The 72,089-nt window shown below is 40.4% G+C and overlaps 1 protein-coding gene across 1 annotated transcript; it reads right to left on the bottom strand.

The window, feature by feature from the left end:
- Positions 1-21,377: 21,377 nt before the first annotated feature.
- On the bottom strand, positions 21,378-61,686 carry chrnb3a (cholinergic receptor nicotinic beta 3 subunit a). The gene is made up of 6 exons (XM_048594716.1): positions 61,422-61,686; positions 45,696-45,847; positions 41,836-41,880; positions 40,638-40,747; positions 24,292-25,171; positions 21,378-21,539 (listed from the first exon to the last, which is right to left on the bottom strand). The coding sequence occupies exons 1-6, from the start codon at positions 61,474-61,476 to the stop codon at positions 21,381-21,383; spliced, it is 1,401 nt and encodes a 466-aa protein (XP_048450673.1). The 5' UTR covers positions 61,477-61,686; the 3' UTR covers positions 21,378-21,380.
- Positions 61,687-72,089: the final 10,403 nt, after the last annotated feature.

Raw genomic sequence — 72,089 nt, 5'->3', positions numbered from 1 at the left:
AATTCTTTGAAAATGCAATGTTGCAAATTTTCAGCTCCATTCATAAGTTAAAGATCAATGAAAGTAGTTATTTCTTAATTACTCCATACGGGAGAACGTTGAGAAATCCATCAGAAAATTTCATTGCATACCTCTCCAGAAAAAGGTATAGTCCCCTTCCAAAAGAAAAATAAACTATAGTCCCCTGTAATGCAAATTTATTCCATTATGTTAAAGTTATCCTCGATTTAATCTCCTCTGTGCTCCTCTTTTCATTGAGGATCCACATCATAAGAAAACTGGCTTTAATTAACTTTGTAACAAAAATGAACGTAAGAAATTGTAATACATTTTAAGTCAGGAAAACTTCAGTTTAATTTCAATGTTGTTTATGAAAAGTCAAGAGAAAATGGAATTTTTAGCAATATTAAACATGCAATCCTATTCGTTTGGGAGTGAAACAGAAATCCCAGTGCATTGATATGCTCTGAGAATATATCGTAGAACAGGTAAATCAAGATAATATGTTTGTAGCAGTGGTTCAACAACCCAGTTGTGTAGTGTCACATTGCTGTATACTCTGCTATTGAGTAATACAATTCAGTTATTGAACAAAAAAGATAATTTTTATCTAGAAAGTTTTCTGTGGCTGAACTTTACAAATTTTTGGCTAATCTGCTGGAAAAAGAATGGAACATTGGCAGCATGGCTCTCGAACCTAAGGCAAATCTACATTTGGTTTATCAGTATGCGAACAGATCACACATTGCTTGATTTCATTATTTCCTAGATTTTTTGGAAAAAGAATTTTGCTTACCACATCTTCTCCCTAATAATATTATGCATTTGGAATGAAGAAAGTCATGGTTTACAGGAGTGACATTTTCTGTACAATGGAATGTCTGCATCAGCATGGCTTTGTTGTACCAGGATGAGACAGAAAGTGCTAACTTGCATTTATACAGGATATTATAATGTCATCAGAAAGCCCCAAAACAATTTGATCAAACAAATTATTTTTGAGTCTACTTAATTTGCTATGCCAGCAAATGTGCACTTGGGAATATCCAAATAGTAAATAAGATGAATGACCAGGTAATCTGTTTTGTGATGGCAATGTTTTATTGTGTATTTGGTCAGGCTTATTATAACAAGTTGATGGGCAGATTTCCTGTGAGAATTCTCAATCCTCAGCATAAGCTTGAATGGCATCATCTTTCAGTTTTATTTTTATGTAGTTTAAGAAAAGTAACAATGAAAGCAATTGTCACAGGAGAATCTCCCAACTGCAACAGAAAATTATGTTTGAAAAAAAACTCTTCATGAGTCTAAGAAGAAAATGACCTTGGAGCATTGTATTACACTAAAGGGGCTAAGTAAAAGCAAATTTGTTGTTTTAATGATGTTTCCATATTCCAAGATGAAAACATAGGCTATTGGAATTTTCTGAGACCAGTTGTTTTCCTGAATGAGACACCAGTTAATAAAACCTGTGTAATAAAAGGCTCACTTGTGATTTTCACTGTTATTCCTGAGAGGGAAGTGGAGCCGCATATTTTGTCTTTGAGAGTTTAACATGCTGTGTCAGTTTAACAGAACTCTCTGAAATAAGTGGAATTTTTAGTTATGCATGGTCATATGGAGCTGTAAAGAAAAATTGGCTTGAGAAAGTATCTTCAAAAGGCATCCCCATGCTCACAGCTTTATAGGCAGCAGGCTGGGTTGATTAAAGCTAGTGCTGCCTTTTGGCTGCAACTGTCAAAAGATCATTGACATTTTCTGAGAATCCTGCAACTCCCCTGTTGGGGCAGAATGACTAAATAAATCACGAGACACCCGGACTCCACTTCTAGCATCAAAGATTTATTGATGAGTTTATTGATCTCACTAGTGGGAAGTAACCTCTGGGGGTTTAGAAGATTCTTCACTGAACAAAGTAAAGGCATAAACTTTTATACATTTGTTTTCAGCCTGTCTTTGATTATTGCAAACCAATTGTATTATTATTTGATTACATAGACATCCAATCAGGTTAATTATATGACTGCATGGTCAATGATGAACAGCCCTAAGTCTTCCCATGATTTCCAGGCACCCTTATCTCCTGCTCTTGGGCTTTCACAAGGCATCTTATTCAACCAAGTTTCAAGTTTCAATACTGCTGACTTCTGCTCCCGTTATTCAATCCTCCCTGAGATCAGGTTGGGGACCTCTCCCTACTGTCTAAGGCAGTCTGTCCATAGGAATTCAGTTAAACCCCTTAATGTTAGTTTGTTGTTGCATTTAGAACTTCAGTATACCTATTTAGGTGTGTATTGCATGTAGTGACAATTACTAAAGCCTCTTAATTATTTTGAGATCAGACTTATAATATTTACTAATTAAAAAATTTTGAACTAGCTGCTAAAAAGGGCCCTCTATTAAAGTATTTCAGTGGTGTTTTTATCAAGACAATCTCAGTGTCCAAAGCTGACTGTCTACTTAAATCCCTTGATGTTGAATTCATTAAAACTACTATTATATATATGTATGTAAATACATATATGTAATTGCAATCATCTAAAGAGTATTAACTAAGGCGAGTCAAGCTTTTCCCCTTCTTTGCTATGTTAAATAGCAAACTTTAAATGAGCTTGCAAGGAAGGCTTCTATCAGTGCCTCCCTCCTTCAGCCATTTTTATTTCAATTAAAAACCACAGCAGCCATTTTACGTTAACTCAGAACCATGTGCAGCGCTAACACTTACAAAAGGAAGGGAAGAATCAGAGTGTCAGTAATGAGGGAAATGTTTATGTCTGGGAAGAAGGTAAATTCACAGTTATAAACTGTCAGGATGACAGTAGTCTCTTTATCTAAATTTATTCCTCACAGTTTTTATTTCATTTTTACCCTAACACCCCTTTGGGAATGACTGTGATAACGTGCCATCTCTAGCATCTGAATTGAGAGGGGGAACATATGACAAACTCTGCCATCTGCTGAGATGATGCCAATTGTTGCTATGCTGCATAATGTTTGCACATGTTCAGTTATGGCCTGAAGCATGACTTTATCTTATTGTAAGGATGTTGCAGTGATGATGTATGGAATGCAGTTTTAGAGAGACAATGTAGGCAGAATTTTGTGTTCTTAAGTGTGTAGTGGACAATAGTGAGATAAGTGGAAAATACAGTGAAAATGGAAAAATTCAGAATCTCGATGTTGCGAAAAAAATTTCTGACTTTCCAGATCTTGCTATTGAGTAATAACTATCTTATTCCCATGCATTTGGATCTCATCAACTGCCCAACTCATCTTACTTGTACACCACTTCCAATTCTTCTCTCCTTCCCTGAGAAACTGGATGCCATAAATTCCGGGCATGTAAATCAGGCCACACTTGGGGGCTGCACCTTGCCGATTGCTCATCCCAACCGTTATGTAACCATGTCTTCAGCACAACCTCCCTGCAAGCTCCATGGACGCCATCCTCCTCAACTGTTCATCCTCACAAATTGGCATTAGCAAACCACCAGCCTCACCACCATGCATACTTTTAGAGCATCTCTCACACCAGTTCAGCCCTTCAACTCCATATTTTGGAACTCAGGTGCACCTACAACTTGCCTGACTACCAGGCTGCAAGCAAAGCAGAGACACATGCATTTGATGCGCCTGCAGAAAATACATCTTACAGCTCTTGGCTTCTTTCTTAGTGCTCTCTCACATTGCAGTTATTGAAGGATTCTAGCTCTGTCTCCTTCATTGCTGTTTAACTCAGAGGATCTTATTTGTTCAGTTACAGGCTTGCATCCTTTGTGGTTTGCATTACATTGTAGCACAGAGGGAAAGGCTTTCACATTGGGGGACACTGAATAGTCAAGACCATAAACCCATAAGAAATAGAAACAAAAATAAGCCATTCAGTCCCTCAAACCTGTTCCACCACTCAGTAGGATCATGGATGGCCTGATATTCCTCACATCCACTTTCCTGCCCTTTCCCTGTAATCTTTGATTCTCCTACTGAGCAAGAATCTATCTATCTCAGTCCTAGATATTCACAAGTCCCCACTACCTTCTGTGGCAACAAGTTCCAAAGACTCACAACCATTTAAGAGAAGAAATTCCTTCTCTTCTCAGTCTTAAATTAGTACCCCATTATTCTGACACTATACCCACTGGTTCTAGACTCTTCTATAAGGAGAAACATTCTCTTTGTATTTACTCTGTCAAGCCCCTTAAGAATCTGATATATTTCAATGAAATCACCTCTCATTCTTCTAAATTTCAATGAATTCCAACATAGTCAACCTTCGCTCATAAGTCAATAGGTCAATACCAGAGATCATCCTAGTGAAACTTCTCTGAAATGTCTCAAATGAAAAAATAGCGTTTCTGAAATAAGGGGATCACAACTGCTCAAAAGGGGAAATGTCATTGTGTTGCACTGTGCTACTTCAGCATGTGCCTGCAGCTTTTGTGGTCAACATATTGCATGTCTCAAGCAACTGGGCATGTCTCAAAGTCAAAGGATTGTACTTCGTAGTGGGTCAAGTGGGACGACAGTCAAATAAGAGGTTTGTGCATTTCCAATTCTGAAGGTTGGCCATGATTCATGGTCTTACCACAATCCCGGAATCTATTGTTATAACCCACTTGGGATAATACACTGATCACAAGCCCCACTATTCCCGGGGTAGCCGACCACAGAAATTTACTCAAAGCACACAAAGTCCCCAAGTTACCTGCCTGACAGAATCATGTCAACAGAAAATACTGACCAGGTTCCCACATTTAACAAGGAAAACTGTTTATTACAAATAAATAAGTTTTAGCCACAGGTAAACAAAACTGTGAGCTGTCATCATATAACTCTACTAGTTGAAAGTCTTATTCCTCTTTTAAACTTCTACACTCATACACAGACAGACAGACAAATGAAAACATTGATTTACAAGAAGCAAAACTGGAAAACACAGTTCAGTGGCACCAATCCACAGGATTCAATATGGTTTTGTATTCCTCTTGATTTCTGAGGCTTTTGTTCTTTGATCCCCTTTCTCCTGTTTCTTTTACTTCTTTGCAGGAGGCATGGTGTAGTTACTGCATTAATTACAAAGTCTTAGTTCCTGGTTAAAAATAATAGCTTACAGCAACTGGCGGGAGAAAATAATTGGCTTTACACTGTCTTCAGATACTTTTTGTGGAGAGATATGGAGACACAACCCATTTATTCAAGTTTGAAGATCTTTGTCCCTGTATCATTCGTACACGCAGCTGTTCAGCTGCTCAGGTATTGATCAAAGTTATTGTCAGACTGATGACATCTATAACTGGTCACAAATGACCAAACTAATTCACACGCTACTGCTGGCCAAATCTCTGCAAACACGTCCCCAGTTCCATGCCAGCTTATCTCACCTTTCCCACTGCTTGCAAAACAAATATGTAAACACAACGCACAAAGGATTCCATTCACTTCCTAACACATTTTTAAATTTTAAAACAGTCCTTTTTTCATTTTAGTTCACAGTCAAAATAACAAAGAATAAAAAGGTGCTGTCTTTACACATGTCCTGGGGAGAGGACCACAGTCAGTCCTCCAGGTCAAGTGTAAGCAGTCCAGCATTTACAGATTACAGTAAGGTCAGTTGAGGTGGTATGGAGACATCAGTCCAGGGAGCGGGCCAATTTTTCCTGCAATGAGACAATAGAAGGAATCAAGTACACTGGAGGTGGATAAGGAGCAGTTAGTGATGATGCAGAATCAGGAGAGGTCGTGAGGTATCCCCATCGAATGAGTAGGAAGCACAATGGACAGAAAGCGTTAATAATTTGTTAGATTACAATCATTGGGTGGACATGATACATGTGTCTATGAGCCTTGGTCAGATATGTGTGTGCAGTCATGGCCCTGTGACTGGGATGTAGCAGAGAGATGATGACATTTAACTTTTTAATCTGGGTCACAGCACTGAGCAAGGCTGCTAGCTCAGTCCAGACTGGCTGTGTCTGGTAGCATAGCCCTCTACAGCCATTGGCAGTAAGATGAATGGCCCTCTGCTCCATCACTCCATCTACCAGCACCTCAGGCCCTTGTCCATGAAGTAAGCTTTCACTTTTGTGCCATAATGGTCGAGCACCCTAGTGTGATGGTGCCTCATTGGCTTAGAGTATCTGAAGTGATGTGAAGCTGGGATCTAAAATTAGTTCTGACAACATTAGTGCTACATGGTCCCAGCAGTGACAGGTGCTTACACCTTTCCTGCTGCATGATTCCATGAGAAAAGTACCAAAGCATAATTCATGAGGCAATGAGCTGTCGATTGTGTGAGGGAAGTTGGTCTGAGCCACGATGAACTGGGCTCCATGAATCTTGTGACAAACTACTTTGACTGAAAATGATAACTTTTCAGCGACAAAAATCTTTGTTACAAGCACTTGATGTGACACTAGCTGAACTTCATCAACCAAATAAGGACAACAAATTTTAGGCTATACAGTCTACTGAACAGTCTGCCCTTTATGTTCAATCTGGCGTTCAGCATTTTAACTTTTCAGCCTTGGCAAAAGTTGTTGCTGATTTAAGGTAACTTTCAAAGCTCTTGGTATGTAATTATAATGTTCTCTCCCTGCTTGTGACATGCAATGATGGAGAGATGAGAAAGGTCAAGGGAGCTGGTGGCAGGGTTAGGTATCACTGGGTGTTTAATTATAGGTTTAAGGAGAGACGGGAGAGATAGAAAAGGGTCCAGAGGGGCAACGTTTGCACAGACAGGGTGGTGAGATTCTGGAACGGGCTGCCAGAGGTAGTGGTGGAAGTGAGTGCAATTTCATCATTTAGACAGGAACATAATCGAGGGATATGGACTAAATGTAGGCAAATAGGGCTAGTTTATTGGTGAAAACTGGGTGGCATGGAAAAGTTGGACTGAAGGGCCTATTTCCATGCTGCAAACCCTTATGACTCTATGATTCTAATTATCGTTCTTATTAGACTGATGCCACCACTGTCTAAGCCACCCCAATGTGAACTCCACTGAGTTCCCTTTCTCAATATCAGCACAAACTTAAAAGTTTCAACTCCTGCAGGTCCTTCAAGGCTGTTTGAGGAAATGATGAGAGAGAAGTGTAAAGATTCCTTAGAGGTGGTGACTACTGTGAGGATGCACCACCATATGTCTCATGCGACCACTCTACCAGCACAGATAGGTACACCTCATAGAGGTGAAAGATATGTTCTGCATATTATGCTGCACATCCAATGTAAGTAGGAGCAGGCACTGGAGACAGGGTTCTACGGCAGAGGAGAGTCTCTGTCAGAGCATGTAGGATACTCCAAGGTCTGCTGAGCTGAATGTAGGTGCTGAGCCCTGAGGGTCATTCTGGAAATGGGGACTGTGGAGCAGCAATGGGATATATGGCTCCTATTGTCAGCACTTTTAGTAGCAGTGTGTGGCTTTCTTTTCAAATATGTTTAGCATTTTCATGTTTTATTATCAATGTTGAATTACTCTACTTTTAGAGAATTACCCTACTTTAATTTCTTGACGTTTCAATACTATAACAGTAACCACTATTTTTATTTGTTCGCAGGATATAGACATCACTGGCAAGGCCCACTGTTTATCATCCATCTCTAATGGCCTTTACAAAGGTAGTGATGAGTCCCATTCTTGAGCCGCTGCAGGGTAAATGGTATCAGTACATTCACAGAGCTGTTGACAAGGAGGGGTATTGCAGTTAGAGGATTTGCTGTTTGAAGTTTTTGATGAGTTGCAAGTGAAGGAATGACAACATAGTTCCAAATCAGCATGTCGCCTATCTTCACCAGTAAATATGGCTGCTTGAAGTTCAGAAGTGAGGAGGATTGTATCAGGATCTTAGTCCAATGTCACTGTTAGCATATTATGCTACCCACACGCAGCTGGATCTGTCTTCCCCCTTACCCCATCTCCCCAACTATGTTTAGTCTTCCTTTTCTTACCGTTCCTGGAGTGACTAGCATCCTGCAGTAGGGACTAATATTGTACTGTCCAAGAAGTCCTGTTCTATAATAGAATGGGGTTTCGGTACCACTAAGAATGTTGGTTACAAGTTGGACAATTTGAAGTCTGAGATATTTGCCATTTCCTGATGAACAGCATCTGGAAAACAAATAAGTCAGGATAGTCTGCTGGCTTGGGCGAATGCTGCATCAGATAACCTGGAAAGTAACCTTTCCAGGAAAAGATTAGCATTGTGAATGGGGTAGAAGTGAAAGGTGCAGTTGCGTTCACCCAGAGCTGGGTGTGTAGGGCAAGAGGTTCATGATGGTAGTGACTCATATTATTCTGCTCATTGGCACTCTTGGTCCTCATGCGTCCTGATAAGTAAGTTAGGTTTTTACAGCAAAGGGGCCTTTGTTGTTCCACACAGTTTAACTGCTGCATATCTGCTAAGTAAATTGTCCACATTGCAGAGAGTTAAAATAGAACCATCTACACCACAGGACTTCAATTTTCATACATTACTGAGGTTTCTTCCTGATTCAAGAAAGGGCTGTGACTGCCCATGGATAGATTTGGGTGATACAGTGGTGGAATGGGAATGTAGCAACATGTCTAGCCCTTCCACCTTGACTCAAGTTTCACTAAGTGGAGAGAATAAAATCTAACTTGAATGTTTTCCATGAAGAGTGATCACGTCAGTAAAGTTCCAAATGGCTACTCCGCAAACAGCAGCCATATATTGCACGCCTGTAAAGATGTCCTTGCCATCGTACATCTTGACTATCACTTTAGTAGATTGCGTGGATCATTTTGACAGGCTCACTGGTACTGCAGTGCCACCTACTGTCTCTTGACAATTTCAGAACATTCCCATTGAATTTGTTGCAACTGTTAGCAGTTTTAGACTACTGCTGCATTATATTAGGATGATAGAACATATAAACTGGACAAATTGATGGCAATCACTGTGATCTTACTCAGTGATGTGGATGTCAATGGTGTTCTTTTACTACACATATACATAAGTATATATCAAACCAATCATTATTCTTTTAATTACACCATCCTCTGATGACATGCAGGGTCTTGTCAATGTTTCCCCATATATGATAATTTAATCATGAAATTGCCTAGAATTGATGAATATTTTAAGAGCCAAAAAACAAAAACCAATGAAAAACACTTGATCATTTGCTTCCTTCAAGAAAATAATCCAGTTTATATGGCTCAGGCATTCTTAGATAATGATCTGGGAGGGAAAGTCTTTCTTTGTCATAGTGTGCAAAAAAATTATACGTATTTTTGTAAGTAAGGCATTAAGGGTTTTATTAGACACAATGCAGGAAAAGCAGGCTTCTGCCATAGATGTTAATGATATCGGAAAGGACACAGAATGGCTGTTTTATATAGGCCAACTCTACTGAAGGGGTGTTTTGTCACACTCCAATTTCCCTGTTGTGACTCAAGACTCAGTGTACAGTTAAAGCTGAATTGATTTCAATCTCTCACTGCCGCTGAAAATCATGTCAGACTGGTTTAAATCCTCGTTCAATGTAATGAATTTAGAAGGTGATCTAAAACTTACAATAATCTGAAAATAGGCAAAGCCATTACACTAGCAGTGTGACATGAAATGTAATCAGTCTGTTACTTAGATCTGTCACAAAACTTTTAGCTTTGGATGACAGTCAAAATGACCAACATTGAATTAAGAAAGAAAAGAGGAAAATCATGTAGGTGTTTAATGGATGATTACTTCCATATTGCCCACAGTACACCTTCACTCACAGGTAAAATGAGAATGCATAATAAGCAGATGAGAAAATATGTTCTTTGTATTTTGAGAAATGGGGTGAGTCTTATTTTTTATGCCTGCTTTAAGGTATTTCTCCTGGTTCCCCAAAGACTGCCTATCCACAAGACAGACATCTGGAATGTGATGACAGCAGCTTCAAACACATTCAAGAAATTTGATTGAGTGACAGGAGGGATCGGCTAAGTTGGTAACACAAACTTCAGAAGCAGAAGTGCATGTTTTCAGAATCTGCTCTATTGTGCATGATCAAAAAGGGTTAGTGTGCCACAGGTTAACAAGTCAATTTCTTTGTTAAATTTATAACATTTTGCATAAAAAGTACGTATGATTAAAGCCTGTGGGATCTGATGTAGATATACTTTGTTTTTGAAGTTGTTAATTATTAGATAACTCCAGAAATTCTGATGTATTCCTTATATTTGTGTCAAATCCTGGGCCACCAACACCCAAGACAAAGATACTTCAGTCCTTTCAGGGTAAGCAGTAATTCTTTTAAAACTGCCATAGCTTCACCAGATTTCCAGTCAGCCACAACTTATATTTCTTAAGCTCCAGTGACATAACAAAGGGTGCCATGATGCTTCTCAGGAGTGTTGTAAAGCAAAATTTGACATTGTCATACAAATTTGACAGATGGCAAAAGGTTTTGTCAAAGAGATAGGTTTTAAGGAGTATCTGAAATGAGGTCAGATAGGTATGAAAATAACAAGGTCCAAATAGGGAATTCCAGAGCTTAGGATCTAAGCAGCTGAAGGAACGATTGCCAAAGGTGAAGCAATAAAAATTAGAAATCCACATGAGGTCTGAATTAGAGGAAAGTAATTACCTTGGAGATTTGAGGAGCTGGGTAGGTTGTAGAGACAAGGAGATACCTGGCCATGGAAAAATTAACAAGGAAGAGAATTTTAAAATTGAGCTACAGTTTGAACAGTATTAAGTCAGTAAATGGGTGAATAGCAACTGGGCATCATGAGACATTGTGGGACATCAATAGCAGCACAATTTTACCTCAGCACAATCTGCAATCTCATGCCACGGCATATCCCCTACTCAACCATTTCCAACAAACCAGGGAATCAACCCTAGTTCAATGGAGAGCGGAGTGGGGCATGACAGGAGCAGTAAATGGCATACTTAAAAATGAAGTGTTAATCTGGTGAAGCAACCAAACAGGATGATTTGCATGCCAAACAGCATATGCAGCAAGTGAAAGACAGAGATAAGTGATCCAACAGCCAACGGATCACATCTGCAGTCCTGCCACATCCAGTCATTAACAGTGGTGGACAATTAAACAACTCACTGAAGGAAGAGGCTCTCCAAATATCCCCATCCTCAGTGATGGAAGAGTCCAGCATATCAGGTCAAAAGACAAGGCTTAAGCATTTACTGCAATCTTCAGCCAGAAGTGCTAATTGGATGACCCATCTTATCCTCCTCCAGTAGCCCCCCAGCGTCACAGATACCAGTCTTCAGTCAATTCAATTCATTCCCTGTGATAACAAGAAACAGTTGGAGGCACTGGACACTGCAAAGGCTATGGGCCCTGACAACATTCTGGCAATAGTACTGAAGACTTATGTTCCAGAACTTGCCACTCCCATAGCCAAGCTCTTCCAGTGCAGTTACAACACTGGCACCTACCTGACAATGTGGAAAATTGTCCAATACACAAAAAGCAGGATAAATCCAACACAGCCAATCACCACTCCATTAGTCTACTTTTGATCATCAATAAAGTGATAGAAGGTGTAATCAGCAATGTTGTCAAGCAGCACCTGCTCAGTAATAACCTGCTCAGTGACGCTCAGTTTGGGTTCTGCCAGGGCTACTTGGTTCAAACATGGATAAAAAAGCTGAATTCCAGAGGTGAGGTGAAAGTGACAGCTCTTTACATCAAGGCCACAATTGATCAAATGTGGCATTAAGGAGCCCTAGCAAAACTGGAAACAATGGGTATCAGGGGCAAACTCACCAGTGGTTTGAGTCATACTTGGCACAAAGGAGGATGGGTTGTAGTTTTTGGAGGTCAGGCATATCAGCTTCAGGACATCTCTGCAGGAGCTGCTCAGGATGGTGACCTAGGCCCAACCACTTACAGCTGCTTCATCAATGATGTTTCTTGCATCATAGGGTCAGAAGTGGGGATGTTCGCCAAAGATTGCACAATGTTCAGCAATATTTGTGACATTTACAAAGGCGATCATAACTTGATTTTGTTCAAATCAGGTTTTATACAATCAATTTCACACATCTCATCCCATAGAAATGTTTTTAAGTGCAGGCATCAGTTACAATTCCACTGATTTTATTAGGTCTCCTTGCTGTCATATTAAATCAAATACTGTCTTGACTTCAAAGACCATCAGTCTCACCTCACCTCTGGAGTTTGGCTCTTTTGTCCATATTTAAACCCGCCTGAACTGAGCGTTAGTGAGCAGGCTTTTAATGAGTGGGTGCTGCTTGATAGCTCTGCTGATGACTCCTTCAATCACATCTGAGAACAGACTGATAGAATGAGAGTTGTCCTGATTGGATTTGTGCTTTCTTTTAGGGATAGGACATATACCCAGGTAATTTTTCACATTATTGGGAGGTGCAACTGGAAACCACCTTTTAGGACATGTCTAGTACTGGAGCACAAGTCTGTTGTATCAAAGTTGGGATGTTGTCAGCACCATAACCTTTGTTGCAGTCGGCATCCTCAGCCATTTCTTGACATCAGATGGAGTAGATCTTCTATCTAGTTGCAATGTGTCACAGATTGTCAGAGTGTACTTTTCTGATTGTGCAGGCTTTACCCAGTAAAAATTAATGAAACAAAATAAACATGAGCTTCCAATGTTTTCGATATTTAATTCGTGAGTTGTCAGAAATGTGATGTCATCCACATCCTGAGACAAAAATGTTTTAAAAGTATGGCGAAAAATGTTGATACTTGATTTCAGAATCAGAATCAATTTCAGAATAGAGATTGACAATAACAGTATATCTGCAGAGATAGTAGGAACTGCAGATGCTGGAGAATCCGAGACAACAAGGTGCAGAGCTGGATGAACACAGCAGGCCAAGCAGCATCATAGGAGCAGAAAGGCTGACGTTTCGGGCCTAGACCCTTCATCAGAAATGGGGGAGGGGAAGGGGGTTCTGAAATAAATAGGGAGAGAGGGGGAGGTGGATAGCAGGTGGATAGAGGAGAGGATAGGTGGAGAGAAAACAGACAGGTCGAAGAGGCGGGGATGGAGCCAGTAAAGGTGAGTGTAGGTGGGGAGTTAGGGAGGGGATAGGTCAGTCCAGGGAGGACGGACAGGTCAAGGGGGCGGGATGAGGTTAGTAGGTAGGAGATGGGGGTGGGGCTTGAGGTGGGAGGAGGGGATAGGTGGGAGGAAGAACAGGTTAGGGAGGCGGGGACGAGCTGGACTGGTTTTGGGATGCGGTAGGGGGAGGGGAGATTTTGAAGCTTGTGAAATCCACATTGATACCATTGGGCTGCAGGGTTCCCAAGCGGAATATGAGTTGCTGTTCCTGCAACCTTCGGGTAGCATCGTTGTGGCACTTCAGGAGGCAGATGCGGCGGAGGCGAAGGAATTGGGAATAGGGGATGGCATTTTTGCAGGAAGGTGGGTGGGAGGAGGTGTATTCTAGGTAGCTGTGGGAGTTGGTAGGCTTGAAATGGATATCGGTTTCTAGGTGGTTGCCCAAGATGGAGACAGAGAGGTCCAGGAAGGAGAGAGAGGTATTAGAGATGGTCCAGGTAAACTTAAGGTTGGGGTGGAAGGTGTTGGTGAACTGTTCGAGCTCTTTGTGGGAGCACGAGGCGGCGCCGATACAGTCATCAATGTAACGGAGGAAGAGGTGGGGTTTAGGGCCAGTGTAGGTACGGAAGAGGGATTGTTCCACGTAACCTACAAAGAGGCAGGCGTAGCTTGGGCCCATGCGGGTACCCATGGCCACCACCTTTGTCTGTAGGAAGTATATCTGCAGATGTAATTTGGAATCATACCCCTGGAGGGAGCATTATCCTACTCGGCCCCTTGTTTCTTTAATGCAGTACGACTCTGGACTGACAGTATTGGTATTGTAGTCAAGTCTCTGGCAATGAGTAGATGAACTTCGGATGTCAAATTGATGTAGACATGAAAATGATACTTTCTGTATTTTGAAATATATGCCTTCTGTCAACAATACATGTAAGAAGTCCAAACTTGAATGTCATGCAGGTTCCCACCAAACAAGAATCAACTCCAGCAGCAGATATTAAACAGGACAGTAAGATACCTCTCCTCAGAGTGTGCCAGCGCCAAATTATACTTCTGAAAGATTTTTCTGATTGGCATGATCATTTAAAGTGTAGACTTTCTATTTCTGAACTCTCTTTGTTAATTGAAAAATTGTTAGGAACTCAGATGGGAATCAGTTTAAGAAGCAACCTGAACAGATTGATTTTTTTTGCATACAAAACCATCTTTGGCAAAACATTAATAGTTCAAACTGTTCTGAGGTAATTTTAAAGTAAAAATGTATACAGTTTGCTGGTATGCTGGAGTTCTGTAGTGGCAGTTGGCAACTGCTGAATGAGGAAGGATTCAGGGCAGCTACTTTTATTTGGTCATTTATTCTTGATAAGTACGGGACCCTAATTTATTTTTACGAAGTGATTTTGGGTTCTGAATGTAAACATTGGAAAGATTGTATGACTATTCACATCAGGTTCTGAATAAATATCCTGAACTAGAATATTTAATACTATTTTGGAAACACCGAACACTTTTGGACAGATCCTTGTTTAAAAATAAAGGAACGTACACAATTATTATTGTTAATGTGTAAATAATACATACAGTTATAGTAACATTGATTAAAATAATGTTCTAAGGTTTAACGTAAAATTGTCTCAAGCCTGCAGACAGTGGCGTAAAGGTGAAAGGCTGCTTATTTCTGTTACAAGGCATGTTTCTTATTACTTAAGTCTAGACCATTAGGTACAACATTTCTGTATCCACCTTCTGTAGGATCTAAAGTAGAACACTTATGTAACAATGGCAGGGTTCAGCAAACTGCGGCTCCCAGCTGCTGGCAACCCTTTAATGACTCCTGTGTGGCTTCTAACCTTGATTGATTGAGCCATTTTTTGATCTCTCATTATCAAGCCTTAGAAAAGTGGATCTTATTATTATGATTGTTAACCCCTTACCTATGAGCCGATTTTGTACAAATATTGTCTAAATTATTTCAGTGGGGATATGCAGCCAACTTTAACACTCCAGTATTTCTTGCTTTCTGCGCTGTAATCTCTGGCTTTCTATGAGCTGCTGTTTAGGTGACGCACTGGTATGTATGCACTGAATTCAAGAAAATTCCACCACCAAACAAAACAGAGGATGCTCGAAATACTTAATAATTCAGGCAGCCACAGAGGAGAAAAGAACAGAGTTAATGGGAGATTTAATCCAGGTATCAGGAAAGGGGTTACACCTCCTGACTGGGAGCTGCAACAGCTGTGTCTTACCACTGTTTGAGAAGGCCCACCATATTAAGTGCTAATCAGGCAGCTGCCAACAATGCATATACCAGAGGTCCAGGATCAGTGAGGCACCTAGGGCACAGGTACATGAGGGTAGGATGAGGATCACGGGGAGAAAGCTAGCTGGCTAAGGCAAGTGGGAATGAGTGTGGGGAGAGAGAGTGTCAAAAGAAATGACAGAGTTTGTGGCCATCAGCTGGATCCCCTTTTGATGCCACACACTGGCACTGAGCACCTTTGAAAAAGGCATCCTTCCCTTTATTCCCCTCTGTAGCAGCCTACAAGCAAATCTGACACAGTGTTGTTTTTCAGTTTCCCAATTTTGCAACTGTGCTGCCCAACATTGAAAGTTAGTAGTGTTTTGATGATGCTCTTAAATGGGCATTAATTACCCTCCACAAGGCTTCCAATCCCAGTAATTGGGAGATGATCCAGAAGGTAGTAGCATTTCCACTCCACATCCTGTTACCTGCTTCCAGTACATTGCCTTCAACCCTCATCTCGGTGGTGCAAGGCAGTGAGATGTTCAATTCTGTGCATTATTTCAGACTCTCTGACCTTCCATCAGATCATCAGATCTTCAATATGATGCTGCTACTCTTTGTGGCTTATGATAACATGGATTCTTGTTGTCAAAAGAATAATGTCATGTGTCACATTTATATTAATGAGGATTAAATGTATACAGATTGGGTGCTAATTGGATAATTACTTATGCACATATTAAGAACCAGTTATTGACACTTGTGATGCGTGGTGAAGTTAGGAGCTGTCGATTTGTAATGTTTCAGTTTGTAAGTAATTGTAAAACTGAGGAAACAATGACTTCTAGTCTCCTCTTTCAATAATTGGCCACAGTAAGTTGAGTAAATATGACAGTCGTCCTTATGAGTGTGTCATGAAACACATTCTGGTGGAATTTCGTGTGACAGTATAATCGGCAGCTGACACCTGAAATTTTGCCCATTCATGTGTCCATTTTGCTGATCTCCAATTCCATCGAAGGGAAGGGACTGGATCTCAACAATCCCCACAACCCAATCCATGCTCTCAATCAGATATAAATTGTTCAAAGAAGGAATCTCGTCCACCACCCCCTCCAGCTGTCATGTAGTCTGCATAGTTTAACCAGTCATGAAAGCTCCATAACGACAGGCTGGCCTAAAGCTGGAAAAAGATTGCATATGAGGCAGAAAGAGCTCTCTTAAGTGGTCATTAATTGAACACTTAAGCATCCATTGGAGGCAGGGCAGGGTGGTCAACAATAGGCCTTCCTTCCTAGAACCTAGTGAGTTGTTTAATTATCCACCACCATTCATGACTGGATGTGGTAGGACTGCAGAACTCAGATCTGATCTGTTGGTTGTGGAATCACTTAGCTCTGTCTATCATTTACTGCTTATGCTGTTTGGCGTGCAAGTAGCCCTGTTTGGTCACTTCACCAGGTTGACACTTTATTTTTTAGCATGTCTGATGCTGCTCCAGGCATACCCTCCTACACTCTGAATTGAACCAGAGTTGGCTGGATGGTAATGGTTGAGCGGGGGATATACAGGGCCATGAGGTTGCAGATTGTGCTGGAGTAAGATTCTGCTGCTGTTGATGGTCGTCAGCTCATGATTGCCCAGTCTTGAGCTACTACATCTGTTTGACACCTGTCCCATTTAGCACAGTAATAGTGTCATGCAATATGGTGGAGGTTATCCTGAATGTGAAGGCAGGACTTCATCTCCACAAGAACTGTGTAGTGACGACTCTTAGTGATATTGTCATGGACAGATGCATCTGCATCTGGCACGTTGGTGAGGATGAGATCAAGAATGTTTTTTCCACTTGTTGGTTTCCTTTACCATGTGCTGCAGACACAGCCTAGCAGCTACATCCTTAAGGACCTGACTAGCTCAATCAGTGGTGCAGCTGCCAAGCCACTGTTGATAGCAATGTTGAAATCTCGCACCCAGATGACATTCTGTGCCCTTGCCACCCTTGGCGCTTCTCCAAGTGTTGTTCAACATAGAAGAGAACTCATTCATCAGTCAAGAAAGGACAATATGTGGTAATCAGCAGGAGGTTTCCTTGCCCATGTTTAATTTGGTGTCATGAGACTTCATGAAGTCTGGCGTCAATGTTGAGGACTCCGAGGGCAACTGTCTCCCAACTCTATACCACTGTGCCATCTCTGTTGGGTCTCCCCTGCTGGTGGGTCAGGACATATCCAAGGATGGTGATGGTAGTGTCTGGGACTTGGTCTGTAATGTATGATTCTGTGATATTGACTAGTTTCTGAGACAGCTCTCCCAATTTTGGCAGGGACCCCCAGATGTTCATTTGGAGGATTTTAAATGGATGATGGGGCTGTTTCTGACATTGATCATTTCCAGTGTCTAGGTTGATACTCGATGATCCGTCTGATTTCATTTCTTTAAGAATTAATAGCGCTTGATACAAGAGAGGTTTAGTAGGCCATTTCAGAGAGCAGTTGAGTATCAAGCACATTGCCGTGTGTCTGCAGTCACATGTCGGCCAGTCCAGGTGAGGACGGAAAATTCCTTTCCCTAAAGGGGATTAGCGATCTACATGGGTTTTTCCCACCAATTGGCAGTGGTTTCGGTTAGCTCAGTTGACCATGGCAGGTTTGCAATGAAAAGTGATACCAACAGCATGGGTTCAATTCCCACAAAGGCTGAGGTTATCAAGAAGGTTCTGTCTTCTCAAAGTCACCCCTCACCTGAAGCATGGTAACCCTCAGATTAAATCCACCACCAGAGATCTCTTTTATATTGAGAGAGAGCAGCCCTGTTGTCCTCTAGGATTGTGGTGACTTTACATGGTCATCATTAGATTCTTAATTACAGATATTTATTGAATTCAAATTCCACCATCTGCTGTGGTGGGATTCGAACTCAGTTCCCAGAATATTAGCTGAGCTTTTGGATTAATAGTTCGTGATAATACCACTGGACCATCGTACATTCATAATTCTGGAATTAAATATTTAAAAGCATTGAAGGGCATTGAAAATGCTTTTGCACAGGACATTTTGATTTATTGCTAAGTACTTCAAAATTAAATGCGGCAAGGTCTTAATTATTGTCAGAAACCTGGAACCAGTGGCATATTATTTTCTACCATTTTTCGAGGATGTATCTCAGACACACCACTTAGATGTATTGTGTTCTTTGAGGTAAAACATTTCTCTCTCTCTCTCTCATGTTATTCTAATCAATGCATCTTTATTATATATAGATTAGAATAACACCACAGCAATAGATAGCAGCTTGAATAGAACAAACTTTGTTTTATCTGGCACCTAATGAACCAGCTCTCTCGATAAACTGGCAAAAAAAAGACCATTCCCGAAATATCGGACATTTACTCTATTATCGTGATCTCCACAATGTCCAAGTCATCCATTGAGGGTGCAAATGAGAAGGTTCTCTGCTGGTAAGTTTTACTTAAGATTATTATATAAGCAATTTATGCTGTAAATAAAGTATAACAGTTATCTGTACAGCCCCTGCATTACGTTCCTATCACTTAGTGGTGTATTTTTACAACGATTATTTGGACCACTTGATCAACCGCAATATTTGATCAACTGGTACACTCTTTGTCCCATAGATGCCAGTGAATAAAAAGTTTGCTGTATAAGCAGAAAATGCTGGAGAAACTCAGCAAGTCTCAACATGTGTGCGGAGAAAAACAGAGTAAGTTTTTAAGTCCAGTAATGACTCTTCATGAATCCATATTGGGCTTGAAGTGTCAACTCTGTTTCTCCCTCCACAGGTGCTGTCAGACCTGGAAAGTTTCTTCAGCACTTCCTGTACTTATTTCAGATCTCCAGCATCTGCAATACTTTGCTTTACAGTGAATTAAATATAAGCTCTTTTTATAAAGACAGTCCAATGTCAGACAGCAATGCATGAAATAACAAAAATATGAAATGAGAAAGGTGACAGGAAAAACAAATGAAGCCATTGCACACCTTTTATGATCACAGGATCTCTCAAATCTATTATATACCTCTAGCATCTGAGAAACCAATGATTTTTCAGAATTAATTGAAATTGTATGTAAAATCTCTTATGCAACATTAAAGCCACTTTTATGTTGAGAGTGTGAAGTAGATTTAATGGCCAAGACCATTGGGAAAGAGGTTGAGAAGTTAGAAATTTCAAAGAGCCAAAGTTTTGAGCTCCTGTGAAGCAACAGGAGACTGAAATCTTTTAAGTGCATTAGGACAGCATGAGAAGTGGTGAAGTCAGCGAAGCAAGGATTTGACCAGCTGAGGGGGGGGTACCATTTGATCTGTTATAGCTATACCAGCACAGGAAGAGTGGGTAGAAACAAATTTTGGTAACAAACTACTGAAGATCTCGGTTTCAACATAAATAATGTTAAACATAATTGCTATTTTACGTGGTGGAAATAAGAAACAAGCGAGAGTATGTTCATAGCAAGAAAACACTTTATTTTACAGAAGTATGTTATACCAAATAGTGGAGGCCGCAGGTTGAGAGAGGTGAATGAAGCTGTGAAGTATAAAGCTCATACTCTACAACACATAATTTCAACTTGCATATGGAGACAGTGAAATTCTGACTTGGACTCAGACTAATCGTTTGTAGCTGGATCACTATAACACATGCAGGAGTGGTGAAGTTGCTCAATAATCAATGTAATAGATCTAGTGTTCCTCAATTCATTATTCTCTGAAAGTAGAGAAACATGAAGAACAATGTTGTGATTGTCAAGAGCTACATCTGCTTCTCCATTTATTGAAAAGACTAATAACATAATGAACATTACCTTTGAGAAATCATGAAGGTGAATGGATTTGATTCTTTTTTAACAAAGTGACTATCATCACTGCCTAGTTGTGATCATGTTGAGGCATTGTGCCTCCTTAATCCAACAAATTGCAGGCAAGTTGAACAATCATGGATAATGTCTCAAAGACAGTTTAATATAATTTATTTGTTCTACAAATCTTTCTGTTCCTTTTAAGCCAGAAATATATTCAAACACTTCACATAAAGAATATGAGCATGTGTCTCAAATGCTGAATATTGAAGCGGTTTTCTTGTTATCGAGAAGTGACGTAACTCCCATAATCATGCTAGATATTTTTTCATAATTTATAATAAAATAAAAGCTTCAAAGTTCAATGTGACCATTGCTGATAGATAAACAGGTGTGATATGAAACAAACATTGCTGTATTGTGCCAAAATTCAGCACATTCTGATACTTCTACATTTTACTACTCAATAAAAATATTTAAAATGAGATTTTATTGTCAAACATATACAGTTGGTTTTGTGGTTAGACCTGGAGCATAATTTGGACTTTGGGGTGAAAATTGTGATAGTTTTCAGAGATGTTTGTCTTGCTTAATTTTCTGCTCAGTATAGTTTGCACATCACCATACGTAAAATCTGCCTTGAATAAATAGATTTAAACAGTGGCTTAGAATACAAAAATAGAAATTGCTGGAAAAGCCCAGCAAGTCTGGCAGCATCTGTCAACAGAATCATAGTTAACATTTTGGGTCGTGTGACCCTTCCTCAGAACTGACAAGGGTCACTCGACCCGAAATGTTAACTCTGATTCTCTCCACAGATGCTGCCAAATCTGCTGAGCTTTTCCAACAGTTTCTATTTTTGTCTCTGATTTACAGCATCTACAGTTCTATTGGTTTTTATTTGCTTAGAACACAATGTATTTCAGAAAGACTGCATTAAAGCCTATGCTTTTATATGTTCAATCATGTCAAATTGCTTCAGTTTGTCAAATAGAGCTGAAAATGAGCTGATCAAAAGAAAAGAATTTTTTAATCACTGACTATGAATAGTCCTCTTTAAATAGCTGAAAATAGACTTAAGAAGAAAAGCATGAAAGATCATAGAAACTAATTTTATTCTCGATATAATTTGTCTTTGAAATGCATCAACCTTTTGCACTGTTTTTACACATATGGGCAAATTGCACAAAGAAACCTGATACAGCTTAATGGAACTTCTATCATGTATGAATAAAATTGTTTTGCTGTGACTCCCAAATTTTGACTATTCACAACAGCTCTCATGGTTATGTATGATAGTTTGCACTGGGCATTATTACAATGCTTGCCCACATTTGAAGTGCTGGAGCAAACATCAGTACTGATCCTAGAATGGCTGCCAGCAAAAAGAGCCATAAGAAAATCCGATCCAGGACTTGAGCTACAAATTTCCAGTCTTCCACAACCTGTAAAGGAAGAAAGAATGTTTAATAATGCAAGTGAGTAGTTATGAGTTTACCTGAGATTTACAGGTGGAAAAATGCAAAGAAAATTGTAGTGATAATGAGATGGTATGATACATACAGAAAAAGCCTAATGTATAAATGGATATATAGTTAAAACTTTAGTTGAGTCCTGCATAGTACAAATTACAACAAAGTGTGAACTGAAGATTACACCAACACACAGTTAAAGTTCAAAATGCTGAAATGTATGATAACCAGAATGAAAATACAGAAAATGTTACATAGAGAGAGATGGATTAAAAGAATATAGTCTACTGGTAAAGGGCTGAAGTGGTGAAGAGTGGCAATACAAAGTCAGCAATGTAAACTCATAGAAAAATGCAAGCTAAACCATGAGAGCTGTTGTGAAATTTTGTACAAAGGTGGTGAAAAATAATGTAAAACAAATAATATTTCATCTTAAAAAAACTCTATCCACCCAAAATTACAACTCATAAAATTAAAGTTAAAATATGATCAAGTTGAAAGCATAGTATTGGTCTTTGATTCTAAAATGTAAACATTCTAAAAGCACATGGCCAAAGGGCAAAAATTTGAGGTGATGTAAAAAAATGTGGGTGTGCTGTTGAATGGTTTGTCCCACTATCGTGTGCTGTGTGAGTGAAAAAGTTGGGAACCACTCTTCTAAGCCTTTCAAGTTCATCTCTAACCAATCACCTGTTAAATGAACATTGGTAAAGGAGTGTTTAGAGTATAAGAACATAAGGAATAGGAGCAGGAGTAAGCCATTCAGCCCTTCAAACATGCCTGGCCATTCAACAAGATCATGGCTGATCTGTACCAGGCCTCAACTCTATTATCATGCCAACTCAAAGTAGCTGACAACTTGCTGATATTTCAAAAATCTATGTCCTCTTGCAATATGTTCAGTGATCTAGCTTGTACAAGTCTCTAAGGTAAACAATTCTAAAGATTCACAAATATCTAGGAGAAGTGATTTCTTCCCATCTCAGTCTTGAATGAGTATCCCCAGGGTATAAGAATAGGGAAGTCTTACTGCAACTGTACATGATGCAGGTGAGACCACATCGGAGGTACTTTCAGTAGTTTTGGTCCCCCTTTATAAGAAAAGATATTATTCCATTGGCGGCAGTTCAGAGAAGATTCACTAGGATGATCCCTGGTATGGACAATTGTCTTATGAGCAAAGGTTAAATAGGTTGAAATTCTACTCACTGGAGGAGATCTCACGGAACATATAAGATTGTTAAGGGGCTTGATTGGGTAAATGCCGAGAGGATGTTTTGCCACATGGGAGTGTCTAGGACCACAGGGCATAGTCTCAGAATAAAGGGGTGCCAATTTAAGACTGACAGAAAGAGGACTTTCTTGTCTCATAGAGTTGTGAGTCTTTAGAACTCTGTTCCACAGAGAGGTGTGGGGGCAGAGTTCTTTTGCGTATTTAAAGTTGGGATAGATTGGTTATTGATCAGTATGTGAATCAAGCGTTATTGGGAAATTGCAGGAAAGTGGATGTGAGGAATAGCAGATCAGCCATGATCCTATTGAATGGTGGAGAAGGCTCAAGGATCCGAATGGCCTACTCCTGCTCCTGCTGCTATTAATTATGTCTTATTCTGTAACTATGTCCTCTGGCTCAAGACTTCCTCACTAGTGGAAACATCTTCTCAACATCTACCCTGTCAAGCCTCCTCAGAATTCTGTAAGTTTCAATAAGATCAGCCCTAATCTGTTTAGTTGTTTTTGCTAAGTCAACCCCTTCATCCCAGGAATCAGCCTAGTGAATCTTTTTTGTACAGCTTCCAATACCAATACATCCTTTTGTAATTACAGGGTCCAAAACTGTGCACAGAACTCTAGGTGCAGCCATACCAAGGCTCTGCACTGTTGTAACAACAGTTACTTTTTATAAACTTCAAACTACAGGCAATAAAACCTAAAACTCTCCTTACATTTTTAATTACTTGCTGGACCTGCAAACTAACCTTTTGTGAAACTTATAAAGAATACCCATATCCCTCTGTGATGGACTTTTTTGGAGTCTCTCTCCAGTTAAATAACAGTCTGTTTTTTGATATTTCCTACCAAAGTTCATTACATTACACTTTCCTATATTAAAATCCATCTGCCAGCTTTTGCCAGCACACTTAACCTATCTATATCCTTATGTCCTTATCTCAACATGCTCTCCCATCTATTTTGTATCTTCAGCAATTTGGATACATTACACTCTGGACCTTCCTCCAAATTAATAATATAGATTGTAAAGAATTGAGGTCATAGGATAGAGCCTTGTAGCACCCAACCATTTATGTCATTCCAACCTGAAAAAAACCGTTAATCCCAATTTTGCATCTTTTGTGTGCTAATCAATTCCCAACTCTTGCTTTACGTTAACCACGAGTTCCTGTCTAGAGCAAAACACCTTTTATTTGGTACCTTACTAAATGCCTTTTGAAAACCCAAATACTCCATTTCTATGATATCACAAAAAAGAGAGAAATTCCTTTAGAATGCTAGAATGAGAAAGAAATATCTGGAAGGCCATTCTACAGTGAAAAAAGAATGATCACAGCTATTTTTAAAAAAATCTTTATGGTTATTGAATTCTAGATTCCAGAATTATTAAATGCATCAATGAAGCTACAATGTTCGCTTCTCTAAATATCATTTTGTTTTGGAAAGCTCTGATGTGCACTTTGTGGATGTGTTGTTGTCTTTGTGCCCTTACCTCACGAATAGAATGCTCTTTCTTTATGTGGCTTGAGATGTATCTCACCGATTCAGCAGCCTTTTCTAAGATTGCGATCATAGCCGCATTTTCATCATTCTTCCCCGTGTTATGCTGATGTTTATCAAATGTTTTTTGCTTCACCTTCGGATTCTCACTTTTCGAACATTGGTAGCGATCAGTGTGGCCCCTCATGCATAATAGTTTGGGAAGGGTTTGAAGGAAGAGTTTTTTGACCCATGGGGCCATGGGGTGGTAGGTTTTTGAGGATCGATGATGGACATTTATAACGAAGACAGTGACAATGATCGAGAGTGTGACAAAGATCATAATAAAGAGCAAGTACTCGCCAATCAATGGGATGACCCTTGAGGAAGAAGGAATTATTTCTTCAATAAGCAAGAGGAAAACAGTTAGCGAAACCAGAACTGAGGTGGATAGAGATAGCTTCTCGCCTTCATCTGATGGTGAGTAGAAAACCAATACAGTTAAAAGAGATAGACCAAGGCAGGGGATAATCAGGAACAATGTGTAGAATAGGGGCAAACGCCTCAATACAAAGGAATATGTGATAAATGGATATAAGTGATATCCAGCCCTCCTCATTCCTTTCATTCCTGTGGCATTTAAGATTTCCCATTCTCCATTATCAAAGAAATCCTTTCGGTCCACATCTTCATCCACCAATATGAGATCAACCATGCTTCCATCGTAGGTCCAGGATCCAAATTTCATTGAACAGTTTTGTTTGTCGAATGGAAAAAATGTGACGTCTATTGTACAAGAGCTTTTGTAACTTGCAGGAGGTGTCCATCTCACTGTCCCATTGTACTTCACAACTGCCTTGGTCATCAGGGAAACTTCAAACCGTCCATCTGCACTAAAAGCAATGAAGATACTGTTAGGATCATAGCTGATATTACGACTGGACACGTGAGTTCAAGAATGAAATCTGGCTTTTTTAAAAAATTTGAAACTTAAAAATTTAAAAATAAATTAAACACAGATTTTCTTTAACAATAAAACTGAAATTTATTACACAAAAGTGAAAAATAAAATAAAAGAAACCAAGTTATCTAATATAAAACAGAATTTGCAAGAATTTAAAATGCTCAGCAAAACAACATCTCATCTACTACCTAATACCATTACTTTATAATGATTCAAATTCAGAGAAATTATCCTTCTGCATAAAATCTTCATTTCAACTTAACTGCTTCTTCCCAGTTCTATCCCGTGAGCTTAAAAGTCCTCTTACATGAAGGCTAACATAACTGAATGCTGAAACTTTCTCAGTCTTTTAATAATCTGCAGATTTCTCACCAAACATTCCTAATCTGGATGTTTTACAAACTAAACTTTTACGTTAGGGTAAGTGTGCTTTCCTTGAATTGTTCTATATTTGTCTCTCGGGTAGAAAGTATAATTTCTTCTGAATTAAGTCAGGTCTCCTTCAAAACTGCCTTAAAAGCTTTCAATCCTTTCAAAACCAATCAATTCTTGCTTATTTTAAATGAAACGTTCTACTTGGCATCTGTCTTTGCAAAAGAGGATGATTCTGCCTAGGTCATGGTGAAAAGAGAGGAAACTCTGTCACTGGAAGGATTCAGATTTAATGAGGAACAAGTCTTGGATACTGTTGGAGCTTCCCATATTTGAGAGATGCAAAATGGCAGGCAAACTGATTAAAACAGAATTAAAAGCCTATTCGAGCATTTAAGTGAAACAATGGTATCTTCGAGAAGGGGTTATTCTGAGGTAAAAGGGAGCTTTGCATGAACAACAGCTGCAAGGAGTGTTGGTAGAGACAGCCTTGATAAGAAATGCCCAAAGATAGACAGTCTGAATATTTGTACCAAACACAGATGAACTAGTGGGACTGTGGCTCATAAAAATCTGAAGGATTAAACAAGTTCATTAAACTACGACAAGTGATTGATTCCAGCCTCATTAGTGAAGGGATGTTGTCCCATAAGGACAATAAATCTCAGTCCATAAAACAGTCAGCCTAACTCATCATGCCTGGAGATTACAATGCCTGTTAAGCATCATGAGATCATGGGAACCTGGGCCTGTCCACAGGACTGTCCATCATTGATTAGTTGTTTCACACAATTGGAGGTGTAGAATAAGAGGAAGGGCACAGCAACCATGTTGTACGTAATTATTGTAGCACAAACTGTGTAAAAATATTGTATTTCACTGTAAAAACCAGACCGTGTCATTGATCTCTCTTCCAATCTGAGCCAAGGATTAAGAGAATGACTGGGTTCTCATGTTGAGGCCAGATGTGGGAAAATCTCTGGTCTTCTCCCTGCATGAACTGATGATTGCTTGAATAAAGACTGCCACATGTCTGAATCCTGCCTGCCTCCTGAGTCTTTGACCCTGCTCAGGGGGTTTCACTCCTTTTGATACGTTATTGCCAATTAAAGCTGACAAGGTACCAGGACAGGATGAGATACATCCAAGGATTTTGAAGGAAGTGAGGATGGAAATTGTGTGAGCACTGGCCATAAACTTTGAGTCTTACCTGGACTTGAGGCAAGTCTTAGAAGACTGGAGAATTGCAAATGTTTTGGTCTTGTTCAAAAAAGATTTTAAGAAATATCCCAGCAAATGTATACTAGACAGTTTAACTTCGAGGAAGCTTCTAGAAACAATTATTCAGGATAGAATTGGCAGTCGCAAGGAAATCGGATGGGTTGATTAGGAAGAGGCAGCATAGATTTCTACAGTGGAAACTGTGATTCTCTAATTTGCTGGAGTTTTTTGAAGAGGCAAAAGAAAGGCTTTTTGAGGGCAGGGCTGTTGATATAGTAAAGGGTCAGTAGCAATGTAGAAACAAAATTGGCTGAGCGATAGGAAACTGAGAATAATAGTCAATGAACACATTTCAAGCTGGAGGAAGGCTTGTTATGGAGTTCTGCAGCGATTGCTATTGGGATCCTTGCTTTTCCTGATGTACATTAATGATCTGGATCTTGGTGTGCAGAGGACAATTTCAAAAATTTGTAAATGACACAAAACTTGGAAGCATTGTAAGCTGTGAGTAGAACAGTGTGAAACTCCAAAAAGACATTAATAAGTTGATGGAATAGGTGGATAGGTGGCAGATGGGGTACAGTGCAGAAAAGTGTGAAATGATGCATTTTGGTCAGAAGAATATTGAAATACATTGTAAATTAGAAGGTAGAATTCTAAAAGGGAGTACAGGAGTGGGGGACTGAGGTCCATATGTGCACAGATCATTGAAAGTTGCAGGACAGGTAAAGAGAGCAGTTAATAAAGCATAAGTGCCCTCTGCTTTATTAACATGGGCTTTGAGTACAAGACCAAGCAGGTGATGTCGAACATTTATAAGGCACATGTTCGACTTTAGCTTAAGTATTGTGAACAGTCGTAAGTACTATACTATAAGAAAGATGTGAAAGCATTGGAGAGAGTACAGAAGCAGTTTAGGGGAATGTTTCCGGGAATAAAAAACATCAACTATGAGGCTAGCTTGAAGAAATTGGGACTGAATGCCATAGAGAGAAGCAGGAAGAAAGGATAATTGAAAGAGGTTTCTAAAATCAAGAATGGGTGGGATAGAGCAGATAGGCAGAAATGTTCCTAATGGTATAAGTGGCAAGGATAAGAGACCATTGATTTAAAGTTATCTGCAAAAGAAGCAGGCTTAATGTGAGAAAAGACATTTTCACATTGTGTGTAGTTAGCATATAGAAAGCAAAGCCTGGAGGGTGGTGGAGTGAGGTTCAATTGAAGCACTCAAGAGGACATTGGATGAATACTTGGATAGAAATATTTTGGCAAGGGTATGGAAATAAGGGAGATTGGCACTAGGCAGTGATGCTCATTTGAACAGCCAATGCAGGAATAATGGACCAAATGGCTTTCTTCTGTGCCACAGCAATTCTGTGATTCTGTAAACCAAAATGAAGCAAATGCATTCGATGTTTATACTCTCTGCCATAAACTTTACAATATCAAGAATCTTTTATTAACACCCCTGAAGTTTTGCAGTCACGTATTCTCTGACACATAGTAAATTAGGTTACAGTTCCAGAAGGAGTCTCTTACTTTGTTTTCTTTAAACTCTTCACAAAAGTAAACAACAGCCATATGACACTAGTTTGAAATCCAAACTGTAAAAAATTATTTTCTGTTGTAAACATATATGTATATAAATCAGACACATTTTTAATCACACTGTGCAGTTGAATATAGGAGGCAAAGAAACCCCCAAAAAGATGCTTACTAATGTCCGCTTAATTGTGAATCTACTGCCAACAGAATATTGCTGTTACAAGCCATTGGCTCTGGATGCTACAAACTTAGCAACAATGACTTTTTTATTCTTAAAATTGTTGGATTTGAAAAATGTGTGTTTCTGTAGTATCTATCTCAGCTTTAGGACTCCTAAAGGATATACCAGCCAGATATTCTTCTCCTTGAATGTAGCCCTGTATTAAAGGTAGCAAAATAAAACAAAGAACTGCAGATGCTGAAGTTCTGAAAGAAAATCAGAAATTGCTGGAAAAACCCGGCAGGTCTGGCAGCAACTATGGACAGAAAGCAAAGTTAATGTTTCGAGTCCAATGAACCTCCTTCAGAGTACCTGGACTCAAAATATTAACTCTGCTTTCCCTCCACAGATGCTGCCAGACATGCTGACTTTCAACAGCAATGTCTGTTTTTGTTGAACATAGCATTGTTCGGCTACATCTTTTCCCATCAGTGTTTTATTCCAATCTATCCTGTGCAGCTTCATTTTTGTCCTATTGACCCATTGATATATCAATTACCAACAAGACGACCAATCACTTGGTGGTGCCATAAATAGTTAATTTCACAAAATGTAATTTCATGTAGTCATTTCTGTAGGATACAGAAAAATTCCACCCTGTTCCTTATGTCAGGAACAGTCGCTCATGGATCAACTATTGGGTAGAGTGTCCATGAGTAAATCTGTTAGAATCAGTGGAATTACAGTGATTTTGTAAATCTTTATCCTCTCATTGAGATTCTTCCTAATGTTTGAGGCATATATTGGAGATATTGCCCAATAGATTGCTCCCGTATTTGTAAAATGACCCAAACCAATACAACTCCAGGTTCCACCAGGGTCATCCAATTCCAGGTTTCACCAAAATGTGGTGTGCAGCATCCCTTGAGAAAATCTTTTGGAGCAGATTGGAGTTTTTTTTTATGGTACTAACCACAGCAAAGTAAGTGTACGTGATCAGCCTTTGAAATTTTGTGAATGAATGAGTGGATGGGTGAATGAGTGAGTAAATAAATAGCTGAAGTGGGCAAAGGGTGGCTAAATGAGAATGATAGATCATGCAAAACTGGGTGGCAGTTCAGGACGTGGGTCACGTTGGGAGGGTTGTCAGTGGTTGAGAGAGAAATCAGGTCAGCTTGCCATGAGGGCTCTTCTGGTTGGAATTTTGTTGGGTGCTCAGGAGAGCAGTCAAGTCAGGTTAGGTTTGGAGGGTGGACAAATCAGGGGGAAGTTGGGGATGGGTGACGTTGACTGAGGGAGGGGGTCAGCTGTGTTGTTAAACAGATGTTAGACTCAGATTAAAGCTGTCTCACATTTCCTGAGTAACTATCTAGGTAAGTAGAACAGTTGATCTGATCTGCGACTGTAGCTCAGGAGGGTCTCAGAGATGGGGGGAATTATCATCAGATTTTGAAAACTTTCCAGGCAATTCCCACAAAGGTCTGTATGTCAGAACATCCACAGTGAATAAACATACATCTTCACTCATACATCTAGACTTTGATAGAGCCATAGAGTCAGACAGCACAGAAACAGACCCTTTGTTCCAATCAGTCCATGCCAACCATAATCCCAAATTAAACTAATCCCACCTACCTGCACTTGGCCTATATCCTTCCAAATATGACTTAATCATATACTTCTCCAAACTTCTTTTAAACATTGTAACTGTACTTACATCAACCACTCTCCCTGGAAATTCATTCCACACATGAACCATTCCCCGTGCAAAAAAATTTGCCCCACATGTCTTTTATAAATCTTTCTCCTCTCACCTTAAAAATATGCCCCCTAGTTTTAAAATCCCCCAGTCAAGGGAAAAGACACCTGTAATTCACATTATCTATTCCTGTCATGATTTTATAAAGCTCTATAAGGTCACCCCTCAACCTCCTACACATCAGTGGAACAAGTTGCAGCCTATGATGATCTGGAGCCTGGAAAGTTTGGCCTAATACTCCATCTACAACACTGAAAAGGCCATTAGACACAATCCATCTATTTCAGTGTTTAAAATACCTCCCTTCCTGCATCATCTAACTATGACAGTCTATCTTGTTCTCCGTCTTGTACTTACTGTATCAAATGTCCCCTTAAATGCAGCAATGCTTTTCACATCAACTATTTCATATGGTAGAGTATTCCAAATTTTGACCAATCTTTTAGCAAAAACTTCTCTTTAATTCTCTTCGAGATATATTTCTCCTTATACTGACGCCATTTCATTTTGGACTTTCCTACAAGTGGAAACATCTTTTCCACATTTACCCTATCAAGCTCCTGCTTATATATTTGATGTAAATATAACCTCTCAGTTTTGGTATCATCATTGTAAATCTTTTTTTTGCAGAGTCTCTGCAGTGTCTTATAATCCTTTTTGTAATCTGGAGGCCAGAACTGAGTACAGCAGTTTTTGATGCAGCAATAATTTTCTTGGCACATGTGATAAAACGGCACAAACATTTGCTAATCAAATATTTATAAAAATGGAGAAAAATGCATTCCTTTGCATCGTGTATACTCAATATCTGCTGAAGAGCACTTTGATCTTTCTTTACAATGGGAAGTGGAAAACTTCTGAAATTTTTCCTCTATGCCTGAGGCATTGCATTGATTCCTGCCTCCTCAGTGTTGCAAATTAGTGACAGAACTGGGCTGAAAGGCAACAGAAAAGTAAAATGCAACCAAAAGCAAAATTACATCTAAACAACTGAGTCTCTATTTTCTAAAAAAAAATAAAATTTTAAAGTATTGCTTACTCATTTCTTTCTCTCTTTTCTCTCTTAATCCACACTTATGCTCCACCTCAACTTTTCGTACTGTTCTTATTTTACTTTATATCCTTCCCTGTATATTCTCTTGTTTCTTTCTCAATCCTTTAAACTCATTCATGAAGAAACCGCATGCAGTTTATCATGTCATTCACTAAGTCCAGATGTCCCCTTGACCTCACTGCACCATTAACATGTCAAGTGTCCAAAGAATTGCAACCGGGAAGACTGTCAAACTGAAGAGCAAGGGGGAACATCTGCCCAATGGCTCATACCAGAAAATTTGCCACTCCATAAAATTCTGCTCTCATAACAGGAATACAGAGTACTGGGCTAATGGTAAGATTCTTGGTAGTGTGGATGAGCAGAAAGATCTTGGTGTCCACGTGCATAGATCACTGAAAGTTGCCACCCAGGTTGATAGCATTGTTAAGAAGGCGTACAGTATGTTAGGTTTTATTGGTAGAGGGATTGAGTTTCGGAGCCATGAGGTCATGTTGCAGCTGTACAAAACTCTGGTGCGGCCGCACTTGGAGTATTGCGTACAGTTCTGGTCACCGCATTATAGGAAGGATGTGGAAGCATTGGAAAGGGTGCAGAGGAGATTTACCAGGATGTTGCCTGGTATGGAGGGAAGGTCTTATGAGGAAAGGCTGAGGGTTTTGAGGCTGTTTTTGTTAGAGAGAAGAAGGTTAAGAGGTGACTTGATAGAGACATACAAGATGATCAGAGGATTAGATAGGGTGGACAGTGGGAGCCTTTTTCCTCGGATGGTGATGGCTAGCACGAGGGGACATAGCTTTAAATTGAGGGGTGATAGATATAGGACAGATGTCAGAGGTAGGTTCTTTACTCAGAGAGTAGTAAGGGCGTGGAATGCCCTGCCTGCAAAAATAGTAGACTCGCCCACTTTAAGGGCATTTAAATGGTCATTGGATAAACATATGGATGATAATGGAATAGTTTAGGTTAGATGGGCTTCAGATTGGTTTCACAGGTCGGCGCAACATCGAGGGCTGAAGGGCCTGTACTGCGCTGTAATGTTCTATGTTCTATGTTCTATGTTCATATATTCAATTTACCAGGTGATTCTTGTTTGGGATGTAGGCGTCGTGAACAGGTCAACACTTGATGTCCATTTCTAATTGCATTTGAACTGAAAGTCTTGCTGGTGCAATTTAAGAGGGCAATTATGAATCAACTACATTATAGTGGGTCTGGAGTCACGTGTAGGCCAGACCAGTTAAGGACGCCAACTTTCCTTTTATAATGGACATTAGTGAACCCCCAGATGGGATTTAAATTGTTTCATGTTTGCGACTAGGTTAGCTTCTGTTTTCAGATTTTATTGATTTCATATTTCATAACTTGCTTCCAATTAGCCTAGGGATCTGGATTACTGGTGCAACGATATTACCATGACGCCATCACCTCCCCATTCTCACTGTTTTCTCCATATCCCCGGATAGCTCCATGCTGGTGTCTACTATTAAACTAACAGGCGAGGGTTTCACAGCTCTGACCTACAGCTGCACACTTCTATTATTGGGTGGAGCTTCAAAGAGGGCACTACCATCCAGATAGAGCCTGACTGACACCAATAGATGAGAGTTGGGTGCAGAAAACCATCATGGAATGTGAAATACTTGTGCACTAGCTTCCCAGAGATTTTCAGAAACAATGCTTCTTGAAAAGGTGAAGTAGACTGGGAATGAAAGCAGGGCCTGACACATGTGGGGGAGGGGAGCAACAGGATCTTGTGGCTGAGAGAGAGTAGGAACTGCAGATGCTGGAGAATCCGAGACAACAAGGTGCAGAGCTGGATGAACACAGCAGGCCAAGCAGCATCATAGGAGCAAAAAGGCTGACGTTTCGGGCCTAGACCCTTTCTGATGAAGGCTGGCAGGTTACCAGTTGGGGCCAATCAGCGACTGATCAGCCTATACTGCTCCATCGGTCACCCCGCCCCCTCCAAGAGTTGCCAGCCCTGTCAGACAGCATTCTGGGCAGCAACCTCTGGGTTGGTTGTCATCACTGAAATGCTGTTCAGGGTCCCACTAATTGAGGCTGCAGCAAAATGAAGGGGACACCCCAAGCAGGCCTGGGGAAGGGAACACTCCAACAATGCTGATATAGCACTGGTAATAACCATTGTTGCCTGTGTGGCCCCTCTGTGCATCATTCAGCAGCCAGAAAGGAAGGAAAGGCTTCTTTGTACACCCTCCCCCCAAAACACACACACACACATTTGGATTGTGTAAGGAAATTGTCAGAGATCACCTAGTGGTCTCTCTGTGACAGTAAAGTGCCAGCGAGGACAGGAAGTGTCTGATAACTGACTTAGTCAAGACAACAGGTCAACCTTCACACTAGGTTTATCTCTCACAAAATCTCTCACCATATCTTACCAAATTTCCTCGTTAACTACCTGCCCTGGCCTTATGGCACCCCTTTCACCCATATTTAACCCCATTCTACCACTTGCCATCCCATGAAGACCCCACCACTCAGCAGATTTTGTTTAAACTAAAACTGAAGTTGCTGGAAAAGCTCAACAGGTCTGGCAGCATCTGTGAAAGAAAATCAGAGTTAATGTTTTGGGTCCGATGACCCTTCCTCAGAACTGACTGTCACTGGACCCAAAATGATAATTCTGATTTTTCTTCACCCATTGTTAGATCACATGTTTTCCAACAAGAGTCCGAGTCCAGTGGTAGGTGTCAAGTAATTTTTATTGTGATTTACAGCTCAGTTACAACGCACTGCAAGAAGGCACACGCAAAGCTTCAGAATATCTTAATTTATACACTGCAAACTTAGATGGCACGCCCCCCCACCTCCACCACCATTACTATTCATCAGGGGCACCAGGTTATCCCTTGTCATTGGCTCTCAGGTACAGCATCTTACACAGTTCAAGTTTGCTAATCACTGAGATGGACAGGCTGTGGTTACACCCCCAATCCTTTATGATGTTTTACCAGACTTTCTTACCTTTCTCCTTGAGACTTTTCACAATGGATGCTTATTCAAGTAACATTTGCCAGCTGCACTGTGTTAACTGCCAATCAATCTGCCTACTACTTCAGGACCTTTTAAATTTCTCATTACAGAGAATACAAAAGAATATTGATTTTTGATCAGTTTTAAAAAAGTTGCATGGTTACACCTAATGTTAGCATTCTTTGGCGAATAAGTTGTGTTCATTCAATCCACATTCTAATGTCTGCTAATCTCTATATTCATTCCTTTCTGCAATGAGAAGGTGAGCCACTTTTACTGTCTGAAACTAATTTGAATCTTTTCCTTTAATGCTTTTGGTGATTTTTTTTGTATATAAGTGGATGTATAGCTACTTCGAAACCCACATCTATTATTATGTTGAAGAATCTTAACTAAGACCTACATTTAATGTTGTAACAATTGAATAAATAATTCAAGAGAAACAATTAGTTAGTGTGAAATGTTTAACAATTGCAGCTGCACGTTTTATCTCATTTCAGCAACTTTGATTATAGAGAGTTACTATTGTTCTACTTGCAGAGACTATATTAAGCAAATATTTTCCCACACGGTCTAACTACTGACAGCCATGTTGTGCTACATTAGCCATGGACAGCTGTCGGCCATTTTTTGCTGCTCAGTGATGGGCAGTCCTAACGTCCATTTTACATTTTCAGAATCAAATCCACCCCATCTGAGAAAGAACAAAGAGACAAAAAAATCCCTTCAACACAAGAGTGTTTCCTGAAAGAAAGAAATTACTATGCAAATGCATTGCTTAAGTTCAGTTATAATATACAGTTTAATAAACTAGCAATAAACAAATTCTTGATAGAAAATTACTAAGACAAGAATTTGCTAAGACAAGAATTTGAAGGTTTTTATTTTGTGCTCATCAGAACTGGAGCACAAGAACCAGACTTGGAAAAAGTTATACAGCATGAGAAAAGGATGCCATTCAGTTGGGCCATCATTGACATGGAGGTGCAGCAAGAACAGTTACATAGGCAACAGCTTGACCAACCAGAATCTACCTGCTAGGTTTAAGATTTAAGATTGATGGTAAACTGTTCTTGATGCATTGCCATATCAATGATGCCCTGCCAAACTCACTATACCAATTAAAGAATTAAACTGTACCACTATTGGAGCTGTTATGATCAATAGTACTAATTGAAGAAGAGCAGGGGAATTCTCACCAGTGTCCTGGGCAATATTTACAGCTCAACATCACTGAAACAGATTATTTGGCTAGGAACGCATTTAACGTTTCTGGTAGCTAACTATGAACTAATTGCCTGCTTTGTTTCCCACATTGCAGTACTTCAGATGTACCTAATTGGGTATAAAATGCTATGAAACTGTCCTGTGGCCGTGGAAGTTGCAAAATAAGTAACAATGAGCATTTTCTTTTCTAACAGTTACGAGTGGTGCTGTTGAACTGGTGTGCTTGGTTTCTTCGGATGAAGAAGCCGGGAGATGGAAAGGGCAGCGTGCCGTGCAGGTATAATCAGCAACAACAAAGCTTCAGCTCCACAATAGCTTAAAAACATTTTATTAAATGCACAATTTCTGCAGAATAGTAATTGACTATAACTAGTAAAATAGTGCTAATGCAGATTCTGGTGTTGATGTGGAGGGTTTAAGGGTTGTGCCTGATGATAGAAGAGACTGTTGATGTGGAGTGGGGGCAGATGGTTCAATTAAATATTTTGTAATGTTTTGCTATGATAAAGGCCTAGTAGTTAATAGTTTGCATTTCCTGAGCATGCTGCTGTTCTTCCTTTTTCTGTACATCCTCTTATTTCTCCCCAGCTGGCTATAATGGTTGTCCCCCATGCAGAGAAAATTAATGGAGCATGCAATAAATAACAATGAATCCAAGTGTCTCTCAGAGTTATATACCAGAAAGCCTCGCCACCCACCTAGGTAGTGAAACTTCAGTTTGTGAATATCAATCTTTTGTTCAGATAGGGCCATGGGTCTGATTATATTTTCTCCTTTACATCTATGATCAAGTTCCATTAGTTAAGTCTTGTCTCTAAACAGCCAGTAGAGAATAAGATTAATTGCACCCTTCCTCTAATAACAGTTACTGAGCCTGTGGGTAACAAGCTATGTCATTATGACATACAATTGCATGGGAATGGGACCTGAGGTACCTAGGGCTCCATAGATATCTTCTCTTACCATCCCTTATATGCAGTCATAATTAATAAGGGTTGTTAATTTTCACTTTTAATCTAATTTGATCAATGCATGATTAATTATGGATAAAAACAAACTTGCACATTTTTTCTGTTAAAGACGGAACCTTTGAATTGAAATGTCTGTAGAAACATAGAAACACAGAAGATAGGAGCAGGAGGAGGCCATTCAGCCCTTCGAGCCTGCTGCGCCATTCTTCACGATCATGGCTGATGGTCCAACTCAATAGCTTAATTCTGCTTTCTCCCCATAGCCTTTGATCCCATTCACCCCAATTTATACACTGAACGTGGACTGCAACTTATACATGGATTCAGTATCACTGTATATATACTTAAACAAAGCCTCATCTTGTACATTGGTGTGAATGATCACTTCTCACATTGAACAAAAGGAATCAGTGTATAATTTGTTAAGCCTCCCATAATATTCCATGCAGTGCAGCTCATCCTACATTTTTAATAAAGAGTTTCTCTCCATGGAATATTGTTTTAAGTGAGCCATATCCTACATACTACATCTTACCAGTGATAGTTAGTCCCAGTTGGTCTTAACAACTGCATAAAACTCCCGAGTTGCTCCAACATAAGCATCACATACAAATTACAGGTTCTTCTCGTGAAAAACCCACTGCTGGTCACGACTACCTCCAGTGAAAGGATCTCTTAAATATTTATTGTTTTAAATGTATAAATGTATAAAATATATAAATTTGGTGACTTGTTCAATATAAATTCCTCAACCAATTGCACTAGAAAGAGTAACAAAAATGTAAGTTGCTGGTAAAACTCAGCAGATCTGGCAGTATATGTGAAGAAAAATCCGAGTTAACATTTTAGGTCCAGTGACCGTTTCTCACCAGACCCGAAACATTAACTCTGATTCTTCTTCACAGATGCTGCCAGACCTGCTGAGGTTTTCCAGCAACTTCTGTTTTTGTTCCTGATTTACAGCATCCACAGTTCTTTTGGCTTTTATTTAGATATCGTTTAAAGTCTGGCATCCTGGCACCCATACCAACTGTAAAAGATCACTGTGCACCTTGATAAACTTTGGCAATCTGGCACTGTCCCTCACCACACAGTAGCCACAAAGCCATGTTATTCACAGGCACGTAATCAGCAAGGCTAACAGTCCCTCTTATATATAACACCATTCTCTCACCCTCGTCACTGTGTATACACCATGCCAAACAGTTTACCTGTCGTAGCTACATCCCATCTAAACATCTTTGTAAGTCATTGCTACTGTGCCCCAATGCACACCTCAGACACACATCTTGTCATCGTACAGTAGGGGAACATCAAATACGGGCCAGTAATTGGACTATTACAAACGTGATCTTTTATTTGCAGCCAGCAAAAAAAAACAAAACCAATTGAGGCTGCAGTTTGCCCCTCCAAAAAAAAAAAGGCTGGCATTATGACCAATGAATATTTTACATTCCATGGTGGTCTTCTGCAGCCAGCTCTCATCTACTGGCACCGGGTATCAGTCAGGCCCGGCCTGACTTGTAGCACCCGAAGCAGATGAACTCCGTCATGTACAAAGTAAACTTCCTCCTCCCTATTGCCCTCATCCTCCTGTTCAAAAGACTGCTCCCATTCCCTCCAGTTCCTCAATATCCAGCACATCGCCTTGTTGCCTTCTCCAATTGTGCAGAGACAGCATACCTAGATCATGCAGGATGCTCTGTAGTATAGTGGAGGGAATGCAGACCTGATATATCCTGAACGGTCCTGTAGTTGTGACCTCTCCCTGATCTTGGAGATCCTCAGCCACCATGACAGCCTGCAGCTGCTTCTGGGCATGTCATCAGCTCTGATCATCCCGCGTCCACCTTCACCTTCTTAGGTAGGCAGCCACAGAAACTAACATGCAACCAGCAGCTTGGACACATGCCTCTCACTAGCAATCACCATGGTGGGAATGTAAAGAGCTAACCAGCTCTGATAACCATCAGTGGTGAATACTCTATAGATAAGACTTGCATACACTCCTCCATACAGTGAGACATGCAGCTCCCTGGTAATGAGAGTTGTGTCTCCATTATTCATTCAGCTTCAGGCTCAGCATATACAGGAAATTGGTGAAGGTGTTGTGCCAGCTGAGTGGCCAACATATTTCATTAAAAAGGAAGGGCATCCTGTGCTCTGACCCCCTTCCTATCCCAAACCCACATCAACCATGAAGCATGTCTTGCATACGATGGAGTCCATTGTAATACATGAGCGATAATGAAGCAACCATCTCCATCTCCGACAACACCCTTCAATGTTTCATACATTATGGGTTAGTTTTGATCAGCATTATCCTCTTCTTAAGTTATTGTCATTAATTTCTGCATTAATTCAGACACCAGTGTACAATTTACAAGGACCAATGCATGAGGCAAATCATCTTCGATCAGCATTTGAACCTTAAGAATGTTCCCTCTGCATACATTGCAAGTGGACAATGAAAATATTGTGATTCGAATGTAGCTGTATTTTGCAAGTTCAAGCTTCATGTATTTGCTCCTCCAATAGCCTGACGTCCAGCAGACAGTGATCCCAGAATTTGTTCTATAAAAAATGACAATTAGCCCACCCACACTGGCATTGTCTCAGCCATTTTCCAGATACATTAAACATCAAGTGAATGACAAGTGATGGCAGGGAACACAGTTTGCAGTAGGGACTGTCAGCATCAGGCTCTGCATGGTTGCCAGAAATCCTGTCCCCTCCTCCCAGAGCCAACTTGTCTCCTTTTACGTTGCGTTGCCCAATCAGCCCATTTCCACTCACTCCCAGCACATTGAACTTCACCTCCAACTGTCTACCATACTCCCAAAGCCCTAACATTACCCCACCCCTGGTCATCTATATTCCCCTTGTGGAGGCCATGGTGCCTCCACTGTCAATAGTCCCCCACCCCATCTTGAGCTTTGACTGTCCAACTCACTTTTGGCATTGAGCATCCCCCTTGCCCATTTTAGTCCCCCTTTCTCCTTTTGCAACCATCAATGCATGGCCCTCTTGTACCCTCTGACGTTAAACCTCTGATTGACTTTGACAAGTTATCCCCAAAAATGATTGACCAGTCCTTTGACCATTGACTTTGTAGCTCCCCAGCAGTTGATATGTGATTCCCGTGTGATGTCCCAATAAGGCCAACCATTCCTTACTTCCTGGACTATAGTCATGGACCCTGACCATGCCTCGTCCAAATGACTTTGGCCAAACCCCTGGACTGAGACCAATACCGATAGTACTTGTAACTGCTCATCGGCATCAACACCCACCCAGCCCTTCCCCACCTTTACTGGGCTGAGGACTGGGCCCTACCCAATTTCCACATGGTGAAGTGGTTGAATGAACATGCAGTGTGTTTGCCACATAGACAGCAAGCATGTTTTGTAGGTGTTAGATTGACCTTTCACAACAATACATCCCACCCTAGGACAAATCCTTACTGGCAAGCAGCCTGTTTGTGTGTCTGCACAAAAGAGCTTATCAATACAGCAGTACTGATAACTCGAAGCCTCTGGTCAAAGCAATAACAAGCATGGCATGGATACAGCAGGCATGCAGGCAGGTGGAACATGAGTGCGTGCAAGCATAGCAAGTGAGCAGCCCTGAGATGCAGCTTGGTCCATTTCTGGAGCTGAGTGCCTAATATTACATGCAATGTGTCCTTGCATTAGCCTTTCAATGCTAGTTGCTGGTGTGCTCTGCAACATAGGCCTACACATCGGTATTAGCCTAGCCTTCTCGATTACTAATGCAGTAGCATTACGAATCTGACACCACCTCCCTTAAGTGGGGTTGCTAATTTAGGTTGAAATTAATAGCACTTCACAGCACTTTGGATTGAAGAGATATAAACGATTTACCTATAATGTTGTCTAAATCTAGAATGTGTATCAGATGTTTGAGTGGTATCAAAATGGTACAGAAACAGCCCAATTGGTCTATGCTAGTGTTAATTTTCTGTATTAGTCTCCTCCTAGCTGGCATTGCATAACTTTATCAGAATTGATTGATCAATGTTTTCCTTCTTAGAGGTTTGGGAAATGCAGAAACACAAATACTTACTTTCCATATAATACTATGTCAGGCAGCCAGATTGATTCAGACGGAACTCGGATGGTGTGGATGCCTCCATAATCATCTGGATTCCAGCTTAGTTTGTAGTCATTCCACTCCTACAATAGAGAAGGGCAATCATGTTAATACATGATTAATTATCTTTTAAATATAGATAATACCATATTCATTATGTCAGCTGATAGACAAATATGCTGAAGCAATTCTGCAGAATAACAATAGGAATGAACTGTGTCAGTGAATTAGACTAACTCCCCATTAGTCGCCATGTTAACATGATGCTCAGGGAGGCCATGAAATGATCCTACTTGTTTAACCAAACATTCATAGCCATTAGTTGATTCTTTTCAGATAGCAGATATCTACTAAATACCAACAGGTAGAGCAATGTTGTTCACTTTCCTTTAATAAAAGTAATCATTCTGTGTTCGAAGGTAAGTCTGAGGGATAGTGCAGCACAATCCATCACAACATGATAAGATATAAATCGGCCCATGCTATCTTTTCTGTACAGCATAATACTCTGATGTTGCTTGCACTTGTATAAAATCTTTTCATGAATAATTTGAATATAATTGTTCACCTTTAATTGTTTAGATGAACTGTGATACCATAAAATAGTGTAGAAAGATATTATAACTTAGAGTTATCTTTGATTTTGTGTTTATGATTTCAAATGTGACAGGAATAGTTGTAAAATGAAGGTCAACTACTTCCCTGTGAGAATGGGAAAAGCTATTAAATTTACTGGTCTTTTAATTACCGTAGAGGCATTCCACTTGAGTTATGGATCCTGTGATAGCTTTCATTGTCAATTACACATGCTGAATTCCTTTCATTGAATGGCAACGCGAGGAGAACATACAACATTAATTCTAAGCATTGCTAACCTCCATGGACAACTAGCCTGCAAGTACAGGTGAGGAGGCATGTAGTGAAACAGATCCACCAATGACTACAAGGGAATAGCTGAGTGGAAGGATTATTACTGTGCACCTAATGTTTCATTACATTGAAAGTAGTATCTAGAATATTTGCTTTACCTGTTATCATTTGCAGTGTAACAGAGGTTCTTAATTCTGCACACTAACAATAGGAATGAACTACATCAGTGAATCATACCTAATTTGCCATTAGTTACCATGTTAACACGATGCTCACGAAAGCCATGAAATGATCTTCTTACCTGCTTTAACCAAACATTCGTAGCCATTAGTTGATTCTTTTCATCCTGCAACAAAAGACACACTGGTGGATGCAGTACAAAACCAGACGCTACTTTTAGAAGGTAAAATGGTATTTGAGCAAAAGATCTAAAGTTGTGTCATACCTAGTAAAGGTATGAATACGTTTTATATGATATTTTCTTTAAACAATGGACACAACAATGATTAAGATGGCGAGAAACATATGTGAATTTCTCAATATCAACTCCAGACATGTGTTCCTAATCAATTACCTGATTAAAATGTGGATAATCACACCTAACCATGTGCAAGTTCTCAAATCCCTTTGTTAAGGATGAACTGTGAACAGAATAAGAACTGGGGAGGCAATAGTGCGGTGTTAAAGTCACTGAAGTAGTAACGCCAAAGGCCAGGCAAATTTTCTAAAAGCACTGGTTTGGCCTACATGTGACTCCAGACCCAGAGCAATGTGATGGACTCTTAATTAACCTCTGAAGGCCCAGAGAATCAATCAGTGCAAGGGGAATGAGGGCTGGGCAGCGAGTGCTGGCCTTGTCAACGATGCCCACATCCCATACAAAAATAAACAGAAAAGGAACTACCACTCACCAGCTGACTCATCACTCTACTCCACCTGGGGCCATGAAGACCCTGAGATTCAATGGCCCCAGTTTTTGCTTCTGACTACAGAGTCAGGATATATTCTTGCTTTGAGAACCAGACCAAGCAAAAAGTAGCCCAGAAGGTGGGATTTTTGTTCCAGGGTGGCAGGGCTCCCTGGGAGGTGAACTGGGTGACAGTCAAACAAAAGTAGAAGCTGTCAGATGTGGAGGCACACTGCAGAGAAGACTACTTAAGTGTTCTGGCAGTGTTTGAAGCTTACATGCCTACCACCTGCACACTCCTCATGTGCCTTCCATGCTGCATCACACCCTCTATGCCAACCTATGCCACTCTGTCATTATGCAATGGATTTTTATGTCTCCACCTGTCAACCTATGCCTCCCAACCACCTAGCTTGGCCCTTCATGATCTCCATCCTAACCTATACTCCTCTGTCTTCCCCCGGCTCTTCACATGCTGCAACTGTCCCAGACCCATCGTGCATAATTGCCCCTATTCTATCTTCGTGCAACTCGTGCCTACACATGCCATGCCACCACATCCATCACTCTTTGATTTTACACCTACCATGCCAACCCATCTATTTTCCACCATGGACTCATGGAGAGATAAAATAAAGTTTGATTAAAGTGCTAAAAGTGCATTGCAAACTTCTCTCTATTGACAAAGCACCCTCATTAATAAATAATTAATTTACACTCTTTCAACTAAGTTATGCCTGAATACAAAAACATTTCATTCAAGTGCACAATCATTACAATACCAAACATTGAAACATCTATAACTCCTTATAACTATAAAACAAATTTTGCAATGGTAGGTGCTGTACTGTGATAACTATATCAGTCATGCAACCTGATTCCAATAATGGACACTGACCAATCATCAACATCCCAGAGAGTGCCTTATAGGAAGCAAACATACATTCTTCCTACTCTCCAGGTCTCTGCTGACAAAGCAGGGTCTAATTTTCCTCTGCTCAAAATATCTTGGACAATTGTCAGGAACCATGCAGGGCAGTTACAGATGGACAGCACTTGACTAAATGTGTGGCTGGGTTTTAAAGATGGTGCACCAAGAAACCTGTAAGGTCCTGGTAGTGGTCAATACGGCAAGTAGAAGAATACCAAAAAGCCTATCTGCTATTCTTATCAAATACTAGCTACTAATGCCATGTATTAGAGGAGAGAATGTTTCCATTGTTTTCACAGTGATAAGGAAATGCTAACTGGAGGATTTGGCTCTGATCTTTTTGTCATTTCTTCATGGGATGTGGACATCACAGACCTGATGAGCATCAAATGCCCACCTCAAGGTGCCCATGAAAAGGTTATGGTTAGCTGCCTTTTTGAACCGCTGAAGTCCATGTATTGTAAGTACACCTACAATTTGGTTAAGGAGGGAATTCCAGGACTTTGACTCAGCTTTAGGAAACAGTTTACTAACCAGCAGGAGTTGAAGTATGCAAACTATTATAGATGGAGCCAATGGACCCATTAGAGATCTTTATAATAACTTCAGTGCCTAACATGAACATATAGTGGCCACTTGGTAGACATCTCCGGTGTTGGTGAAAACTGTCATCTCAGCTCATTTCAAATGTTCCAAAAAATAAAACTGTAAGTTACCAAACTGACTAGATGCCTGTTCCAGGACATAGTGGGTGGACTGTTGCTTGGGCAAAAGGAGTGTTTGATGCAACATGCTGTAAAGTGCCAGAGAGCGCAATGCCATGTTATCCTTTACACTCACATTTGAAGAATTTATAACAGGAGGAAAGGCCACACAGTCACAATGTATCCTCAAGACATTGCCTTAAAAGAGCTAAGAACTTAAGGCACTTTGAATGGAATGCAATTGCTTAGCAAGAGTAACTCCAGGGGAAAAGAAAAATAAAAGTAATGGGAAATGTGTCACAAAAAGGATACATCCTGGATGGTGGCACTATGTTTCCAAATTCAGCCTTACCAATGTTTCCAGTATCTTTTTATGGGTAAATTGCAATAATTACATCACATGGCACGAGATTATTCTGATTTTCAGGGCCCTTGACTCATGTGGTCTTCTATTGATGGCCTTCAGCAGAACAGTAAAGAGAATTAGGGAAACTCACACTAGAAATTAAATCTTGTTTGGTGCATGGGTCCAGAAGGAAAGGGCAGCAAGTATGTGAGAGTTTACTTGTCCTTGTATTCCACTGCACATCTGAAAGCCTCCTCCAAATATTATTTGTGCCCTCTAGATACTCAAGACCATGTTGGACTGCTCTGTCATTGCCTTATATGTAGTTTTAGCCTCTGGACTGTTCAGAAGGCTGGCTTTCTGCTTTGAAAGGTAACCAAGATCCTTTGCTGCAATGTCTACGTCATTCTCAGAACTCTTCTTTCTGACAACTACTGATGATTCTGACAGAATAAGAGTCTTCATCCAAGTTCCAACATCATCCCTTAAAATGGCTGGACTTTGACAAATAATTAGACATGGGTAGGTCCTGTTGTCAGTACCAAGTATCCCTTCCCCTGACCTAGCGGTTCTGGGTTCAAGATGCTCCACAGAACTTGAAGGCAAAGGAACATGTACATTACATTCAAACCCTTCCAACCTGCACCATTGGCTTGTAGTAGGGGCAGAAGATATTCCTGGTCAGCCACAAGATAGAAAGAACATTGAAGATTCAAGCATCATCATGTAAAGTTCCAGACTACAACTTGCATGTAAGAAAAAGCATGTTTCCACAGCAATCCAGCTTCAATCCATGAAGTGTAACACCACCAGCAATTTTTTGTCTGACGGTCTGATTCTCTGTGCATGTTGTCTATATATGAGCAACAGGAAATTGCAAATAATTGACTCAACCACAGTCTAACCTGGATACACCTGTATAATGGGTGTGCAGTTTCCCTGGATTGCAAAATTGAGGCTAATGTATATGTTCTGTATTACATGGTCCTCTGCGACTATGGTGATTTTACCTTTTATTTTACAATGGATAATCTTTCAAACATTGTGAGGAAATTACATTGATACAGCCATGCGTTAATTGACAGTTTGCTGTTAATTTTGATCATGTTACAAATTCAGAATCATCGCCACTTATCAGTCACACTTGACCTAGAGCATAATTTTCTCACTAAAGTCAATGTGATACAAGTACTTGTTTAAAAAAAAACTTGAGTTTCAGTTAAAATGAGAAAATGCCATTTCTCTGAAAATGTCACTTCATTGACTGACTTACCACATCCACCAGTTGGGAGATTTCCAGTCCAAACTTTACTTTTATTGTATCACTGATATTTCTAACTGGTCTCACCCATTTCTGGTATCCTCGAAACAGGTTTTTCAGCAGGGTGTCCTCTATCTCTGCTAGCAATTTAATTGTTCTGGCAGCTGGAATACAGCAAGTTAAAGAAAGAATTAAATGTTAAACTAATAGATTGAAAAACTTTGTTGAACAAATGAGACATTCAACAAAAGGAAATAAATGTTTACACAATGAAATTGCACATTTCCCTTGTATAGAGGTCTAATAAAAGTGCAGATACAAGATTTGCTAGGTCTCGGTGCCCTTTATCCTGACCATTGGATTTCTGGGAACAGAGTGGGGTAGAACAAAAATGCTCCAATGGTTTAGAATCAAACATATTGTTGAGACAATGAAGTGCGTAGTAACGATTTTCAACACTCTGCACCTCCCTTCCCTATCCTCCAAGGATGATCCCGCAGATCTGCAATCTTTTGCGTGACACTTTCAGAACAAAACTAACTCCCATGACATGTTTCTGGTTGTGATCATTGGAAAAAAATATTTGGCGTCATGTTCGCTGAGCTGTGGATTCATAGTTGATTGCTCTGCTCGATCAATGCAGATGAATATCAGTCTCTACTGTAAAGGAGATATGTGTTTGTGGTTATTCATTCTTCTTATTAGTTCCAAAAATAACTTCTTGCCTTCATTTTCACTTAAGTCTCAATATTACTATTTCTCAAAATTTCTTCTTACAATTTGTGTGAGAAGCGATGACAACTTCTGAAATGTTATCTTAAAGTGTAAAAGATTCCTGTAATGATTGCAGTAAATTGAAAATGCAAAACAATTTGACTTTTAATTCATTTTGTCTCCCTTAAAGTGTATTTTAAAATATGGATAATCCTTAGGACAAAATACAATGATTGAAGATTAGGGCAGCTCCAAAACAACATGAATAATTTTATTAAGTTTTATTCCAGTATGGCAAGGCTCCTTGTTGACATTTAGATGTGGTAGAATTACCCCTTAAAGGACTGAAATAAAATTATGATGACATTAATCAAAACTGAAGCTATTTCTCATTAAACTTAATGACACAGAGGGAAGTATTCTTTGAAAGCATCATCATATTTAATCCTCCTTCCCCATTTGTATCCTGGATTCCTCAATATATTTTGAAAACCTTGCATTATCTGAATTCAACTCCATCTGACAATCCTCGGCTCACTGGCTCAGATAACTTTCTTCACTGTACGCTCTACCACCACTTTTGACGTTATCTGCAAACTTACTAACCATGCCTCCTATATTCTCATCCAAATCATTAAGATAAATGACAAAAAAGTGTATCCAGCACTAATCCTTGCAGTACACTGCTGGTCACAGGCCTCCAGTCTGAAAAACAACCCTCCACCACCATGATAGCAAGAACTTCAGATGCTGGAGTCAGAGATAACAAAGTGTGGAGCAAAGTTAGGATCACCAGTCTGTAGTTCCCTAGCTTTTCCTTGCAGCCTTTCTGAATTAATGACACAACATAAGCCATCCTCCAGTTTTTGGCATCTCACCCATGGGTATTAATGATACAATTATCTCTGCTTGTGGCCCCACAAATTCCTCTCTAGCCTCCCCAATGTCCTGGAAGTACACTTGATCAGGTCCTGGGGTTTAGCTACCATGATGGGTTTTAAGACCTCCAGCACCTTCTCTTCTGCAATGTGCTCTCTTTTCAAGACATCACGATTTATTTCCCTGAGTTCCGTAGCTTCCATGTCATTCTCCATGGTAAGTACTGATGAGAAATATTCATTTGGAATCCTACCGATCTCCTGTGGCTCCACACATAGACAACATCGTTGATCTTTAAGGGACCATATTCCCTCCCTAGTTACTCTTTTGCTCTTTACAGAATGTCTTTCTATTCTCCTTTATCCTATCTGCCAAAGCTATCTCATGTCCCCTTTTTGTCCTCCTGAATTCCGTCTTAAGTATTCCTACACTTCCCTAAACTCTAGGGATTCACCTAATCCCAGCTACCTATACCTGATATATGCCTCCTTCTTTTCCTTAATCAAAGCCTCAATATCTTTAGTCATCCAATATGCCCTACTCCTGCCAGGCTTGCACTTTACACTAACAGAAACATGCCAGCCCTGAACTCTTGTAATCTCACTTTGAAAGCCTCCCAATTGCCAGATATCCCTTTACCTGCGAACAGCTTCCCTAATCAATTTATGAAAGTTCCTGTCTAATTCAAAATTGGCCTTGCCACAATTTAGAACTTTAATTTGATTGAGTGAGAACTTGTTCCTGAACACACTTAACAAATTCTTCCCCTTCCAAGCCCTTATCACTATGGCAGTCTCACGTCTATGTTTGAAAAGTTAAAATCCCCTATATTACAATCCTACTATTCTTACAGGTATCTGATCTACCTACATATTTGGTCCTCAATTTCACACTAACCATCAAAGTGATCACCCACTTCTTATTTCTCAGATCCACCCATATAGCCTCACTGGATGATCCCTCAGGAATATCCTGAGTGCTGCCGTGATATTTTCCCTAATCATAAATGACATTCCCCCTTCTCTCTTGTCTCCCCTTCTATCCTTCCTGTAGCATCTGTACTCTTGAACATTGAATTGCTATTCCTGTCCCTCCCTCAGCTATATTTCTGTAATAGCAAGATATCCCAGTCCCATGTTCCCACCCATGCCCTGAGTTCATCTGCCTTACCTGTCAGGTCTCTTGCATTGAAATAAATGCAATTTAATTCATCAGTCTTCCCTTGTTCCCTGCTGTGCTTTTGCCTGCCTGGTCTATTTGCTGTCTTTAACTTCTGTACCAGCCTTAACCTTCTGTCTTGTCTCAGTACTGTTTAGGGTCCCATCCCCTTGTCAGACTAGTTTAAACCCTCCTGAGCAGCTCCAGCAAATCTCCTGCTGGAATATTACTCCGCCTCTAGTTCAGGTGCAAACCATCCCTCTTGTAAAGATCACTGATGTCCCAGAAGAGACCCTAATGATCCAAAAATCTGAATCCCTGCCCTCTGCACTAGCTCCTCAGCCACACATTCATCTGCCCTATCTTCTTATTTCCTAATCTCACTAGCACATGGCATCGGGAGTAATCTAGAGATTACTAAGCTTGAAGTCCTGCTTTTGAACCTCCTGCCTAACACCCTTTATTCACTCTGCAGAACCTCATCCTTTTTTCTATCTACGTTGTTGGTACCAATGTGTACAACAACCTCCAGCTGCTTACACTCCTCTTTGAGAATTTGCTGCAATTGCTACGAGATGTCCTTGACCCTGGCACCAGGGAGGCAACACACCATCCTGGAGTCTCTTTTGCAGCCATAGAAATGCCTGTCTGAGCCCTGACTGGCCAGTCCCCTATCACAGTTACTCACTTGAACTTTGCCATTCCCTGCTTTACAGCAGAGACAGTCGTGGTGTCACAGACCTGGCTGCTGCTGCTATTTTCCCCTGACAGGCTACTCCCCCCAAAATGGTGCAATTTGGTTGAGAGGGGAATAGCCATGGGAAACTCCTGTATGAAATAACAAGGTGTAGAGCTGGATGAACACAGCAGGCCAGGCAGCATCAGAGGTGCAGGAAAGCTGACGTTTCGGGTCTGGATCCTTCTTCAGAAATGGGGGAGGGGAAGGGGGCTATGAAATAAATACAGAAAGGCAGGAGGCGATGATAGAAGGTGGATAGAGGAGCAGATAGGTGGAGAGAAGATGGACAGGTCAAGGAGGCGGGGATGAAGCCAGTATGGGTGAGTGTAGGTGGGGAGTTGGGATGGGGGTTGGTCAGTGAGGAGGGAGGAGTGGGTAGGTGGGAGGGAAGATGGACAGATCAAGGAGGCGGGGACGAGCTAGGCTGTGGTTTTAGGATGAGGTCGAGGGTGAGGAGAGTTTGAAGCTTGTAAAGTCCACATTGAGACTATTGGGCTGCAGGGTTCCCAAGCAAAATATGAGGTGCTGTTCCTCCAGCCTTCGGGTGGCATCGTTGAGGCACTGGAGGAGGCCCCAGGATGGACATGTCGTCCAAGGAGTGGGAGGGGGAGTTGAAGTGGTTTGCAACTGGGAGGTGATGCCACCCGAAGGCTGGAGGAACAGCACCTCATATTCCGCCTGGGAACTCTGCAGCCCAATGGTCTCAATGTGGACTTTACAAGCTTCAAAATCTCCCCAACCCCGACCTCAGCCCAAGACCAGCCCATCTCGTCCCTGCCTCATTGACCTGTCCATCTTTTCTCCCACTTATCCGCTCCTCCCACCTCACTGACCAACCCCCACCCCCACTTCCTACCCACTAGCCTCATCCCCGCCTCCTTGACCTGTCCGTCTTCCCTCCCACCTACCTGCCCCTCCCTCCTCACTCATCAATCCCCATCCCAACTCCCTACCTACACTCACCTTTACTGGCTTCATCCCACCTCCGTGACCTGTCCGTCTTCTCTCCGTCTATCTGCTCCTCTATCCACCTTCTATCATCGTCTCCCCCTCTCTCTATTCATTTCAGAGCCCCCTTCCCCTCTCCCATTTCTGAAGAAGGGTCCAGACCCAAAACGTCAGTTTTCCTGCTCCTCTGATGCTGCCTGTCCTGCTGTGTTCATCCAGCTCCACACCTTGTTATCTCAGACTCCAGCATCGGCAGCTCCTACTATCTCTAAGACTCCTGTATGACTTGTCTACCTCTAATGGTGGTCACTCATTTATCTTATTCAACCTGCCATGTGTCCACTTCCCCAAAGCTACCATCTATCACACCCTTTGCTTCCTGAATGCTCCTCAGATGTGTCTAACTGCCACTCTAACCAACCCACGAGGTCTGAGAGGAGCCATAGCTGGACATACTTCCTGCAGACATAGTCACCGGGAACACTGGACTGCTCCCTGATTTCCCATGTCTGACAGGATGAGCATACCACTCTACTCACTGCCATCTCTGCCACTTTAACAATTAGTGGACTTGGGAAGAAAAATAAAGTTTTACGTTGTTGCTGCTCGTCCTCTTTAACAAAGCTCAGTATTCACCTAAACCCACACTTAGACCTACCAGCAGCACTCCAAGCCCAAAGCAGCCCCTCTCAAAAATGGCTGCTCCAAAAATGGCTGCTCTACTAGAGCCTGCCTCCTTTTTATTCGCTGATCAGGCGGTCGCTGATGAAACTAACGTGAATGGAAAGGCATACAAACACACAAATGTATGAATTAGGAGCAGATGTAGGCCTTTCAGCCTCTTGAGCCTGCTCCAACATTTCATAAAATAAGGGCTGAAATGATTGTGGCCTCAACTCAACTTTCTTCCCTATTCGCTATAACCTTTCACTCCCTTGTTCAGCAAAAGTAATCTATCTCGGTCTTTGAAATGTTCCCTGAGGAATAAGGTTTTACGGACTCAGGATCCTCTGAGATAAAAGGTTTCTCATATTAAATTATTTTTAGACTCTGTCTTCTAATTCTAGCAGGTGCAGTAATACATTGGAATTATCCAGTGAATAACTGAGCCAAATGAAACAGAAAAGCTATAAACTGTATTGGGTGTGGGCACTTCTAACTCCAAATCCATAGGAAATGTCCTTAACTCTTCATTGTTCTCTAAAATGGCATAGCTAGTCACTAAGGGATGGGCAATGAATTCTGGTCTTGCCAATGATGCAGCATTCCTTGAAAGTGTAAACAAAAAGAGTAACATCATTGGCAGACACCATTAAACTAGCCGCTGGGATGAGGCAAACACCCAATATCTATAGAATCAGAAGCTCAGTAAAAAGACAGCACAGCACAGAAATGGAAAATTTGGCTCAAGTGGTCTGTGCACTACACTAGGTGATTGCTTTATGTTTCATGGTCAGTGTGCCAGAATACCTTTAAGACACATGCTCATGATATCATGATTGCATCATAGAATGTGACTTCAGGGTATTAAGGTCTCATATTCCGTCTTAATTTGGATCACTTGGAGCATAGTTTAATGTTATCCCAGACACTTATGTGCTTGTGGAACAAAATGTTTGTACATGATAGTTAGATGTAATAAACATCTGTTGGTTTCCTTAATACCATCACATTCATATCAAGTTTCTTATGTTACAGGAGATAACAAAAGATTTACCACATCAGGTAAAATATTTCCACTCTCCTCCAACTTACCCAATCAACACCTTTGGAAAAGGAGTAAAAATTTGAGGAAATAGAGTAGATGAAATGTGGGCCAGCACCAGTGCTCTCTATTCTAGATGCTCCACGATATTGTCGGTGATTTATATTTCAGAATCTCTGACCACTAGAATGAATAACAGAAAATGACGGACTGAATAGCACTGAACTGAAACATCTCAGCCCTTATTTTAATCCATGCTACATTCATCGATTTATCTGGCTGTTGAAGTCATGAAAGGACAGTTCTGTTGAATTTCATTTTCTCATCAGTGAGGCTTACATGTTATTTGGGAGTGCATTCAATAGGGTGACACGGTCTCATGGACCGGATATCAATGACTTTTTAAAGCTTGGGCCAAATGATGATTTATTCGCATCGGCTGACCTGTTCCAAATCAGTGCAATAGTCAACCTACCTCATTACATTTGTTACTTAATTTGAGTCTGGCATTGATTGAAAAGCAATCAAAATTAAATCATTATTGATTTAAACTGAAGTCAAAACAGTACAAATATGAGTATAATAGTTTAAAGGTGCAATGTACTCAAATGTTCTTACATTATACATTATACATTGTGACCTTTGGACTTTTGGCTTCTTGCTGTTTCATATTTTCAATCATTGCACTCCATCATAAATGATGGTGACATAGATGCTATGTTACAGGCTGAGTGAACCAGAGACCAGGATTTCAAATTCCACTACAGCAGTTGGGGAATTTACAAATACATTTTATTTTACAAATTAAACATAGTTTTGGAATAAAAGTGTGGTATTACTAGTGGTGACCATGTGGTTGTTGTAAAATCCCACTTGCTTCACCAATGTCTTAAAATAGGAACATTTGAATTAGGATCAGAAGTAGGCCATTTGGCCCCTCAAGCTGACACCATCTTTCAGTAAGATCATGGCTGTTCCATCTGCATTTTTAATTCTACATTCCCATCAATCCCAACAACATTTGATTCCCTTGTCTAGCAAGAATCTATCTACATTTGTTTTATTCATTCACAGGATGAGGGCGTTACTGGCTAGGCCAACATTTATTGCCCATCTGTAATTGCCTAGAGGGCAGTTAAGAGTCAACCACATTGTTGTGGTTCTCGAATCACATGTAGGCCAGACCAGATAAGTATGGCAGCTTCCTTCCCTAAAGGACACTAGTGAACCAAATGGGTTTTTCCAACAATTGGCAATGGATTCATGGTCATCATTAGACTCTTAATTCCAGATATTTATTGAATTCAAATTCTACTAACTGCCTTGGCAGGATTCAAACTCAGGTCCCCAGAACATTACCTGGGCCTCTAGACTAACAGTCCAGTTTTAATACCACTAGGCCATTGCCGTCCCCACTCGTCTTAAAAATATTCAATGATTCCGTTTCTAATGCTTCTGAGAGAGACAGTTCTCAGGTCACACTACTCTCTGAGAGAAGAAATTGACCTCATCACTGTCCTAAAAGGCAGTCCCTAATTTTTAAACAATGCTCCCCAACTCTCAACTCACCAAAAGAAGAAACAGCCTTTTCATGTCCATGTTGCCAAGACTTAGGACGTTATGCACTTTAATCAAGTCATTCCTCACTTTTCTAAATTCTAGTGGAGACAAGCCCAGTCCAACTTTGCCTCAGAATACATCCTGTTCATTTCAGGTAACAGAGAAAATCTCCTCTGAATCACCTTCAATGCCTACTTAAAGATAGGAAAATCTTCTCTCCCTTCTTTGCCTTGACCTCATGTGACTTTCGACTGACAGCAATGTTATTTCTTAACTGTCCACTGCAAGCCATTCAGTTAGGGCCAAATAGGAATGGAGCATAAATACTGACCTTGCTAACAATGCCCAGATCCCTTGAATGTATAAGAAAATCATTACAGGCAGAATACCTACATACACAGAAGAATAAACAGTTGGAGCTGAATGTGGCTAGTCCTGTGATTAGATTGGTCCATGAGCACTGTATCCAATTTTGGCCATTGCGTCCGAAATAAGAGATTCAAACTGGAGAAGCATTACAGGTATGAGCCACAGTGCTGAGCATTTAACTGAGAAATACAACAATACCTGTACTTTCCAGAAAGTCATTAAAACTGAATCCCATAGAGCTAAGGAAATGGTAAACAATATGGGAAGAGGTAATCCAGGCTATTTAAAGTTGACCCTAATTCAAACTGGCAAAAGGCAAAAGTCAGAAGGTTCCTTATATGAAGGATGAAGAACAAATGCAATTGATACCCAGATAGGACAAAAGAGATCATAATCACAAAATGTTTATGCAAGAGTTGAATACTATGATAGAAAACTCAAGGAAATTTGGACTAAACAACTTTTAGATCTCTTTCAATTTCGCCCTTAACAACTTCATCACAGTTCATCACAAAAATAAACTTCCATTTACTTAGGAGATCATTTCTGATGAAAAGGTGGAAATAGGAGCTACATGGATGTGTAATGCTATATAATGAGACATGTCTGTTTGAAAGTCTGCTTTTAGCATGTAATTTTGGTCCTAATTCCAACTGATCAGAATTTGAATTTAGCTGGAGATATTAAATTAGGTACTTGCAGGCTAAGCACTCATTTGCAGTTTGAGACAATTTTCATGGAGCAGTATATAAGGGCTACTTGCCCCCATTTGCACCAGCTGTGTACAGTGTGCTGGCTGATACACAATGGCATATTTTGAGATTGTTCAGGGTCTGATTGAGAGGGTGGATGGGCTCTCAAATGAGGCATTGGAGTTTCTGCTGGAAGAAGTCCAGAAGATGACTTTACTCCAAGGGAGAAAGGAATCCATCTTTCCCTCCTATTCCTCACATCCCACCACCCAGTAGCAGTTGGTGCAGATCTGCCTGGCCACATGTTCTCTTTCCATTCCACCATCAGAACACAGGTGACATCTAGCAAGATGCCCATGACCAAGAAGTTGCAGTGTCCTGGTAACTCCTATAAAGAGCGAATAAGGCAGAGTAGTACAGTACTCGCTCTATTTAACTGAAGTCCTCAGAAAATTTGCACAATAAATGTTGCTCGAGTGTGTGTGAAAGCTTTGTAAAATGTCCTAGAAAATCTTTTATAATGTCTTTCACAAGTTCTCTTCTAGTATCTAGCAACAATTAAACAGTAAAAGATAATAAACCTTGATGCTGTGCTTAAAAACAATGACTTTGCTTACTGTCACTCTGCTAGATGCAGTTAGGAGAGAGGTTTAGATAAAGTACCTTCTTTCAAAACACTATGCAGTCCTCTTAATAAGCACTAGTTGCCAATTTAGCTGGTAATCGTCACATATGATCCTTTGCCAGCCATTCCAAGGGCAGAGTTCAACATTACTGAGATGATGCTTTGCACTAAACATTGGCTAAATTGGCATTTTAACTAAGACAGCACCTTACCCACCTCAGATTCTCTTTCTTGCTTAATGTATCTGGGGTAAACTGCCTCATAACATTTTACATGATTTCTAAGAAATCTTTCAAATTGCTACAGCAAATGGGGGATTTGAGTCTGGACCAGCTGGGCAGGTGTGGAGGGGAGCGAGACCATTGGTGGGAGGATAGGGAGAAGACTGTGGGACAGAAAGGAAATTAATCATGGATTGAGAAGGAAGGAGTGAAGACTGGGGTATAGGGTCAAAGAAGATGATCTTAGTTACCAAGCTGATGAAATCTGCATGTTCCTTCCAGTTAGTGTTGACAGAAGATTAATGAAGGGAAGAGCTCAGGCAGCTAGTTCATTATCAACCTGAGGAAATTACTTCTTTGAAATCCTACAATATTAGGTGACTATAGTCTCAGAGACGTAGGAATGATATTGCTTGAAATTTGCTAAAGAACTACATCTAAGAACACCACATTGCAAAGCTTTCCAATTCTAACTTGAAAAGGCAGTGGAATTTACAATCAAGATTTCTCTACTGTTGCTGACTTAGCTATTTCTTGTTAAAGATATTGACTGAGTTTGTCATTTAGTCATAATGATCAATTCTGTCTATTATCTGATTTTGATACAAGGCTAAAGGAAATCTGTCTAGCCTGACTCTGGTCTATCATTTTATTTCAAAGTAATTAGTGCTAATTTCTGGCATTATGTTATTTAGCAGTACTATCTGAGCTTATTACAGATTTATATTCACTCTTGACTATCTATAAGTATGTACATTTATTTTCTTGTAGTTTTAGTTAAAAAATGCTCATGATAGAAATGAAAGTGAAGTGTTAATGACTATAGACTGTGGTAGATTAGCTTCATAAATAGTAGATGTCGCTGGTGGTGAGTTTGGAGGCAGGAAGACATTTAATTAAGTGGGATGGTGTTGTACCTGAACTCCTCCTCTGTTCGACCTCCACCAGAATTAAGCTCTGGTTGGAAAGAGTCAATGTTGACTTTGGAAGAGGTGGTTGGTGATTGAGACCTGTGAGTTGCTAGGGGGATCTGAAGCCCAGGTATCTGTAGAAGCTCAACTGTTCTAACCTGGTCAAAACTCCATTGCTGCCTTGGAGTCTGCAACCCCAAAACTTCAGCTCATGATGACACTTGGGCTCCTAAACCCATCTTGGGATCCCAACCCAACCCTTACTCCTGTCACTTACATTAACTCAGTTGCACAGAGGCTATATTGCAATTTGACCTGCGCAGCAAGGGAAACCAAGCTTGACAACTTGGGAGGTGGGGTCTAGGGGATGGAAGTCCCTCAATCAAAGATATTCAGTGCCTAATTGAAGAACTGGACTTCGGGCCAGGGAGGGCCTACTGAGTATCAATCTCCTGCTCTTGCTGCCAACCAACTCTGCATAACCCCATTCTGTGAATGATTCACTTTCCCCAGCCCCTGAACATTACTTGCTTGTGATCTGTGTCATTCTGCAATCCTGGAAATCTGAATTCTGTCCTGTCAGCAGGCACAGCCTCCCCAGTGACATTACCTAAGCACAAAATCTGCCCACTTCTAATTGGCTAATTGCTCTTGGTAAGTGACACCTCAGCTCCTGAATCTTGGTTCCAGGGGAAGGCCCAGGGTGTTCTACTTACTGCCTGACTGGGTTGTAGCTCAGTGGGCCTTCCCAATAAAAGGCAGTGAGGTTCTCCCAACAGATCTCTGGGTAGCAGGCAAGTCGTCTGATGCCACAGTAAGATTCTACTCGCAGGTTATACTATTTGGCTGTTTCTAATATTGAGCTAAATACTGTCCAAAAGCCAATGCATTTGACAATAGGAAGGTAAATTCTTTGGTTTATGCTTTGACATTAGTTTATTAATTGTAGGCAGTAATCTCTGATGACATTACTAGTTATCCATAAATCACAACAGTAATCCATTGTTGCCATTCAAGCCCTAAGGCATTTTTACAACATTCAATGTATTTGTTGAGTTACAATTGAGGTTGGAGGGATCTAAACATCATAGAATCACTAAAGTCTACAGCACAGTAGATGGCCCTTTAGCCAATCAGGTCTGCACCAGAAAAAGCAAACTAACTAAATATTTTTTCTAGACTCACTCCTCCACTGCACATAGCAAATTTTGAATTCAGAAAAGGTGGTGGATATTGTGAAATACATACGTGTTAGGGTTTAATTAATTCAGTATCAGAAACAAGTTAGTCAGTTTATTTCAAGCAAAATTTACTCCAGCAAAGAGACAAAGATTATTGACAATAGATGACACGGTTCTGACTATCACCTATTGATTGTGGAATTATGGATTGATGCATCACAGAAGAATGCCAATCAATCCATTACACCTGCATAAGCTGTTTGAAAGAAGTGCTGTGATGCTGATGTCACTGGACTAGATATCTGGAGGCCCAGGCTAATTTTGTGTGGGCATACATTCAACTTCCAACATGGCAGCTGGTGGAATTGCAATTCAGTTAAATGATCTAGTTTATAATGCTAGCTTCAATAATAGCAACCATGGCAACGATCATCAATTGTTGCAAAAATCCAGCTGGTTCACTGTTGACCTTTGGGAGAGGAAATCTGCCTTACTTACTGCATCTGAGCTTCATGTGACTCCAAACCCACAGCAATATGATCACTCTCAATTGCCCTCTAAAATGTCCTAGTAAACCATTCAGTTCAAGGATAGTGGGGACTGGACAATAAGTGCAGGTCCATTCCATGAAAAAAAGAGAATATTAAATTAGTTTCACTTGTCTTTTGCTTCCCCATAGTCCAGCAATGTTAGTCCCCATCAAATTGTTATCCAATTCCCTTTCGAAATTATCATTGAGCCTGCTTTAAACACCCTCTGAGGCAATGTATTCTAGCTCATAGAAATTCACTGCAAAATCTTTTCCCCCTCATGTCACTGCTTTTACCAATTATCTTATGTCTTTGTCCTTTAATTATAAACCTTTCTGTCACTGGTAATAGCTTTTCTTCATCCCTAAAGTGATTAAATATTATTTTATGATGACTAAATATTTTTATCTAATGAAATAAGCATTACTTAAATATTTATCATATAGTGCTAAATGGTAACTGTAGGGATATAGATACAGACTATGAGTGCATTGAACTGAAACCATTCAGTATCATATGCACTGCAGTTAGCACAGAAATACTTAGTCAGCAAATAAAGTGGCTCTCATTGTCATGTAGCATTCTTGAAGTGACATCATTCCAAGGTTAGCTTAATAGATGATGAAAGCCACATCCTCAGTGTTCAAGCCTTTAAAATCTACATGACACTCAGTCATCAAGCATGTGATGTCTGTCATCATTAATCTAGATATGGTAATGAGGACTACTGTTTATGGATGTCAGGAGGAGGCAGAAATCTTGTAACATCTTTATGATTTGCATAATTGCAATCTAATAAAGCATTTACTTTTATCTTTGATATAAATTAATCTATCTGATGAGCTAAGGAGCCAAGTTTATAATTAGAAAGAAATTAATACTGAAGTCCTTCTTTAGAAAAGGACTTCCCACTGCTCTCAAAGTTCTCATTTTTACAGAAAATTACCAAGAAAAGATTTAATCTGGGACAACTTCTGATTGTCTATTGTAAAATCAGTGCAACATAACTGTACTAAACATTTAGAGAGTTAAAGGATTTGAATTCATTATCTTACAAACCATTCTAGTGTTCCATTGGTAAAATACTAACTTTATTTAAGCTGATTACATTGCAATTGTGTCTACTCGTGAAAAGTACATTTGTGGTCTGAAAGGCAATGTATAAATGTAAGTCCTACTCATTTTCTTTTCCTAATACGTTCAATTTAAACCTCATATTTCAGTATTCCAGCTATAATTATATTTTATTTCTTAATTCTAAATCAAGCAGCATAAATTATTATAATTATACGGAGATGTCTGAACTAGAAAAACTCACTACCGGAAATGCTTGAGACAAATTGCTTAAGTGGAAGCTAGATAGGTGCATAAGGAAGAAAATAACGCAAGATTATGTTGATAGGATTGGATGAAGTAGGGTAAGATGTAAAATCATAAGGAACATAAAAATACTGACATTGCTAATTTAGGACCTGTAGTCTGTTTGTGCACTCTTTATTCTTCCTATTTTTCATGCAAGAAAAGAATCATTTCCATTTGAATATAACTGACTAAATCCAAAATATTAATTAATCCATATTTTTTCAAAATGTTAAGTCAGGTTTCATATGTTTTAAAGCAAATATCATCACCTGCCTTGTGATAATGTAGTATCAATTTAGATATTTTCATGTATCTACTGCAAGCTTTTGGTAGGGATTACATAGACTGGCACTTTAAAATACTGAATCAAACAAGCAATGCAACAACAAATAATATATCATAGGGGGAATAGCACAAAATAGAACAAGGTTTGACTATCAACAAGATGGGGAAGAATGCTGCCATATCTATGGCTGTGCTAAATTACCCGTAGTGTTCAGAGATTTGTACATTAGGTGGGTAAGAGGGGGATGGGTTTGGGTGGGTGCTCTGAAGGTCGGTGCGGACTTGTTGGGCCGAAGGGCCTGTTTCCACACTGTAGGGATTCTATTAAAAAAAACCTACGCAGAACGTGCGAGCTCGATACAGACGCTCAAGGCTGAAATCGAACCTCGCTCCCTAGCGCTATGAGACAGCTGTGCAATTCAAAGGAAACAAATAAGAAGAAAATTTCAAACATTATTTTGGACAGCTTTTTCATGTTTAGTCTACTTTACCAAACTGTTGTCATCTCTACATTTATCAAATTACAGTATAACGGTAATAGCGACGATATAAATTTGCTACAAGCATTAACTGAAGACAAATAAATAAATACCAGAGGTAACAAGGTGTAGAGCTGGATGAACACAGCAGGCCAAGCAGCATCAGAGGAGCAGGAAAGCTGACGTTTCGGGTCTAGACCCTTCTTCAGAAATAAAGGATACCTTACTTTGTAATAATGATATTAATAAACTAAATTAGCAAACTGTGCAATTAATTGAAATACTTTCATCATGAATATTCCTATATATTATGTATATCAGATTTACGAATTAGGACTCCATTTATTCTTAAATGGATATTCTAATGGTTTTCCTTGCATTGATGGTTTATTTAGCATTTCAGTGCTCTTCAAATGTTATCTAATTTGCATAACGCGGGGTGGTTACACTGAAATTCGGCAAATTACGAGGCTTCGGTATATTTCAAAACTGGGTAAAAAGAATAAGCCTTGCGGTGTGGACTAGAAATGGGAGATTGCAAATAACACCGTGTGCTGTTGTTTATTTGTTAATTTTGACAACTTGAACCAACTTTTTTTGTTCCATCAATTACCACCCATTAATTGTATTTAGTTGTTATGTATATTTCCACAATATGGTAGCACCATCCTTCCACTATCTGGAGCATATCCACCATTCTCTCTTGAACATAAATATATGAAGTAAGTCTGAGAATTTGGCGAATATGTCCGTTACATCATCAGATTAAGAATCAACCAGATGGTGGAGCACGTAAACAAATTTTCTCCAGACCTTGTGCCTTTGCCTCGCTTCTTTCCATAATCCGATTCTATCTATATAATAAACGCCTGGTCTTTCTGTTTTGCAATCACCCTTTTGTCATGCTGTCTTTCATTTAACAGGGGCAAAGAAATCCTTATTATTGCATCTGAGGACGTCTTTTGCACTCATCTATCTCGGAAATCTGAGCTTTTCCAGGGCCAATTCACTCCCAAAACTCTGAGGCATATATTATAAAATTAAACGATTGTACACAGAAGTAAAATACGCGAATTAGGTCTGTCTGTTTATGTGTGTAGAATCATTGAGAGAGTGGATTAAGGTAAATATCATTTCGCAAACAGGCTCTGGCAGAAATCTCCATTTTTATGGCTGATTTCAGCTCAGACAAGAGTCCTACGAGACAAGTCTGTCTCATATACTCGCACTTTTGTCATCTAGCCAAGGCTAACTCGGTTAACTGATTTAATTGCGATTAGAAGTCATTTTCAAAACATCTATCTTCCCATCTCTTTTGCTTTCAGAATATGGATTGCGCTCTTGGCACTTGAACGACAGAGAGAGAGACGGATGTCTTACCTGTGGTACCAGGCAGGGATAACACACACATCACCAGGGCCGGTAATAACTGCATGTCACCGCTTGTATGGTCCGCCACTCGAAACTCTTAGCCTTGAGATACAGTCACTGAAAGCTTCCTCAGTCCGAGACTGGACCCAACTTCTCCGCGCCCCATGGAGGGAACAAGACAGATCAGAGCAGGCGGGACAAATAGGTCGGAGAGTATCCCATAGGGGTTACAGCCCAAGACACGTCGCGTTAGCGGCGGGCTTGTACAAGTTTTTTTTTAGAAATAGGAATCTTCCAGTCTCAGGGAGACAGCGAGAGAGAAAGACAGCAAATTCCACTCCATCGATTTGCAAAGGCTTTCAGCCACGCTGGAGTGCAGAGGACCTGTGTCCTGGCTGTCTTCGAGCTCTGCGTCTGGAATTCTGAGCTTAAAGTTGGGGCGAACTGTGAATGGCATCAGTCATTGACAGAACGCGGAAACGATCGTGTGCAGTTAACGAATTTACTTGAATTATAATCAGATGGATCCCCTCTGATGTAATACACTTCTTATTGCCGTAAAAATGAACACCATCTATGTATGTGAGTGTAGCTGTGTGCAGGAGAAATAATTACTCATGATTAATTTTATGGAAATGTCGAGGGAGGTTGGTGCCGTGCAGGAGGAAATACATCAACAACAAGAAAGAGACGGAAAGATGCTCCGAATACACCCGTCAGATGTGCGCCTGTAGAGGGAACATAGAACATTATAGCGCAGTACAGGCCCTTCGGCCCTCGATGTTGCGCCGACCTGTGAAACTATTCTGAAGCCCATCTAACCTACACTATTCCATTATCATTCATACGTTTATCCAATGACCATTTAAATGCCCTTAAAGTTGGCGAGTCTACTACTGTTGAAGGCAGGGCATTCCACGCCCTTACTACTCTCTGAGTAAAGAACCTACCTCTGACATCTGTCCTATATCTATCACGCCTCAATTTAAAGCTATGTCCCCTCATGCTAGCCATCACCATCCGAGGAGAAAGGCCCTCGCTGTCCACCCTATCTAATCCTCTGATCATCTTGTATGTCTCTATTAAGTCACCTCTTAACCTTCTTCTAACGAAAACAGCCTCAAGTCCCTCAGCCTTTCCTCATAAGACCTACCCTCCATACCAGGCAACATCCTGGTAAATCTCCTCTGCACCCTTTCCAATGCTTCTACATCCTTCCTATAATGTGGCGACCAGAACTGTACGCAATATTCCAAATGCGGCCACACCAGAGTTTTGTACAGCTGCAACATGACCTCATGGCTCTGAAACTCAATCCCTCTACCAATAAAACCTAACACACCGTACGCCTTCTTAACAACCCTATCAACCTGGGTGGCAACTTTCAGGGATCAATGCACATGGACAGAGATCGCTCTGCTCATCCACACTACCAAGAACCTTACCATTAGCCCAGTACTCTGTATTCCTGTTACTCCTTCCAAAGTGAATCACCTCACACTTTTCCGCATTAAACTCCATTTGCCACCTCTCAGCCCAGATCTGCAGCTTATCTATGTCCCTCTGTAACCTGCAACATCCTTCCGCACTATCCACAACTCCACCGACTTCAGTGTCATCCACAAATTTACTAACCCATCCTTCTATGCCCTCACTCAGGTCATTTATAAAAATGATAAACAGCAGTGGCCCTAAAACAGATCCCTGCGGTACACCACTAGTAACTGAACTCCAGGATGAACATTTCCCATCAACCACCACCCTCTGTCTTCTTACAGCTAGCCAATTTCTGATCCAAAACGCTAAATCACCCTCAATCCCATGCCTCCGTATTTTCTGCAATAGCCTACTGTGGGGAACCTTAAATGCTTTACTGAAATCCATATACACCACATCAACTGCTTTACCCTCATCCACCTGTTTGGTCACCTTCTCAAAGAACTCAATAAGGTTTGTGAGGCACGACCTACCCTTCACAAAACCTTCACAAAACAGAACAGACACTGCTTCAGTTTCAGACGTTACATCAGAACTGGAAAGGTTACCAATATACAGCATTTAAAAGGGGCCAGGACTGGGAAATATATACACACAAGAGAGACGGGACTCGTAATGTGCCTAAATGCAAAAAAAGGATAAATCGGCTGAAGTTGTATTCAAATGGGTCAGCAGGAGAATAGATAGGCATTTAAAAGGGGCACCTTCTAAGAAGGAGGGGTAAGGGGGAGATGGAGGAACACCTGACGAAAGGTCTATAGATAGGCTCCAGAATCCCAAGGTTTCGATTGAAGAAAGAAACGTTAATCAGGATGTGCAGAATCTCACTAACGTACTGAAAATACGTCAAGCCTTTGTACAATGGAGTTATGTACAGGAATAGGCCATTCTGCCCAACTGCTCTATGCTGGGGCTCATGTTCCACACGAGGCTTCTCCCTCCGACTTCCTCTAACACATCCCTCGACTCCTCCCTCTCATGTATTTACCGAGACTTCCCTTCATGAAGTTGGTATTAAGCACTTTCCCTGACCTGCTGAAGGTTAAAATCGTTCCTGCTCAGGTGGACACGACGTTTAGTTCAACCACAAAACCGTGGTATGTCTTCAAGTGATCGCTGTCGTCTCTGCACTGCGCAGGAGACCCACGAACGTGGCCATGTGAACTGTGCATGGCGCTGTCCCCGTAATGCAGTAAAATACGACTGTGGCTCACTGCGGAGTCTTACAGGCTGTCCTCGGCACACTGGGTCAGTGAACCAGGGCCAGGGCTGTACAACAATGCAGGGAGTAAAGGGCCTCCGTGGAAAAGTGAATTGTAAAGAACATATTAGTTCAGATCTAATCTCCCTACAAAACACAATCTCATCGGATCAGAATCTGTGTCCTGCCGTTTTGTGCTGTAATAGGTGAGCTGGGGCCAGGTCCGTATGTAGATCCCTCCGAAACCCCTTTACAACAACCAACCAAACCAAATAGAGAGTTATTTTGTTTTTTTCAGAAAACGAGTCTCCTCTGAGGATCAGTACCGAATGTGCATGTACGTTAACTTAATGGCGGAATTGGTAGGAAGTCCCTTAGTCAGTTTTGTATATTTTCTGGTGCGGTTGACTTCAAAATAAGGACAACAATATTAAATATTGAAGAAGATTTTAACGACCTCCACAATTTCACTCTCTCTCACACACACACACAGCCAAATGCAAATCTTAAGTTGTATTTGACGCACTTGCTCTAAACTTAGCACAATTAAACAGAACTGACATTGGGCCTTCATTTTATTCGGACTACCCTTCAGTCCATTCAGTTATTACAAAATGAGCAAAAGCTTGTCGTTGGAAGCTTACCCAGAATATTATTGACAGTGATTGCCTTATCAACAAGAAAGGCATAGCAAGTTTCCTATGTCAGTACCTACAGCTTAGACAACGACTTTCAGTGTTTCAACAAATTAATAATATGGTATGCAGTAGTCTTTTGGTCGAGCATTACTGAAAACAAGACATTTTGTTGAATCTTTTGGACAGAAGACAAAAAGCCTCATAAAATAAAACTCCTCTTAGGGGAGACTTCTATCGGATAACGTTATTTTCATTCAAACCTTGAACTGAACATAGAGCCTCTAGCAAGTCCAGTGTACTGGTACAGAAATCTGTGTACTATGATTAGGGATAACACAGCGACTGTCAGATAATTGTTTCTTCAGTATATTGGGCATGGGAAACCTGTGGAATCACCAATGTGAAAGACACTCCAGCAAATAGCCTGGGCAATTATGCAACCATTGCAACTCCCTGAAAACGTCCATTTAAATTGGAGAATTTGGAGAGACTTCATGCAGTCAAGTAAATAATTGACATTAAAGTCCAAGTCTGGCTCCTGACTAACTATTTAATAGACCGCCAACCTATGATCTCCCCAACCCCCAAATACAGCTCCTTCAGAAGCCCTGCATCCCTCAGAGCTTGACCTAAAACTCCTTACCTCCAGGACCTGACACTATTTCCCACTCTCAGAACTGGACACCACTCAATTCTGGATCTGATACCCTCCTACTAACCACAGGATCTGGCACCCACATTTACTCCCAGGACTTGACTTGATACCCCTTTCACCAGAGCACACCATCCATTCTATGGCCATGACCCGACATCACCCTGTCCCATTTCTGTTCACCTACTGCCAGACTCCTACATAAGGACATAAGAAATGGGGGCTTCAATAAGACCGTGGCTGATCTTTTTGTGGACTCAGCTCTACTTACTTGCCCACTCACCATAACCCTTAATACCTTTACTGTTCAAAATTTATCTTTGCCTTAAAAACATTCAACGAGGTAGCCTTAACTGCTTCACTGGGCAGAGAATTCCACAGATTCACAACACTTTGGGTGAAGAAGTTCCTCCTCAACTCAGTCCTGAATCTGCACCCCCTGATTTTGAGGCTATGCCTCCTAGCTCTACTTTCACCCACCGGTGGAAACAATCTCCCTGCTTCTATCTTATCTATTCCCTCCATAATTTTGTATGTTACCATATGATCCCCCATCCACCCATCTCATTCTTCTAAATTCCAAATTGTATAGTCCCAGTCTACTCGATCTCTCCTCATAAGCCAATACTCTCAACTCCAGAATCAACCTAGTGAACCTCCTCTGCACTGCCTCTAGTGGCTGTACATCCTTTCTCAAGTAAGGAGACCAAAACTGTACACAGTACCCAGGTGTGGCCTCACCAACACCCTGTACAGTTGTAGCATAACCTTTTTAGTTTTAAACTCCATCCATCTAGCAATGAAGGACAATATTCCATTTGCCTTCTTAATTACCTGCTGCACCTGCAAACCAACATTTTGTGATTCATACACAAGGACACGCATGTCCCTCTGCTCAGCAGCATGCTACAGTTTTTAACCATTTAAATAATAGTCTATTTTGCTGTTATTCCTACTAAAATGGATGACCTTACATTTACCAACATTATACTCCGTCTGCCTAGACCTTTGCCCACTCACTCAACCTATCTATATCCCTCTGTAGACTTTTAGTGTCCTCTGCACACTTTGCTTTACCACTTATCTTAGTGTCATCTGCGAACTTTGACACACTATCCTTGGTCTCCAACTTTAAATCATCTATGTCCTCTGAGATCCAACACCCTCCTGAGCCCCATAGCCAGCACTGATGCCTGCCTTCCTCACTGCCAGACCAGATGTCCCTTCACTGCTGTCATAGCAGATACCACCGCCACCTTCAAACCCAGCTGACACCACCCTGCCCACCAACCTGGAACTAACCCCCTTCCCCCCTGCCTCCACCAGGCTTCGTATCTCCTCCCCAACCTGACCTATCTTAAACACTCCATCATTTACCTGGTCCCCTGTGCAATCTAGCACCCTACTTACCTGGTACCCTACTATTCATCCAACAGACACCCTATCAGGCACCCTACAACCTACCCAACTGGCACCCTCCTTACTTAGCACCCTATCTACCTGGCAGCCAGAAATTTACCATCTGATATTCTGCCCAGCTCCTTACACCCTACCCACCTCACCCTACTTGACATCCTGCCCGTACCCACCTGGCATCCTACCTAGCCAGCATCATAACCTCACATTTACGTTAAGTACGTATCATTTCACAGGAGCAGTCAAAGTGGCTGAATATGATGCTGAACCTTTCGATCACAGCATATGGCAACTACCTGCTGTGAAAAAATGAAGCATTGCTTTCCTTCCCCCAACTATCCTGCACTACAAGAAACATGTCAGAAGTAAAAAAGAGCTCCACATATCTGAAGGAACCCTGACTGAAATCTCCTGTCCAAAACATGGAGTTCTTTCTTTATGCAATGGAGAAGGAGTAGAAAATCCAGGCGCAAATCTTAACACTCCCATGTTTTTGATAGATTAATGAGCATTAGCATATCTTTCTGCCCTGATATTACGCATGCTTTGCTACATAATTACTGAAAAATTGCATTGAAACCCTCAATTGGCAAAGCTTAACAATTTCCATCTTGCATTTTCTATGGAAGGACGTCCTCATATTATAAAACTTAATGGCGATCTACAGGGAAGAATATTACTGGTTTGCATAAGTTAATTGCTCACTATCGAAAAATACTTAATTGTAAATTATTGCTCAAATTTTATTTTTGCGTGAATACTCTATTTAAACATATGTCACTTTATTCTACCTACATTGAGATCTGGGTTAATGTACAAAACAGCTCTGGAATTAATGTGCAGAGCTGGATGAACACAGCAGGCCAAGCAGCATCATAGGAGTAGGAAAGCTGACGTTTCAGGCCTAGACCCTAATAGGAAGGTTATTCTTTTTCTAAAATTGGAAATTTCATCAGCATTTACAGATGACTGTTAATAGAATTCAATGCATGTATTTAATTATACATGCACAATATCTCAATTTGTCCTAACTAAGGAGTGGTGCAGAGCCAGCATTATAATTCAGCAATGTCAGCTTGTGCTGTAATAGTTGATGGATTTGGGTACTGTCATTGTCATTTCTGCCCTGCCTGAAAGCAGGTACTTGGCTCATTGTCTAACAATGCTTCATCTTTAGACATTTTTGGCAGATTTTGGGCAGGAGCGATTTGCTGTTGCCTTCGACTCTCAGATGCAGGGCAAGGAGACCAGTCCCAAGTCTCCCGCAGACAAGACAGGAATCAAACCTACCTAATTGCTGAGTGCTCAACTCAAAAATAAAACATTCACTGGCTCTTTTCTCAGGGCAATGGTCTGATCAATCAGAATCAACCTGTCTGGGTTAAAATGGTGACAAAGCCTGGCAGTTAACTCTTAGTTATCATTAACTCTTGCTTTTTCCATGGCAATGACTCTAACAATGAGAATTCATTTGCCAACCTATCAGGGCAGTCTTCTCAGAAAGGAAAAATGTCGGCTTCCCTTTATTTATATTCTTGCAAATTATCCTGATGAATGCAAAACAAAAAAAAAGTATGAACAAAATCTGTCCTTTTACTAATTTCTGTCCCAACAATGTTACCCAATTACCCAATGAAGGTATTTTTTATGGTACCCAAGCCGCTATGCATGACTCATGAGAATCAAAATGGAGACGACATGCGTTTGTGACATTTTAACATTGGCCAGTTTGAAGACTTCCCTGTTGCAAGCAGTCAAGGTGCTGACCAGTTATTCTGCGGTATGTTAAGTGTTAATTATTTTCATACTAAGCACACTGATAAGAACTGACAGCTGACTTGTTAATAGAATATTGCACATTCAATTCCTCTATATGGCATAAATGATGTTTTCCCACAGGGTTCACATGGAGTTGGCATGGTGAAACTGGGTGCCATCTGCTTCTATAATGTAAACCTTGAGCAAGTAATATGCAAGTACTTTTGCGGCATTTATGTTGTAAAATGCTGCTGAAAGGATAATGGTATGACTACCTGTGCCTAATTGCCTAACTACTCACGCCAAAATATTTAATTTTGAGGAAGAATATTTTGCCATTTCCAACCAATAAGTATCATTGTTTTATTTTTTTTATTTATATACACACACAGACACATTTTAACATTACGGAAGAGAAGGCTTCAGCAACAATTCATTGTTCTATTGAGTTCCGCTAGAAGTCTCACAGATGTCTTACTAATCAAAAGTTTAAGCTTGAATAAGTCAAAAGGAAGAGATAGATCAAAGTAATTTTTAGCTCTTCATTAGATTTAGAGACTGAGAATTATGATTGATACAATTCCATCCTATATCCAAAACTTTTAGTGAGAATTTTAAACAAGGCAGTTTAAATTAATTAATTCAAGTGGTCAAGCTGAGATGACTGTGTGTCATTTAGGATTGAGTGAATTTTGAGATCTTTCTGCTTACTTCACTGGGTGTCTTCTTGTCAATGTTTATCTTTGGTCTTTTGTTATGAACCAGACCAAATCCCCATCAAAATATATTAAGAAGATAGCCTAGGCCCCAACTTTTTCTTGTTTTTAAAGGCAAGTGTAATGTGTTGTGTTCCAGATGCAATTTGATTGGTCAAACTTCCAGGCTTAAAGCAAAACACACTTTATTTCTACACTGTAGTTAAAATACAAACAAAAGAAGAATTGGAATAAATTGGAATAAATTAGAAAACGTAACAGAATAATAGATTATTTAACTACATCCCATATAGTAACATCCCATAAACACACCCTTGGCAAAGACAAATTCAGTAAAAAAAATTGTCTCACATACAATTCTAGCAGCAGGAAGAGAACCCCAGCTTTTGGCTATAACAGAGAGAGGAATAGCAGCTTCCACATCCAGCTTCAAGACCCCAGCAACTACTGAAAGCCAGAACCACGATCCTGGTTTTGTGCAAGCTTGACCACTCCCCTTCATATTGCTTCTATTGTTCCAACTTTAAAAAAACCAAGACCTTACAAGCTGTTTACTTTATTGGCTTGAAACAGACTGTTCATCAATTTGTCTCAATCTGTCTTTATTAAAAAAAAGAACAAAATACACCTCTTAAAGCCACAGTATCATCACACTTCTTTTTCCTAGTGCTCTGCCTTCCTTCTTGTCTATTGCAGTATGGGCCTTTTCCAGGAGTTTACATACACACAATTTTTGAAAGAACTCATATGCAATCCTCTTCTGGTGAGTTGGTTTGAATAGCTATTAGTTGGTTAATATATTTCCAAATTATCTTCTATTGGTTTAGCCACTTAAGTACTTCTTCCTATCCCACTGTTATTACCTGTCTGGTTTTGATCAGTTTGCAGTGAGTCACTGTTGTATTTCAATGTACTATCTCGTATTCAACTCACAAGTATCACCACATTTAACAAATATCATTGTCATTGGCAAGTATCATACCCAGCTGATTTTTATATAACAAGTACTTCTATGAACATTTGGCTATACATTAAGATTACAATTCTATTACAAGTAACGGCCAATCTAAAGCAATAATAGATACTGCCATTGAATTCAGTAAGGTGACTCTGTCTCCTTGAACCAAATGTTAAAGCTTGTGGTCATCAAAAGAGATAGCTGGATGAAAAAGAACTCTTGATCTAAATATGTTGCATTGGTTCATAGATTATTATGGCAAAGCCTAAGGAATCAAATTAGAAAAAAGTTGATGTGTATATTAGCCACAATGCAGAAATCACAGCCTGACTTTTTAATAAAATCCACTGCAACAGGATAATCAAATAAAGACTGAAGGTTACAATAACATGCAGCTAGGTAATAAAATTCAGTCTCAAGAGTAAAGCAGACTGTTGACCATTCACACCTTTGAAAAGTTGTATTGAGGATAATAATAAGGTACTCTTTTACTTGCAGAAATATGACTAAACTCAAGCAATAAAAATATATATACACTAAATATACATTTTTGAAAGGAGACAAGAGAAATTAGGCTAAGCACTAGTAGGTCAGCTTATCTCTCCTCTTATTTCTATCTGGGTTTTTAAAGGAGCGACTAAAGTCATGGACAAGGAATTGTCTATTCTTGTTAGTCATGGAGACTTCCAAAAGTATTCAATTAATAGCCTTATAGAAAACTATTGGCTAAAGATGCACTCGAGAAATTGAGTGCTAATCTAATTAGCAAATAGAGCTAATGGTGTCTTGCACTTGGAGTCCAGCGGCATGCAGGATCCCCAAGCGGAAAATTACTCCCTACCCCATCCACCTCCCTATTTTCTGCATATAAAACCGATGTTGTCCCAGCTACCATCAGTTCTGAGGAAGGGTCACCGGACCTGAAAAATTAACTCTGCTTTTTTTTCACAGATGCTGCCAGACCGGCTGAGCTTTTCCAGTAACTTCTGTTTTTGTTCCTGATTTACAGGATCCGCACTTTTTTTTATTTAGTATTTAACTCACTGCCACATCTCTTCTAGGCATACCCACCTTGAAGAAGTCCTACTTCTCTCTCCGATGGGATTTCCGTTCCAATCTTTCTTCTTGTTCACCAACATTAATTTCACTGTCGGTCCTGGTGTTTAACTAAGTATTTGCTAAAACTCATTTCCACAGCCATATCACATTCCTCAGTGTCAGGCCAGACTCACCCCACATGGATTCCAACTGAAGTTTCATCCCTCATGTTTTGAATCCTCCCAGGATCACAGATATCTCCGTGATACTCAACGTTCCATGGACAGCTGCTCTCGCCGTATCCTGAGATCCACACTCAGTGCCATGCGGCGCCACATGCACACTCTCAACCTTTCTCTCCAACAGCATAGCAACACACTCACTCAGAGGTAGCACCACTCCGCAGTTTCACTTCATCCTCCGGCTCATTCGTCGTGCTAACAAGAAACTTTTTCTTTTCCTTTCAGGCATCAAGGTCCACAAGATGCAACAACTCAGAGATACCCATGGCCCTTTGGAAACTGCTTCCCCTCCCCTTCCCTCTGACTTCATCTCCTCTCCCAATCCCACGTCTTGTCGGGCATACAACATCCCTCCTAACATTCCGCTCTCTGATACTGAACGGTCTGTACTCAGCAAAGGCCTCAGGTTAATTCCTCTGCGTCCCCACCTTCACGGATTTCAGACATGACATGACATCTAACTCTTCTGTTGTCTTCACCGCCATGCCCATTTCTTTGGACAAGAGTCCTTTCCCCGTCCTACAGATCCCTTCGCCCAGTTCCAATACTCTTCCTCCACCT

This window comes from Rhincodon typus, chromosome 3 (assembly GCF_021869965.1).
Source record: "Rhincodon typus isolate 14 chromosome 3, sRhiTyp1.1, whole genome shotgun sequence".
Lineage (NCBI taxonomy): Eukaryota > Metazoa > Chordata > Chondrichthyes > Orectolobiformes > Rhincodontidae > Rhincodon > Rhincodon typus.
Note: the sequence above shows the minus strand (reverse complement) of the source record. Positions and strands in the feature narration are given on the sequence as shown.

Coding starts and splice junctions, on each gene's coding strand:
- chrnb3a (XM_048594716.1), bottom strand. CDS start 61,476: ATGCAGTTATTACCGGCCCTGGTGATGTGTGTGTTATCCCTGCCTGGT. Junction 45,848..61,421: donor ATCCCTGCCTGGTACCACAG/GTAAGACATCCG, acceptor GCTGTATTCCAG/CTGCCAGAACAATTAAATTG. Junction 25,172..40,637: donor GACATAGTATTATATGGAAA/GTAAGTATTTGT, acceptor CATTGCTTTTAG/TGCAGATGGACGGTTTGAAG.